The sequence below is a fragment of the Tachypleus tridentatus genome, chromosome 6 (genome assembly GCF_004210375.1).
Source record: "Tachypleus tridentatus isolate NWPU-2018 chromosome 6, ASM421037v1, whole genome shotgun sequence".
Lineage (NCBI taxonomy): Eukaryota > Metazoa > Arthropoda > Merostomata > Xiphosura > Limulidae > Tachypleus > Tachypleus tridentatus.
The window spans coordinates 136,576,579-136,648,667 of record NC_134830.1 but is presented as its reverse complement, the minus strand read 5'-3'; the positions used below and the strand labels follow the sequence as shown (position 1 = coordinate 136,648,667).

The 72,089-nt window shown below is 33.4% G+C and overlaps 1 protein-coding gene across 2 annotated transcripts; it reads left to right on the top strand.

Annotated features, from left to right (window-relative positions):
- The first annotated feature begins 22,072 nt into the window (after nt 1-22,072).
- Nucleotides 22,073-71,076, top strand: LOC143253772 (serine/threonine-protein kinase Chk2-like). Of its 2 annotated transcripts, none has more exons than XM_076508122.1 (16): nt 22,073-22,338; nt 23,084-23,211; nt 27,647-27,725; nt 34,954-35,019; nt 38,944-39,004; nt 39,204-39,315; nt 41,331-41,384; nt 42,362-42,426; nt 44,702-44,801; nt 47,020-47,058; nt 49,416-49,463; nt 51,193-51,356; nt 63,375-63,490; nt 64,671-64,756; nt 65,366-65,440; nt 68,829-71,076. In XM_076508122.1, the coding sequence occupies exons 1-16, from the start codon at nt 22,224-22,226 to the stop codon at nt 68,937-68,939; spliced, it is 1,419 nt and encodes a 472-aa protein (XP_076364237.1). In that variant the 5' UTR covers nt 22,073-22,223; the 3' UTR covers nt 68,940-71,076. The 2 variants fall into 2 exon arrangements, with proteins under 2 accessions (XP_076364237.1, XP_076364236.1); XM_076508121.1 differs by having other exon boundaries at nt 38,920-39,004.
- The last annotated feature ends 1,013 nt before the right edge of the window (nt 71,077-72,089 follow it).

Sequence of the window (72,089 nt, the reverse complement as noted above, 5' to 3'; positions counted from 1 at the left end):
TTTATACTACCTTGCTTACAACAGCGCTAAAAACGAAAGAAACATTTATCACCTAAACACTTTTATCAAGAGCTACAAACGACCATATCGTTCTTACACCATTCTCTAGGTTACTTTGTTTTGTTTTTTTTAGAAAAATGACGTCGTTGTTGAACGAAAGAATATTTTTTCGCTTACATTTCTCTTTCGATACTTCATCTTTCTTCGTTCTGTCCAAGGATATAAAAGTTTGCAAAAATAAACTCAGTTTTCAAAAGTTAAAGTTCTATGGCTTGTATTCCTAATTTTTTTAACTGATTGCTTTACCTTTAAACAAATAAAACCAATTGTATATAATAATAACAATATACTATTTAAAAAAAAGAGAGATAATTAGTTATGCGACCTCTAGTGCCTCGTAGTGGCTTTATTTTTCATTTTAATCACTTTTACTGTTCCATGTTGTCACGAAAGTTGCGGATTTTTCTGTTTTCAACTTACCCTGTACACTAAGTTTAAAAATTAATGTTTCACGACGCTGAGAAGCGCTGTAATATCTGTAAACTTAAAATTTCGAAACACGGTTTTCAACTATATAATTCAGGTGTAACAGCATATCAGCGTGTAAAGCATTACAAAATGTAGGCCGTTACTCATTGCGAGTCTTACAGAAACAAACGAGTTGTTTAGTATGTCGAAGTTCGTGCGTAGGTAATGAATACGCTAAACATAATCATCTACTGCTCGTGGTGTAAAATAAATATATTGTAAACTTGTTTTAGCGTACATACAATGTCGACGTGTTGTGGTGTATTCATTAATTGATATGTATGAACTTCGCTGGCGTTAGGGTTACAAAAGTTTGGAAAATACCTGCTAAATATGATTTAATATAATAAATTTACGATCTAGTCTTGTGGCTGAGGCTTAGGCCTACTTAGGAAGAATTTTATTTTTGTACGCATATGTATACATATTGTTAATACGCGAGAGTAATTGAAAACTCAGTACCTCAAAGTTATGCAGCCAATCAGTTTCCAATCTTCTCTGTTGAGTGTGTGCCCTAAATATGATTAATTATGAATTCAGTAACAAAATTTAGGATTATACATATTTGTTCATTGTGTACGGTAGATGACGTCAGATCTTAACGATCACGCTAAGCAATAACTCCCTGTCTTTGTGGTATAAAGTTTACATTACAACAGCAAGTTCAACAAACTTTGGGTAATTTATTTTTATTCATTGCACACTCTGTAAAGCTAATTATCATAGATCACTAGAAAACCGTACAAAAGGACTACCGGAATTTACGGAGGGGAGGACACACCATGGGTCTAATGTCCAGGCCACCTGTCGTACCCCACGGCCACCAGGTAGGAACGATGTTGTTAGTTATGATTGTAATGGTTCGGTAGGAGTTGCCCCTGTCAGATAAAATGTATGCTGATAAATGATTGGCGAGATTAAAAAAAAAGTGTTCCAATCCACAGTTTATTTCTTCTCTTGGCAAGAGACATTGTATTGTGAAGGAAACTATACTATATATATATATATATATGTGTGTGTGTATATATATATATATGTGTGTGTGTGTGTGTGTGTGTGTGTGTCTACATTTATGAATGAAAGTACTAAAATCATTATAATGGAGATAAACATCATGTGTTTTCATGTATAACGATACGTATGAACATGTTTAATATTATACATAACAGGGATTAATTGAATCCTATAATTCAAGATGGTCCAGAGAATGAAACACGATTACGCCGAACAATCGATTTGTTTTGTTTCTGTTTGTTTCGAATTTCACGAAAAGGTACACAATGGCTATCTGCGCTAACCGCTTATAATTTAGTAGTGTAAGACCAGAGACAAGGCAGCTAGTCATCATCATCAACTGCCAACTCTTGGGCTACTCTTTTACCAACAAATAGTGGGATTGATCGTGATATTATAACGTCCCCACGGATGAAAGTGCGAGCGTGTTTGGTGTAACAGGGATTTCAAGAAGAGTACCCTAACCAATTGGCCATGCCAGGCCCCGAAGAATCGAAAGTGTTTCTCTGTTAAAAGTTTAGGCTGAAGGATTAAGACTAAATCTAAATAGTAATAGATGTAGAAAAATCATGCCAGTATTAAAGTTTGTTTGTTTGTTTTTAAATTTTCGCGCAAAGCTACACGAGGGCTATATGCGCTAGCCGTCCCTAACTTATCAGTTTAAGACTACAGGGGAGGCAGCTAGTAATCCCCATCACCGCCAACTCTTGAGCTACTCTTTTATCAACGAATAGTGGGATTGACCGAAAATTATAACACCCCCACGGCTGAAATGGCGAGCGTGCTTGATGTGACACAGATTCGAACCGCAATTCTCGGATTGCGAGTCGAGTGTCTTAACCACCTCGCCACCATTATTAAAGAACTGGATAACTCATACAGAGAAAACAGTAAGACTTTCTACACTCTATTTATAAAATAAATCTATGACTTGAATAATGTATATTAAAACATGACGAAAATATTAATATATTTATTTATGATCTACACTTATGTAAGATAATGGATCTTCGTTTTACATGGGATTGTATACGTAATGCGTTTTATAGTTTTATTCTGAGCTTTTATATTAAGGATTTTGAACTTGTTTTTGAATTAATTAAGTTTAAATTGAACTTAAAAAATAAAACGTTTTATTTAGTTTCACACACATATACAAAAAGGGTTTTAGAAAAGTGCGCCCTGTGAGACCTAAGTCACATGAGGTCTGTGTCGAATATTTATTTGATTAAGATTCATGTACCGTTCCAACCTAAGACTAATCCAGCCCATAATAACTACCAACAGTAAGATGTCTATATCATTTAAAATTTGCCAAAAAATAAATTTTTGACAGATAAATGTATGTGCGAATAAAGGAATATATTTGATACTGAATTAATAGCGAAAAATACCATTACAAACAGGAATGTATCGCATCGCGAGATTGGATTTTAAAGGTTTCTTATGCGGAAACAACACCCTCGAATTTATTTACTCGAATCGTGCACTTTCTAGGCTAAATATCTCGGTTTAAAGCATAGATGTAACAGTCTTTACATGAACAACAAAATTAAAGCGGTACTGTACTCGATTATCGCCACTACAACACTAGCTATTTAACGTTCTAACCCTTTATATACGAAACTTTAGGCCCAGCATGACCAGGTGGTTAAGGCACTCTACTAGTAATCTGAGGGTCACGGGTTTGAATCCCAGTTACACCAAACATATTCGCCCTCTAGTCTTACTCTGCTAGCACAGATAGTCCTGGCGTAGCTTTGTGCGATATTCTAAACAAACGAAACCTTAAGGATAAAAAATTAGGAAACCTGTAATGACCAAACAATTGAATCATGGGAACCAGTTTGCTAGTAACTCCACTTTTGAGGTTTACAAACATATACAAAGCTCAAATAAACAAGTTGACTTCTGGAAAAATAATGTTTTTTTGAATGAAATAAATTCACCCACAAATATTCTAAGTTCATAAAATGTCGTAAAATTCAAATAAATATGTTCGGATTAAAAAATAACCAAACTAATAAATAGCCTGATTTTTGTTACACAATTGTCAGGAAGTTTATATCAGTAGGGAAACATAAGAGCTCCAGGCAAGCGATCTTATTGTAATTATAGTTTACAACAACCAAAACATGAAGCCTCATTTATTGGCTTCCTCATCGACTTTACGCTGCATAGTTATTAACTTCCGAGAAATAGTTGTCAGTGAATGACAGATCAAAGAAATGTATTCAGTGATGTCGAGAAACCCACTTGTTGAGAAATTTATATGCAAAAACGGCTCGTTTGGGTTGTAAAATATTTTCTCAACCCAAACGAGCCGTTTTTGCATATAAAAGAAATGTATTGTAGTTGTATTGTTCACTGTCTGCACTACAACTTCGGAAACTTATAATGGGCTTACGCCATCTGGTGTGCAAATGTTTACTAAATCAAATTTTTTACCTCTAAAAAAGTTTGGTCCACATGTTGTTGTTTTTTTTTTATGAGTGCATCTTACCAAACATTTCTGATGTTACACGTTTCTTCTCTCTTTACTGTCGTAAACTGAAATATGTTTGTCTAATTTCTAGCTGTCAAGAGAAGTGACAACTCTAACGGTGATAAATTAATTCACTGTTGCTTTAGTTTTAAGGAGTTGCGGCTTATACCATTCTTATACCGTTACAATCTTATAATTCTTAAAATCCACAAATTCACAATTTTCGTAGATTATACTCGAAGATACTAGTACAGTGATTCAAAATAGTACAGTGACAAAAATTCGAATAATTTTTCTATAATTGTTATTCTAATATTTTAAACTTTGAACTGCATTGTTTATGTACTTAATAACATACATTAATTAATATATTTACATGGTCTGTATTCTCATTCGGCCTGTATTTTTACATAGTCTGTACCTTCATGTGTTCTGTATTCACATACGGTTTATATTTTTCTGTCATATATTTTCATATCGATAGTTTCGTTCAAATGCAACGTAAAAATTAATGTAAGCTGTTGTTAAATGAGCTTCTTAACCGTTCCTGACATCTGAACGTTTCATAATCAGCTACAACAGTTAAAGCACCTATTACCGTTTCAAGAAATTCCGTGATTCACCAAACCTCAGTAAAGTCGGTCAAAACCTCACCAATGATAACAGGTGAACTGCCTAAAATCTCTGTTGCCTTATGTTGCAATAAAAACTATCGTCATGTGATGTGTAGACAGTAGGGGACGCCACCTAGGGGAAGGAATCAGCCAGTATGTTTTTGACTAATGTAATAACTCTCGAAAAGAAGAACATTTCTCCACGTAATTCCCTGTGACAGCAAGAAATGGCTTTAACGGATTGAAGAAATTTTAATAAGTACTGAAAATCGTTTGCAAATAAACCTGGAAATATTTTACAGAATTTAGTACATTGATTCAGTTTTTTGTTATTTGGCTGCGGGTTTTTTAAATCGCTTGAAATTTAATGATTGGTCGACTTCTAATATTAAATCATTTGAATTAAAAATTGTTGTTATATATTTCATAACTTAACAATTCTTGGTTTAATAAATGTGTACATAATTTATCTTTTACAGTTACTTATTGTTCATAAATGTAATTTTATCAATTAATAAACAAAGTTAGTAATATTTGTATATGAGTGTAAAAATTAGTACATTGTTTCAAATAGTGTAATGTTTATATTCAGACTAAGTGTTACTTGTACATTGTGTGCAGAATTATTTATGTCAGGTAAGAGAAAGTAACAAAGTAATTAATATCGTTTTATTTTTGTATGTTTGGAGGTGGTACATACAAGTTTACTAACAGTCATGTTTTGCACTAAGAGGATGTATATTGTTAGCATTGGTATAAATTAATGTCTACAGTCAATTCGAGATATTGTTTTAACTGCATATGCTAAGTTAGTGTTATTAGAATATGCACATTTCGTGCTATAATCCTTTGTGCAATAACATATATATGAGAAGCTGTACTGTTGGAAGACTGTTGTTAAAACTAATGGCTTTAACTACAGGGTGGCCCGTAAGTCCCTACCCATCCATACGTTATGTTATATTCAATTACGCATGTATAATAAATTTGTTTCTTTTTTTCAGAGAAATATGGCCGATGTAAGCCCATTTACACTTGGAGAACGTATTGTGACAGAATATTATGCAGCGAGAATGAGGGACAGCACACAGATACACTGGATACATAAGATATATGGATGGGTAGGGACTTACGGGCCACTCTGTAGATGTTTTATGCTTTTGTTACGGTTGTTTCACATCATAATATGTTAGGAGAATTCGGCTTTACTTGTAAGCTGTAGATAGTGGGGGTTGTATACATCCTTGAGTGATATGATATTGGAGCTGTACATGCGATCATTTATGTTTAAAAATTAATTAAGAGAAATTTTTAAAGTTCCTTGACATTTGTGTAAGATTCAATGTTAAAAACTCACAATCTTTTAAAAACAACGGTTACTTTATAAACAATTCTAAAAAAATGAGACCGTTTCCAATCTCAAAATTGCAATAAAAATAACTTATTGCACAGAATAAAAATTAGTAAAGAAACCCGATGACACTGGAAAACAGACTTTTACTAACTACATTTTTCAACGTATATAACTGCGTCATAAAAAAACCCAAAAAAAACAGAAACTTGGTAGTCCTGGGGATGTCTTACTAATCTTTATCCTGTATAGTATGTTATTTGTATTTTATTGTAATCTTGAGACAGGAAACAGTCTGATTTTTAGAACTCTGTATAAAATAACCATTGTTTAAAAAATAAGTATTAATATATTTAAGAGAAGTTTATCTCTTAAAAAATATGTATAATAAACTGCTTTTATTGAAATCTGAGTTGCGAATAATTTATTCCTGAGAAGAAAAGGTTTATAACTTGTGTTTAGACTGAATATTCCTTCTCGTTATTCCCCCACTCATGTCATTTTTCAAAGCCTCATTTCGTAAGCAAAATTACATCCACAGCAAACTATATTACGATAAATTAAGTCTTCCTAACGAAGATATTCATCAGGTTTAATAAGAGTCAGGTTGTCTTGTGTTTGAGCGGGCTACTGGAAGTTATACCAGTACTCACCACCACTGAAACAAGCAGAAGGAATTCTGTAAACAATAACAACGTCAGCCAGGGAACAAAGTTTACTTGTGTCTTCTCTTCAGTTTGGTTGTCTCTATTAATATGTAAATAAACCAGAGAAGAAAATGGAGAGGTAATCCGTCATGTCACATTCCAGACATTGCTTAGAACGAGCTGCATCGGGAACTTAACCAGCCAAACTCGCTTCGTAAAGGAATTTTGATTAAATTTACTTCCATTGATTCACGAGTTGTGCTTTCATATATAATCACACCTATATTCGCTCATTTTGTCAACAATTGTCTTTCAATTAAACACAGTTAACTTACCAGCCAGTGATATAAATTTTATTTTACATTTTGCCATTATTTATATAGGTACATGTAAAAATAAACTATAAATACAACTTCAGTTAAAGTTTGAACTTCTGTCATTTTTAGGCCAATTTTACACATAACGCGATACTGTTCCAAAACGACTCTCATGAAATGTTGTATCTTTCTTGAAGCTTAAAAGTATACTTGCCAAGCATAATAATAATAATTGTAATTATTAAAGAAATCTTGATTTCATCGGTAATGTGCATAAACTTAGGCTTATTTAAAATATACCTTACCATGAATACTAACACTGAACAAAACGTTTAATCGTGTTAACAGTCTCCCTTGCTGCGTATCCGAAACTAAGTATCGTGCTCTGCTGAATTGTCTGGTTTATGGAATATTATTTCAGTTATCTCTAAACAAAGTGTAAGCAAATATAACAACAAACTCTTCTTGCTAGAGACAAATTTGCTGTTCAAGTGTTAAATGTGATGTTTTCATCGTAAAAAATAAGTGCGGCGAAAAAAAAAAAGGTGGCACCTAAAGATGTGAAATAAAAAGTGGCGGCCAAGCCAGTGTAGTTATTCTGTTGTTGACAAAGAAAATTTAAAAAATAACAAAATCAGGTAAACATTGTGTTACATACCCCTAAGTGAAACGAAATACACACGTGATTGTAAAGATATCATCACACTTTTTTGTAATCAACTAAGCCTAAAAAATACATATACATATGTTACGTAATACGATTTATCTCGTATGAGCCTCCAATTTATTATGTTACGTATCACAATTTGAAATAGCCTGAAATTGAGTTAATTGAAAATTTTAAAGTTAATTAAATACCTATGTGTATCACATTTGTGATATTTGTAAACAAGATTGATACAGATATATTTTAACATACAAACAATAATATAATTTGTAATGACAGGTATTACAAATAATGATTTAGGTAGAAAAATTTTACAAACTTATAAACAATATTGAGACTTCTATCTGGTCCGGAACTTCCTTGATGTCTTATCGAGGGTTCACGACGAGCAAATAAATTTCGAGTTGATATGGGTACAATTCACTTAAAGAGGAGCTAGCTATCTTTGCGTTCTTCTGTATTTTTCGCCAGTCTCACGTCGAGTTTTCCCACTGATGAAATTATTTAATGTTTTCGTAAAAATACTAATGCCCAATGTAAAGCCACTGAAGTTAGGCGGTTTGTAATCCTAAAACTTTATAAACATTCCTGGCCAAATATCTGTAGTTTCCGAATAATATAGCTTCCGAGGTTTATAGTATACCAGCTGTAGTAAGCCAAAAATTATATACTGTCTTTTGGAACTTTTCATTGGTTACCTTCATAGACCCGAGAGGAGTTTCTAGAAATTTCAGTCCACAACAATAATGGCGTTACTGAAACTCCTACAAGTTTAGTGAATAGACAGTAGTTTTGCAATACATGTTTAACAGTATAAGTTACATTCATTTCTAAATGCATATTTAACTGAAACAAACAGCGATATTAAAGTAGATATATAATAATAAATCCGTCACACGTACAAAAGTAAGGCGTAAATGAATAGATTTTTACTCAGTTAGATATACGTCAAGCACCATTAGGCCTACATATTAATTGAATGTCCACCATAAAGAATACTTTCAAAATGGCATAATATAATATTATATTGTTAATTGCATGTTGAATAGACAGTATGATCTAGGCCAGGGGTCACCAAACTACAGCCCGCGGGCCGGATACGGCCCTCGAAGTCATTTTGTCCGGCCCCCCAGCAGCTAGCCGCTTGGAAATAAAAAGTGACATTTCATCAAATGTCCGACTGTCATAACAAAATAAATCACACCGATAGTCGCTTTAAGTTGGCAAACACGAGACGTTATGATAAAAAGAAACAAGGCTGTCACGCGTATTTTTAACCAATAGGAAAATTCTTCTTTCGTCCTTGCTGCCCGTTTATTCATATCGAGGCACGTATCTATGAAAGCATTAGGATTTCGAAAACAAGTACAGACTTAACCCTCGTCCTATCGACTCGTCTTGTCAATTCAGCGGCCTAGGGTTACCGCCTCAGCAAGCTCATTTCTCTTAGTAGTCGGGTTATGCGCTTTTCGTAACTCGTTCTCAGGTAAGTGTCGTGGCAAACGTACGTTTCAATATATTTTGTTTGTGCGTTCTTGGACCAGTACAATTCTTTTCTCACAGGGTTCTGTGTTTTTCATTTTCAGATCCTGTTTTTTTTCACCCATCGTTATGGCTGCTTTTAAAAGAAGAAAAGTGGACTCTGAGTGTCGTGCTTTCAGTGAAGAATGGGGAGAAAAGCACTTCTTTGTGGAAACAAAAAACCAGAAAGCTACTTGTGTGATATGCACCGAATGTGTTGCCGTTTTGAAAGAGTACAATCTTCGGCGTCACTATGAAACAAAACATCTATCAACATATTTGAAATTTTCAGAAAAATTCTGTTCTGAGAAATTTGAATACATGAAACGTGTTTTTGAATCTCAAAAGAATCTCTTCACGAGAAAGTTTGCTGAAAATGAATCTGTCACTCGTACAAGTTACAAAATAGTGCATAGGATGGCAGAGCGAGGAAAACCTTTTACTGACGGCACCTTCATCAAAGAGTGTATGATGGAAGCAGCAAATGAGCTGTGTCCTGAAAAAGCCAATTTCTTTGAAAGTATCAGCCTTTCAGCAACTTCAGTTGTACAGAGACCAGAAGAACTTAGAGAGAACATCGCATTACAGATTCGCCAAAAAGATAGAAACTTACTATGGTATTCTCTGGTACTGGATGAGTCTACTGATCTCTCTAGTACATCACAACTTCTCGTGTTCATTCGTGGAGTTAATTTGGACTTTCAGATCACGGAAGAGTTGGCATCAGTTTGCAGCATGCACGGAAGAACAACTGGAGAAGACATTTTCATGGAAGTGCATAAAACTTTGCAAGACTGTAACCTTTAAAGGAATCAGCTTAGAGGTGTAACAGTTGATGGAGGAAAAAGCATGGCTGGAGTCAAGAAGGGTCTGGTGGGGCTGATCAGGAAACAGTTGGAAGATCTTCAACACTCAAGCGCTCTGTTCATACACTGCATCTTACATCAGCAAGCACTCTATGGAAAAGACTTAGATATTTCTTGCGTACTGAAACCAGTCATTTCTGCAGTGAACTTCATTCGGGGTCATGCACTTAATCATCACCAGTTCAAGGCGTTTCTTGAAGAAATTGATTCGGATTTCTGTGACTTGCCTTATCACACGGCGTTGAGGTGGCTCAGCTGCGGTAAAGTCTTGTCTCGTTTTTATAAGCTGAGAAGAGAAATAGATATATTTCGTATCGGGAAATATAGAGCCGATCCACTTCCGTCGGATCCAACCTGATTGTCAAAGTTCTCATTTTTGGTTGACATCACATCCCACATGAATGAATTGAACTTGAAACTTCAGGGAAAGAATAACCTTTTCTGTGGTCTCTATAGAATCATTAAAGGATTTCGGAGAAAGCTGTCATTGTTTGAAGCACATTTGGAAGGAGGAAACCTCTCTCATTTTTAGTGTTTCAATGAGTTTCATGCTGGAATCACAGAATATATCAACCTGGAGTTTCAGAAAAAGATTATTAGTGATTTAAATAAGCATTTTTAGAGAGATTTTCAGATCTCGAAAGAATCAAAAGTGACATTCTCCTCTTTCAGAATCCTTTTGATTATGTCATTGATAATGTGCCAGTGGAACTTCAGCTGGATGTCATCGATTTCCAAGAAAATGACTTGTTGAAAGCAAAACACAGAGAGGAGCAACTTATTGAATTTTACAGCTGCATACATGAAGATGATTTTCCAAAGCTGAAGCAGTTCGCATCTGGTATGGCATCAGTGTTTGGAACAACTTATATCTGTGAACAAGCATTTTCAAAAATGAAGTATGTGAATTCGGTACATCGTTCAAGGTTGGCTGATGAACATTTGAAAGCAATTCTAATGATTGGATGCAGCAATTCAGAACCAAACATTGAAGATAATTTGAATGCCAAACGCCAATTTCATAAATCTCACTAACTTTTCTGAGGCTTAGTGAAATTCAGATATGTACTCACTATGTGCGATGTGACAATTGTTTTTGCTAATGTCACCTTTTTCGATAACCTTTTGGTAAATAAAAATGTTGGTTGTATTTCTGTTCGTTTTTTTTATTATATGTGTGTATTGCATGCTACTCCCACATGGCTAATGTAGCATCCTCAACTTAGTGTTAAGTTTTTTACAGAGAACTTTCGTTCTAACTTATGAGTATTGAACATAATGATCATGCAGCCTGCGCTTCTCATTCCCCAAGTAATCTGCCCCTGTGAAAAAAGTTTGGTGACCCTTGATCTAAGCTGTAGAACAATATGTATACATCCTTTACTGTTGTATGCCTAGACACCTTAGCCAATTGTGATCCGATAAAAACCGGATAACAGCTAATTTTTAAGTTGAGATCAGGATAATTTTTGTAACTAATTTCAAAATGATTTCATCTACTACTTGTTCTGCCGGTCTGAACAAACATTAGACTTCAAACATTGTTGCAGTTCTTTTCTACTGTAACATCTAAACGTCGTGTTTGGTTTGTATGAAATTTTGTACAAAAGTAGAGTAAATAATACAGGGTGTTCAGAAAGTCACTGTGCACTTATATATTTATTAACAGACATGTTTCAATATAGAATACAGGAGGTAAATATGAATGACAATTATAAACAATGTTGAAAGTGACCCCTGTTGGCATCAATACAGGCCTGGATCCTTCTTATTTTGTTTCTGAACACCGCTATCAGTTGCTGGCTTGAAATAGACTGAATGAATGCTGATTACAAAACTGCACAGTGACTTTCCGAACACCCTGTACTTTCAATGTGTACCAACTTCCATAAAAATGGATTTTTATAAATATGTTTTTAAGTTAAAAAATCTGTTCAAGTATGTTTTTTTTATAGCAAAGCCACATTGAAATATTTGTTGTGTCTACTGAGGGTATCGAACTCCTGAATATAACGTCTAAATTCCAACACTTGCCGCTGTCCTAGCGGGATTTAATTCTGTACCTCTTTTTAGTGCGTAAAAAAATGCGACGATGAAAATTAGACTAATTTTGGTATCGTAATCTCAGTCTTCTCTCTACGGAAATTCTTCAAATTTGCGATGTGAGGCAAGCAAACACGATGGCAATATGTGAACATTTTTCGAGGTAAGTACTAAGTTACAGATAGCTGAAAATCGTAATTCATTGGTTTTTGTAAATAGCACACTGAAATGTTTTTTTGGCCCTGCGACACAATGTTGTGTGTCTTGATAATCACGTATCATCCTAGTTTATTATTTATCTAACCTTAATGAAACACAACAACAACAGGGAAATGACTCAGGACGGGAAACGGAAATCAATTTTCATACATTTTTTATAATTGTAAAAAGAAGCTAAATGACCAAATATTGGAAGGTGTAAACCATTGTTTGTTTAAACATTTTTATAATAAAGAAACAAAACTGAAATGACTCAAGATGGAAAAGTGAGAACCATAATTTTAGGTAATTTTTCTTCTATAATGAAACAAAAACTTAACAAACACAGATGAAGTGAGTGAAGATGATGAAATGTGACCCATACACAGATGAAGTGAGTGAAGATGATGAAATGTGACCCATACACAGATGAAGTGAGTGAAGATGATGAAATGTGGCCTATTATTTTCAAAGCAATTGGTTTTTTTTAACGAACTTAAACAAAAAAATATTCAGTTATTCACATCCTACGTGAAATAGGTAACGAACCGTTCATCCAATGATTGATTGATTGATTTTCGTCCTAGGGAAATTCAAGTTCAACATTTGGTAATGCTTACTTTTTGTCACATCTGTATCTTAGAAGATTCGCCGGGTAACAAAATTTTGTTAAATTTTTAGAAGGTCATTTTTCTTATTGAAATTTCATGGTCAATAAAAATTGTTTAATTTATTTAAAAATATTTTTGGAGTTATTAATTAATAACATCTGTTTGCATGGCTTGTGTGTGTGTTTCCTTCCGCATGGCCTCGCATTGTCTGATGGTTAGGGCAAACAACTCACAATCTACTACTCGTAGGTTCGAATCCTTTCACCGAACATGTTCTCAGTTTCAGTCTCAGGGAAGTTATATTATGCCGGTAAATCTCACTATGTTTTGGTAAAAATTTATAAAGAGTTGGTGGTGGATGGTGTTAACTAGCTGCCTTCTCTCATCTAGTCTATCGCATTAAAATTACGGACGGCGAGCGAAGACAACCCTCAGGTAGCTTTGAGCGAAATCCAATGAATGAGCAGATAATCACCCCTGATTTTCATGAACTGTTAGTACCTCACTTTCTGTAAATACACATTGGAAGTTTTATAATATTTATACACTAATTATCGGTATGGATATTATGAAAGCCAGAAGCAACTTTAGAATAAAAAGTAATTACCTATTGGACAGTAAAAAGTTATTTGAGATGAAGCTAAGAAAGTCTTGTCTGATGCAGAAGATTCAATTTGTAAAAACTAATTTTACATTTGACTACAGTTTATCGAGTTCATTTCATACACACATGTCAGAACTGATAATTCTGACAATAACGAATGATAGAATCAGCAAAACTGTTAAACTTCAGAAAAACAACATTATGATAAAGATGTGTTTGCCACTCTTCTCGTAATTCCAGGGTCGCGGGTTCGAATCCATGTCGCACCAAACATGCTAGCCCTTTCAGCTGTGGGGGCGTTATAATGTGACGGTCAATCCCACTATTTGTTGGTAAAAGAGAAGCCCAAGAGTTGGCAGTAGGTTGTGATGACTAGCTGCCTTCTCTCTAGCCTTACACTGCTAAATTAGGGACGGCTAACGCAGATAGCCCTCGTGTAGCTTTACGCAAAATTGAAAAGAAAAAAGAAGCTTTTCCTTTTACAACAGTAATAATTGTTGTGCAATTCTCTATGCGATCCAAGCAGTTATTCCAGGAATTTTGTTATTTACATACAATTAAGTTGCAAACAGTTTAGAGAAGGGTTATTAATCAACTTTATTGTTACAAAGTGACTTTCTAATGGGTTTACCATTCACGTCAGTAAAGAGAGCATTCGTCTGCCGTGTGATAAGTTTCAGCTTCAAAATCGAGACGAGGATATAAATATAAAATTAGACATAACTGTTATTACATTTCATCTAAACACGTAGGGATGACTTATTTAGAAAATAGTAGTCTATTTTAAAGAATTTCTGTTATCCTAGTGGCGTAATTACAAAAGATGGACCTTCCCCCCATCATAAAAGGCCAGGCATGGTCAGGTGGCTAAGGCACTCGACTCGTAATCTGAGGGTCGTAGTTTCGAATCCCCGTCGCACCAAACATGCTCCCCCTTTCAACCGTGGGGGCGTCATAATGTTACGGTCAATTCCACTGTTGTTGGTTAAAAGAGTAGCCCAAGAGTTGGCGGTGGGTGGTGATGAGCAGCTGCCTTCCCTCTAGTGTTACACTACTAAATTAGAACGGTTAGTGCAGATAGCTCTTGCGCAACTTTGCGCGAACTTCAAAACTAGCCAACCCCCACATAAAAAGTAATTGGACCAGGGACATTTATTTCCCTATAATTGTACTTACGATTGTGGTTAATTCAGAATCCCTTTTGGCTCGGACTTTTCCATAATTACAGAGACTGGGGTGGGGGTGTGACATATTTATGCCACTGTATTTCCCTTTAGCTGAAAAAAACATATTTAGATGTTTTTAGAATATAAATTGTGACAGATTTACCTTTATACGTTTATTTTAATTAATATATCAACATGTGTTTCATTTTGATGAAAGTGACGTATATTGTTGGATGTGTATTGCACAAGTACCGTCTGTTCTCTAAATTTGTATAAGATTCTTGAAAGTAAGAATTAACAATATTTGTTTTACGAAAACGCTATCGTGTTGGAACATTGTTGAACGCTCTAGAGTCTCGTGTGATTCGTATAAAACCAGCTAGTCGAGATATAGTAATAGAGTACTATTAGTCAGCAACAGTTAGAGCTGGATTATTTATTATTCACAATAAGCACAGTGCCTAGGGCCTATGAAAACTATGGATCCATAAAAAGTTACCTTAAAAATTAATCTTAAAAAATAATGAGCATGAAAACATGAAATCCACATTTTACTGTGAAAAGTTTATTATATCTTTAAGTTTTACGGTATATTTTTGTATATACGCACTACTTTGTGTACTCACATTCACATAAATATACAGCTGATATTTAACTACAGTGTATCAACATACATAAACAACAAGTATACATTATATGTATATAAATACTTAAATATCAAACCAAAATTTATAATTTATACATCTATGATTTATCTAACTTTTGTTTTAACTATGAATAGTAGGTGCCTAGGCCATACGATCGTTTTGATCCGGGACTGGCAATAGTTGGTGTGCTATAAGCCTTGTTGTTGTTTTTAATTTCGCGCAAAGCTACACGAGGGCTATATGTGGAAGCCGTCCCTAACTTTGCAGTGCAAGACTAGAGGGAAGGCAGCTAGTCATCACCACCAACTCTTGGGCTACTCTTTTACCAACGAATAGTGGAATTCACCGTCACATTATAACGCCCCCACGGCTGAAAAGGCGAGCATGTTTGGTGCGACGGTGATGCAAACCTGCGACCCTCAGACTACGAGTCGTATGCCTTAACCCACCTGACCATGCCGGACCTATCAGCTTTGAAAGCTATAATTGTGATTAACGCCTATTAATCGTAAAACTACAAAATTTGACAGGAACATTTATAAACTTTGAACATTACAAACCGTTCAACTTCAGTGAATCAACATTGGACGTTAGTGTTTCTACAAGGACATTAAATATATTCATCGGTAAAAAGTCAGCGGTGCGAGGCCAACCAAACTAGCTAGCTTAAGCGAGGTGTGACATTATCAACTCAGGTTTAGGTTAACTGATTTGGCTAGCTAGGTTATTTTATTTGTTTTTAAGGGTTAGTTTATTTGATTTGGTTTTTAAGGATTATATTATTTGATTTGGTTTTTAAGGATTATATTATTTGATTTGGTTTTTAAGGATTATATTATTTGATTTAGTTTTTAAGTTTTTACTCTGCTGGATTGTATTCTAATTAATGTATTTTGTTATCTGTTATAATACGTTCTAACCATTGTAGCTTATAATCTGCTAGACTGTATTCTAATCAATGTAGTTTGTAATCTGCTAGATTACATTCTAATCAATGTAGTTTATAATTTGCTATATTATGTTTAATGTACATGTACTATAGTGGAAATCTTCCTATGTTTATTTTCCAGTAATCCCGCGAGTATCGAATATAAGTGTCAGGCTTTCTTAAGCGTTTATATAATTTCGGTGTTCTGGGTCAAATTTCTCTGAGTCCGTACCTTACACAAATGTATAATAATTTATAAATGATAGATAATGGACAAAGATTATCAAACTTATATAATATGTTGAGTTTATTTTAAGTTTTTCCAGTAAACCAAGGAAATAAATATGGTGGGGTGTTAAAGATAGCATATCGCCAACAGAAGAAATAATTCTAAAACAAAAATTGTAAGTTTGAATTAAACCTTTATTGTGATTAACTAGTAAATTATCCAGATTAATATGTTGATGTAATCATGTGTTGTATTTTACGGTTGTTTATTTTCAAGACAATAATTACAATTACATGTGAGACTAGTGAATTAGAGGTTATGACTGATAGATGGTGTATCCCCACCGCAATGTGGGTTCTATTTCTTGAGTCACCTCCAAAACCTGGGATACATTTTATAATCCCACGTTGTAGTTTACCTTTTAGGATCTTTTTAGAAATATGGAGCGCATTTTGTTTAATTTTAATGTGTTTTATTTACGGCTTACAAATTATGGTTATAATATATATATATACATGCATATATGTTTGTACTACAAACAATAAAACCAGAGTTCTATGGCATATAAATTTGGCGTTTGTATGGGTACAACAGAAGTTCTAATTGCAAATTTCACTTATTGTAATATAACAAAACCGAACATATATATTTGCTGTTACGCAATCTATTTTTATTGAAATTTATACTCATAATAACATAAGTATACATCATGATATAAATCAGACGCCAAATGATCCATAAAAACAATATTATAAACATCACATCAGATGAATGTCGTCGGCTCATTTTCACCATCCTGGACTATTCAAACCAGGACTATTCAAAACACGTGTCTTCACAAAATAACAATACATTTATATCAGCATAATTTTGAAATGAAAACAAATCGTATTTCATTTGTCTTATTTGTATATTTTTTATATCACTATAATAATCTATTGTGTTGTAGTTCCTATTAGTCTGTGCTTGAGAAGTACAGTTGACTTCGTTATGAAATAACACAATGTTCGTGTCAATTTACTACGCAGCTTTTATGTACACACACATATGTACATATAATTAACACTGATTATTCGGCGCTACATTAAAGCATCTTATATAATATTATAACACCTCTCTTTACTCCCCTAATCTGGTTTCATTCAATTTGGACATACGTATATTATTGCAATTACGACCTCTATCGTTAAAAAGCAAAACAATAACCTCTGACAACACTAATGCAGATTTATATACAGAATGTCCAAAAGACATATGGTACCGATGGTACCGTCTGGAACCATAGGTGATTTGTTGGTTTAATTAATTTTAGATCCACGACTGATTATAGCGCTGTCAGCGGACGAGAAAGTTAAGTTAATCTCTCTGTGTGGTTGGTCCCAGCCGAAGGATCCTTCCGAATTTAATACATGTCATCCAGAGAAAAAAAACCAAAAAAACATCACTTGCAGTGACAATGACACGAATACACTTCGCAGTTTTTAAAGACATAGGAAATACCAGTCTATACTCTTGTTTTGAATTATAAGGCTAGCATGTGAAACGTATTCTGTAAAATTCGTTAAGTGACTAAGACTTGTTTGTTTGGAATTAAGTACAAAGCTACACAATGGGCTTTCTGTGCTCTGCTCACCGCGGGTATCGAAAACCGGTTTCTAGCGAAGTGAGTCCGTAGACATTCCGCTGTGCCACTGGTGGGCAAGTACCTATGGAACATTTTAAAATAAAATATTGTGGTTTGCTTGTGACACGGTTTGTTTCTTATGATCTCATACATCTAACTGGCACCGTGTGAAAAGTAACAGTAAGTTTTAGACTGACATATATTTTCTGTCTGATATAAGTAACCTTTAATTAATATCCAAAGTTTTATCACCAATATAGGAAATGTAGTTTATTAAATTATTACTACCATTTATCACTACGTCACAGTTAGGTTCAGTAAGTAGACTAAGCCCGGCATGGCCAGAAGGTGAGGGCACTCAATTCGTAATCTGAGGGTCCCGGGCTAGAATCCCCGTCACACCAAACATGTTTGCCGTTTCAGCCGGGGGGACGTTATAATGTGACGATTGGTCCTACTATTCGTTGGTAAAAGAGTAGCCCAAGAGTTGGCAGTGGGTAGTGATGACTAGCTGCCTTCCAACCTGGTCTTACAACGCTAAATTAGGGACGGCTAGCGCAGATAGCTCTCGTGTAGCTTTGCGCGAGATTAAAAACCAAAACAAACAAAAAATCAGAAGTTTTAGGATCGTACAGCAGATTTTAAAACCAAGATAAGAAAAGTAGGCATAATCTTCACTTTCGTTTATTTATCGAAATAAAATTATTATAAGACCAAATGTTGAAAACCATTTCATTTTGTCAGAAGTGAATTTATGCGTTGATCTTGCGAGTAAATATTTGTTCTCTAAGTTGAAGTAAGTCTTCAAAATTATACTATTTAGTTTCCAATCCCATATCCTAGGGCTATTTTTTCTTTGCTGAGTGTGTTTCGATTGAGCATACGATACTATTTCGTTTTGAATGGAACAAAATCCAATTACCTTATCAGTGTTAGTTCTTGAGCATCTGGTGTTCTTGTGTCTGTTTCAAGTTTCCGTCTAAACAGTATAAATCACCTTACGCTGTATCCAAAACTAATCAACTTTTATTGATTTGTGTGACACATGACTCACAACTTAACAAGTTCTAATGACGTAATATTATCAAGTCGCGTGTGGCACTCTATTAAGGCACAGTTAAAGTTCTTTGAGCCATTGTCCCATCCAGTGCATACAATACAGCCACCGAACGGTATCCCTTGGGATTACGAGGAAAGCATGAATCGTGAATAGGCTTACAGGTCTTGCAGTAGTGTTGAGTTAAATATTACGTAAGGGGGGGAGGCTAAGAACAGAGCGAAACCAGAAGAATAAGGCTGAGAAACACACACTAACGTCATTATGCGTGTTTTGGAAATACCGTTATTCGAAGTTAAAGAAATCAAATTATAGACGCATCTCCTAATAAGTGGGCTCAGGTATTTCAGAAACACTGTGGATAAAGAACTAGCAACTTGTACGATCACCAGGTCTAAAGTCTGATTTATTAATTAGTAATATGATAACCGTTGATATCCGATCGCTAGAACTGTAAGTAGTTTCTATTAAGATTTCCAAGTTAAAAAGCTAGCGTACTGATTTAAGGGTGTTTTAATTTAATTTCGCGCAAAGCTACACGATGGTTATCTGTGACAGCCGTCCCTAATTTAGCAGTGCAAGACTAGAGAGAAGGCAGCTAGTCACCACCACCCACCACCAACTTTTGGGCTTCTCTTTTACCAACGAATAGTGGGATTCACCGTCACATTACAACGCCCCCAGAGCTGAAAGGGCAAGCATGTTTAGTGCTACGGGGATTCGAACGCGTGACCCTCAGATTAAGAGTCGAACGTCTTAACTCACCTGGCCATGCCGGGCCTATTGGTGTAAGTATCAGTTTCTTTTTATTCTCCATTGAAGCTGAAATAAAAACAACAACTTTATAATCACTAAATAAGAATGGAAAAACAGTCTACAAAAGTTTGTTTGTTTGTTTTTGAATTTCGCACAAAGCTACTCGAGGGCTATCTGTGCTAGCCGTCCCTAATTTAGCAGTGTAAGACTAGAGGGAAGGCAGTTAGTCATCACCACCCACTGCCAACTCTTGGGCTACTCTTTTACCAACGAATAGTGGGATTGACCGTCACATTATAACGCCCCCACGGCTGAAAGGGCGAGCATGTTTGGCGCGATGGGGATGCGAACCCGCGACCCTCGGATTACGAGTCGCACGCCTTAACACGCTTGGCCATGCCGTGCCTGTCTACAAAAGTGACAACATTTCAAACCGTGAATTTTACAATAAGAGTGAATGACGAAAAAAAAAAAGACTGGGTAAAATTTACAGTTCATTAAATGTAACTAATAAATAACTCTGCATTTCATCAATAACGAGCGTTTTTTTTTCACTTGTTTAGGTAATTCGCTAAAGTGACACAATAATTTTTTCTGGTAACTGTCTCTAATTTTGAACTGACGGACTAAAAGAAAGGCATCTAGTCAATACCACCCACCGCCATCTCTTGAACTACTCTAATCGAAACAATTGGATTTGAACGTCTTTCTTGTAATGTTACTTTAATATAATATTGTTTTTCTTCAGAAAAATACATGGAAATGCTACAAGGAAAGACCAAAATTATCAAAGTTCACTGTAGTTATTGCCATCTGTTGATGAATTATCAAAACAAAACCTAAATAAGGACACATGCACATGTGATGGAAAAAAAAGATTCATCTAATGTGAAATTATTGTTTAAGTTGGGGCTAGAAGTATAAAGTTGAAATATTTAATTGCACTACTTTTTTAACCATACTACAAAAATACAATAAAACTTAATCAATGGAATAAAACTCTAAATATTTATATTTATAACTTGTTGCTACATCAGTTAGAATGAAAAATCATGAAATTAGATTTCTTCAGTTTTTAGTTTTATTGCAGAACTATTTCAGTCGTCTGCTGTAAAAGTATTACAACGTGTTTCATTTCTTAAGTAGTAAGTTTAAAGATACCACATTTGTAGGTAAATTGCAAGTAACAAAAGAGTTAAAAACGGTAAATTTCATTGCCGTAACTTTAAAATGCAACTTCAAATTACCAAATTATTTCATAAATATTAAAATATATAATAACCATTTATGAAATATTTATTCTTCTATTAACTTCATAAAAAGCTCTAAGTTAGCTTTTATGATAAATGTCGCGCCTAACGAAGTATCCAATTATCGAAATATAATCAATAGTAATTAAGAATTTTAAGTTTCTGTTTATTACGGTAGCGGCTATAGGTCTAAATAACGGCTTAAGGCCCATTAGAGAGCCTACGGAGACCTGTTTTTGTTCGCGATATTCATGAACTATTAATGCTTTTATGCCGCGTGCTGTGAGCATTATCAATGTACTGGAATTAGGTGTTGTCCTTCCAGTATATACAATAATTCTTAATTTCTATCATGTACGTATTTAAAATGGGAGAAAAGTTATTGTACCATATTAAAATACTCAAAAAGCAAATACTAATTGGGCATTGTAAAGTATTGCTTCCTCATGTGGAATTTTTAAGTACAGCTTAAAATATCGTAGATATTGTCACTTCTCTACTGTCAAAAACATTGTAACAAACGTATACTTACTTCTATAACGTAAGACTTAAAATAGAATTTAGTAATTTAGTTTTGATTCTAAATAATAGATTATATATTATTCGAGTCACTACTATGATTTTAGTTCACAGACTGTTTTCCATGAAGGTGGCATATCCATCAACCCTTTAAAGCACACTACAAAATATTTAACTGTTGTGTCTAAAGTTATTAAATCTAAAAAACATAATTTTATTTAGAAATTTAAATATTTTAAGTTTTTAAATATTTCAATGAATCGATTAAATTAGAACAGAATGTTTTTGCTGATAACATTTTAACTATTTCCAAAATTTTAAATTAAATCTCAATATTTAATAAAAATGTTATTAACTGTTCAATTATTACAACTGCTTACCAATACCGTTAGGCGGCATTTAAAAAAAAAGAAAAGAAAGTACAAACTTACTAGTGGTTGGACTAGTTCGGTAAAGCTGTAACTAGGCCTGTGGAAATGTGTATGTGTTCACGTATAAACATACAAACATCATTAACAAAAGGGTAACGTAATCACGAAGTATTTTGCAGTCAAGTGTTGAAAATATAGCATTTGGATCGAATGGCTACTCAAGAAGTAACAGAATTTCAGTTTTCAGATGACGAAGAAAGCCTCATAAATAAGGACACATCTTGGGGTCAACTTTTACCTCTTGGGATGCATTTTTGTGCCATTGGTTAGTATTTAGAAATAAATGTAAATTGGGAAAAAAATCGCATGAGCTGTATCAACAACTTCTGCAGGTAATATATTGCTACTAAATTTGGTATATTGCCAGTCATGGCACTGTGGCAGTAGTACTAAAACATTGTATTAATTATTACATACATCACTGTATGTTAAAGAGTGAGGTAACTTGCGTAGGAACAACAAGAGTCAATTAAAAAATTAAACTTGTCTCTAAGGTACCCAAAATGTAAAAAAAACAAAACAAATGTGGTTAATGTTACTTAAGGAAAAATGAATTTAGTTAATATTTTGGCAGTTTGTCCTAAATGTTAATTTTGTTGTTTTTTTTTTCAACTGTGATGTTAATCATTGTGTATTTCAAAATTTTGTATGTACTGGGTATGGGCAATCTATTTATTGCAAATATGATTAGACTGATTTGAAGAGTACACAACTGTAGAGTTATTGGTAGTGTTAACATATTTTAATATGAAAAATTAGTTTTTAAAATTGTTTTAAGAGACATACACTGATGGTAGATTTTGTTACCAGTTTTAGTTTCTGTAGATCTCTGGAACTTCTGCTGAGAGTTGGTAACATTGTACGTTGACAGTGTGATTATCTCTGTTATGATTTTACAAAATTTAAACAAATAATTTTTATGTTCCAGGAATTATTATGAACATTTTTTTTGTGGGGTTAAATTTAATTCTGATGCTTTACAGAGATTTTTATATTTATTTTTATTTCAGACTTAGTGAAAGAAAAATATGTTTTTGGCAGAGGAGATAACTGTGATTACTGTTTTGGGAACTTTGGCCAGCTGAAAAACCATCCAAGTTTCTTGTCCTACAGTAATAATCATTTTATTTTGACTCGGGTAAGACGTCTATAACACCTTTTTTTTGTTTTTTTTTACGTGTAGTGCAGACTTTGTATATTGCTTTTAAAAAGTTCAGTTTTGTAAAATTAGGTATCTGTTGTTTTCACTATAAATGCATTATTCTTTTCCCTTCTACTACATCACATATTAATTAATTCTTTCACCTTACTGTATTACAAAGTGTTTCTATATTCCCTCTACTGCATTACAAATTGATTCCTTCCAGTGTTTTTCTTTTTGTATTGTAAATTCATTTTATCTATCCATTTCCCTTAATGTATAACAGGTTAATTTTTCCATACAATGCAACATGTTGCAAATGGCTCAATTCTAGCTGATGTGAGTGACAACACACACATCAGACAGATAAACAAGTAATTAAGAAACTGTCATTATTAAGAAGAGAACAAAAACAGAGATACCTGATTGACTATAATCTCTAAGAATTTTTTTAACTGAGAAGAAATGGGACAAAATAAATGTCTTCTGAGTGATGCATGTTAGAAAAATATACATTTGGTGGTGATGTATGTTAGAAATACTTGAATGTGTAAAATATACAGTAGTGATCCACATTGAAAATATAAATGTAAGTAAGATATGGTAATATATGTAGGAAATACATATAAGATGTACCATATACATAGAAACAATGAGCAGTAAACTTTTGTAGTTGCTCTTTGAAAACTACACCTTTGTTTTTATCTACTATTACTTGTATTTTTTATGTTGCAAAGTTAGATTGAACACTAAAAATATATAGTAAATATATATGTATATTAAGTTAAATGTAAGAAAAGTATATTTGTCATGTTTCACTTCATTCAGAAACCTCCTCTTTACAATACTAAACTTGTTAGTATTTATAACTTGTAAGCCATGACCAGGTGAAAATTATACATGAATAGGCATTGCTGAAATCATAAGGTTCTTCCAGTAGAGACTTCCCAAGTATTGTAAATAGTATGTGGGTATCCATTGCCCATTGTTAGTACTACTTCCAGTAGAGACTTCCCAAGTGTTGTAAATAGTATGTGGGTATCTATTGCCCATTGTTAGTACTACTTCCAGTAGAGACTTCCCAAGTGTTGTAAATAGTATGTGGGTATCTATTGCCCATTGTTAGTACTACTCCAGTAGAGACTCCCAAGTGTTGTAAATAGTATGTGGGTATCCATTGCCCATTGTTAGTATCTACTGCCCATTGTTAGTAGACTCCCAAGTGTTGTAAATAATATGTGGGTATCTATTGCCCATTGTTAGTACTACTTCCAGTAGAGACTTCCCAAGTGTTGTAAATAGTATGTGGATATCCATTGCCCATTGTTAGTACTACTTCCAGTAGAGACTTCCCAAGTGTTGTAAATAGTATGTGGGTATCTATTGCCCATTGTTAGTACTACTTCCAGTAGAGACTTCCCAAGTGTTGTAAATAGTATGTGGGTATCTATTGCCCATTGTTAGTACTTCTTCCAGTAGAGACTTCCCAAGTGTTGTAAATAGTATGTGGGTATCCGTTGCCCATTGTTAGTACTACTTCCAGTAGAGACTTCCCAAGTGTTGTAAATAGTATGTGGGTATCTATTGCTCATTGTTAATAGCACATGGTGACAATGGAACAAGTTTAACATATACGAGTAGGAAAATCACATTCTATGTTTTCTAGAGGTTTTAAAACTATTTTTAGAGTCCAAACAACATAATTCTTTAGGGTGTTAGAGTGTAAGTTCTTCTTAAGGCTATCTATTGTAGAAAATATACCTCCAACTTATGGCCAGTATTTGTTATTTTTGTTGATTTTATGATTTTAACTACCATGTTTTCATTCTAACTTGTTTAAAAATCTTTTTCTTCATGATCTAAATTGCTCTAATTGATACACACAGAAAAAGCATAAAAAAGCCCATATTGTGTTTACTTTTGTAGCAAGAGTCAAACATTCAAAGTGAGAATGTAGCTATATTTTGAGAAGGACTATATCTGTGTTTTATTAATGGTTTCTGTTGTTGGCCAGGTTCTTTTGGATTATTTTGTGAAAAGAAACAAACTAAAATCCATCTCACTTGATAATAAAAACAAGTTTGTGTATTGTAATTCAAGTTTCACGTGTAGTGTAACCAGTTTCTCTGATAGGCCTAAACATAAACTTCACTTGCTAATTTTATATTTGTATTTATTTTTTGAAATACTAAATTAATGGACCAATTAGCTGGCAGCACCAGAAAAACTGGTTAAAGTATCCATTAGTTATTCATTAATGGAGTAAAAACGTAATGGAACTTAATCAAGCTTGCCTTTTATTTATGACTTAAATATATAAAAAAATCAATATCTGGCTACAACAAATACATTATTTCTTAATTGATTTGTGTTATTATTTTAAGTTAGCAGAATGTGGCATGACAGAATTCTTTGTTACCTTTTTTTTTTTCTGTCTGTGCTCTAATAGATACATTTCATTTTAACCCTTTTGGTTACATTAATCCATTAATGTATAACAAATGTCACAACCCATATGCACTCCTTTAGTACTGATTAATTTTGATCCTGTTGAACCAGGGGTAACCACACTGTAGCAACACACAGTTTCATTACAACTCTGTACGTATTTGTTAAAGCATGATTATTATGCTGCTTAAAGTTCAGGTAACATTATTTTTAAGATAATGATAGTGAAACATAATTAAATATATGTACTGAAAATAACAGTGCTTAAGGCTTTTGAGAATGTTTCAAGTCAATTCCAAACCACTCAAACCTCATTTTATGTGTACCTCCAAAGAAAACAAATGTACACAGTAATCCTTGGTACAGTCTAGGAAACATGGCTACTTGTTAAATTTAACACTTAAAAAATGCTTATTTATTAACACATTCAGAGTTGACACAGTTGTAACACGTGCATCTATGACTCTAACTGCTGATTCCAGTCATCAGTCACTTTTTAATGTAGGCATTCACCAAACCCATAGGAAGGAAAAAGGAAACTCAACATTCAAAGTTATGATATCATTTAGGGTAACATGCGTACTTGTTATGTTTTTTGTTTGTCAACAGACATGTACTGACAAAATTTCAAAATTTTTTTTTCTTTACGTATTTTAATAAACATTTTAACACTTCTATGTATTGTCATTTGTTTGTCAACAGTTGTGTATTGACAGTTTCAATACATTTGTTGTTTGATGTTTTTTTAATAAAAATGTTAACAGTTGTTATTTAGGTGTGTCTTTATAATTAGCATTTTTATAAAACAGTTGTAATCTTTCATTTTTTTAATAGAACTTTTGGGCCATCAAAATGATATAATGTGTGTTAAGTGGTCTTATCACACTTTTAAACTTTTCGTGATTAACTGTTTGTGTTCTGTAGCAGAATTTAAATCAGTTTCAGTTTACTATAAAATAGCCACAATAAAGAAATAAAATATGTCAATTGAAAATATCTTTATAGCAGAGTTAAATATTCCAAAAATATTCTAGATTATTCGTCTATAATCAACCAAGGATCATAAAAGTCTTCTTGTATTTCACTATGTCTGACATGTTTATAAAAATACCATACCAGCATGGTTTCAGGAACAAAACTCAATATTTGATATACAGTGTCTTTGCTATATTTTTTCTTCTTTTTGAAGATCCAGAATATTTCCCAAAATTTCAATGATTCCTATATCTTTTATTATACAGAAGAAAATTTACTTTTCAGGCAACATAGACATTTTTAGTTATTTAATCTTTCATTGCTACATTTGTAGATAACTGTCCTTGTAGGTGTAGTAGATACTTTAACTTGTTTACATTAAAAGGGTATTAAAGGCTATCTGGTGGGGGTCACATTTTATCACTCACACAACTACACAGCAGTGTGTTTCTGTCGGGCAGTCAGTAGACACGTAAGGGAAGTTTAACATTGCAGTTTGTGCTTTCATGACATCAGTAAAATGTGCATGCCATGAATCTTGAGAAGAATTATGCACTCTGTTTGCTACAACACAGCATAACATATGAACTTCAAAAGCAAGAAATAAAAAATGTTTTTTACTTTTGGTTTTATTTTCTCCTTAAACAGAACACTCTTAGAGAGCCTGCAAAAGTATATATAGTATAATGGCTTTTATGTTGCTCACTATTTGTTGCATCAAAATGAGTTTTTTTAAAGAACTAATTGTTTCAGGTACCTCACAGGTGATTAAGTTCTCTGACTGTTGGAAGTATTAAGTAAAATAAGAGTTCATGCACGTATAATTTATTAATATGAATAATTTATAGTTTAAGTTTTTGTTGTATTTATGACCCCTTTTTATCAGAATATTTACTCCCATCATGTGCTCATGGGAGTGAGTTAAGTAAATGCCCTTACTGTTTTTATTAAACTGTATCATAATTAGGTTTGTTTATATATTTTTTGGCATATAATCTTTGTTACCTAGGAGAAGACTAGCACAGGTACATTTACATTCCTTGAAGATATTAGCAGCAATGGCACCTTTATCAATGGGGTGAAAGTAGGTAAGTAGAAGTTACACAATGTTTCTTTCTTTCTAAGCTTACTTGGCATAGTTTTGAGTTCCATCCAACATCAGTTTCCATTTATTCACCAAAATTCCAGTTTCACAGGATGGTGTTGTACCCATAATGTTTTTGTGATTTAGCCCATAACCTTCTCAGTGTGGGCTTAATCCTGAGGACTGACCACATTTTCATTTTTAATTGTATATAGTTTTAATATAACTTTCAATACAGTATGTGTATATTCACAAGATTTGGGAAACTTTTAGTAAAGATTACACACTGTTTTTACCAAAAAAAACAGTTTCTTGATGATGTATTTTTTACTAATAATTTGTCCATTAATAAATTTAATCTTTTTTTGACTCATCTGAGAGCAAAGTGATTTTTATCTAAAGATATAAAATAGTTTTCTTTACCTCAAAAATTTCAGCTTCATTTTTGTAAATACTAAAACCTCCTACATAAATATAAACTGAATAATTTATCTGTTATTACCTCTACGTTAATTGTACATTTTATTCTTCAGATAGTATCATCAAAGTATAATGAAAAGTTGTAAAATCAGAAATAAAATGAGCAGCTGTGTTTTTTTATTGGTCATGAAATTTCAAAATACTTCTCTTGAGAGTTTTAATTTCTAAGAATTTCTCCTTTTTTGTGTATTGTATCATCTATAACTGAAGGAGAAATCTAGTGGAAATAAAGTACCACGTTATTAGACTGTTTACGTGGCACCACAACATGATACACTCGTAAGCACAAAGCAGTTGTGAAGAGTTAGCTGACTTGACTTCTGCTTCAAAAACAGAATGTCTAAGGTATTGGATTATATAGATTATAGTGTTTACTAGGAAGATTCACCAGGGTGATTACACTACACTAGAAACAGTGAAAAATGCTGATAGAAGGATGTGTAATTCATCAGTTTATGTGTGTTTTCTATGAAGTTAACAGCAAGAATTCTACAGAGTAATAACACTACACTTTGAATTTGTCCAAACTTTTCTCATGGTTCAGTGCCAGTACAACAAACATCACAGTTCTTTGGATATTGGTAATCTTGATGGGATGTTAGGAACTTAACAATATACTTTATAAGTGAAACTTTATTTGTACATATGGTTATCAAATCCTGTTTCTCTTTCAACAAACCTGGTCATCAACCAATAAACATTCTGGTTTCCATTTCAGTTAGGGACATATTCATTGCCACTGACTTTATTTAAAAGTAAGTAATTATTATTTATAATGCATGTAGAATCTTCTGTTCAATAGTTTTAGTACATAGTTTTAACAAAAATTCAGCAAAACTGTTTTTGTATTTCAATATAATGTGTACACCTTCTGAAATCTATGATACACATCACATAGTATATGAAATAATGTTACACAGCAAGGACACGTATGTAATTACACCTAACACAGTATGTATGTAATATACAATTAATGTTTTTTCCTTCTAGAACTGGAAACTAAAAGATAACTCAAAGCAAAATGCAAGGAATTGGGGAAGTAAAATGTTCTCAACAAGGCTGAGATGCAGTTTATACTGAATGTATCTTACCTCTAGTGGAATCAGTGTATAAAACAAGATGGCTTCAAGTAGAACCAGCTCTTCTTGATACTGTCATATGGACAGAGCAAGAAGTAGCTGTTATATGTAACATTAGATAATGTACCAGAACTGCTACATCACAGAGTAGGGGACTAACTAGGTGGAGCTGTCCTTCTCCAGTGACACTTGTACCTGGGTGAAGATCACTGTAGGAGCTACACAAAATATCTCCATTTGACTGATGTGATAAATGTAATTGTAAGTGAAACAAGTCAGTATGCAAATGAAAGACAAAGTTATCAACAAAAAGTATAATGGACTGACATTACACTTGATGAAATTTTAGCATATGTAGGTTTAACTCTAGCCTTATTCTCTTCCTGACTGTTGGTCAACCTAGCTTCCTTTTCATAACTCTTGGTTTACTAACATCTTCTATAGAGACAAGTTGTTTAGCTATACACACCTGTTTACATTTCAAAAAGTGTACTAATGCTTTTTCTAGATTGACTCTTAGTATGATAATTTTTTTAAGGTTAGACCATCTACTAAACTCCTATTTCCCAATACTCACTCTCCTAACATAGAACTAAGTTTAAGTGAACAGATACTGGACAAGAACTGTAGTATTGATTTCCTTCAATATCTACCAAAGAAACCTGTCAAGTGAAGTATCAAACAGAAACTGTTAGTGGATACTGTCTGAATTTTAAAATCTAAACAGGCAAAAAGGGACAATAGCCAACTAGAGGTTTAGCAGACAGTGTTGTGATGAAACTGTTGGATGACTATGAAAGATTCAGACACTGGATTTTCATGGACAAATTTTACACTTTCTCTTGTTCACTTGACAAACAACTGACAATGGAAGGTTATGTTTGTGGGACATGCAGGAAAGGCATTGTATTTCCCACAGCAACTGATTTTTAGAAACCCACAAAGAAGGGAAGTACAATAGTTTAAGTGTGGAACTCTGACAGCTGTGAAATGGACTGAGAATCAAGATGTTTACATACTCTAGTAGTGTGACAATAAGAAGAGGAAGGGATGTTAAGGTAACAAAACCTCCATTAATTGTGGACTGCAACAAGTTTATGAGAGGGTAGACCTGAATGACCAACACTTGAGTTAATATTCTACTGACAGAAGGACAATAAAATGGTATAAAAACTTATTTTTCCTTTATATTTGGACTTGACAGTTGTAAATGGTTACACTCTTTACAAATAACAGATCAATCAACTAGCATTATCCCAGAAGGCCTTCCGAATGGACCTGGTTACAACTCTAGTCGAGTGTCTACTTCAAAACATATAAAGTCCTTCTGGTCTAGCACTCTCAAAAACTGTGCAGGACTCATTACTTCTGAGACTAACTCTTAGCAGGCATTTCCCAACAACTGTTAATAGAAGTCATATATAATGATGCAGATGATGGCATGAAGTAAATAAAGTAATAACAAAATGTACGATGAATTTATTTGTATCAAACATTTTGAAGAGAATCACACTAGTGTCACTCTTCAAAGAAGTAAACTTTTTACGTAAATGCATTATTCATTTTAGAGCTGTATGTCATTTTTGCGTAACTTTATTCTGTAGACATTTGTAAAGTATTGTATCTTTCTCAAATGTAACAAATAAACTTTCATTTTTGTAAGTTGTTCAGCTTTTGTGATTGCATAATTTGCTTTTATTTTACCTCAGTTTAAACAGAAGAAGAATACAAAGTCAGTAGGTATAACTAATATATATATATAGACTTACAAAGTACAAATCTCTAACTATAATACCAGGTATTTTGTGAAATATAGTGAAATCTAAGCTACCATACATTACACATTACTTTCATTTATTTAGAAACGTTTAATTTTGGGTTTCTAAACCTCGAATAATGCAGAAAAGATGCTTCAAAAAACAGATTTTGGGTACTTACTGTAGATAGGAGACTTTGTGCTCAAGCACTGCACATGTTAAGTCTCATGCTAAGCCTTGTTTATTCTTCTGAGTGGAGGTTTTAGAGCTATTAATTTTTTTATTCAAATATACATATTAGGAAATAAACAAAATATCAACTACTGTACTAGTACACACAAAATACCTGTAATTTATTTGGGTTTCTAAACAAGTTTTATATGAGATTTTAAAAAACAAAATCCCTTTTTCTATTAAGAGCAACAACTTAGTCAGAACACTTCAGTGTTTCAGCAAAATTATTTTTCTTCTTCAAGCTATTTATAAACAGCTACAAGATTTACATACACTAGAAACTACTCTTTTTATTGGTTATAACTTCTTAGTGGAAAACAAAAGTAGGTAGGACTAGACAAGAGGTTTCACAAGAATGGAGTAGTGGGAGAAGCTGGACCACTAGATTGGCTAAATATATTGATGTCTTAGTAGGTCAAATAAGTAGGAGGTCCCTATTTTCCATATATCTTGTCAGTATCTCCAGCTTGAGGTTCCCTAACTTGTTAACTATCATTTAAGTATGATAGGCTTAGTAAAATGTAAATTGTTTGATAAGACAACAGGAAGTGTCACATGACAAAAATTTATATTTAGTATTTTTCTTTTTATATTTCCATTTAAATTAAGAAATTAAAACGTATTAAAATTTGAATTATCTACATTTTGATGACATTTCCTTGGACATAAGTGTTAGTAATGTTATTTAACATAATTTTTAAAATACTTTTCTAAAATGTCATGCACTCCTTGACCTGCCTTCAATGAAAGGATTAAATTAAAACATTGTGTAAACAGTTGTATCCTCTGGTTGCTCAGCTAAACGTTTAAGGACTTACAATATTAAAATCCATAATTTGATACTTTGAGGTGGACAAAATGCAGGTAACCTAATGTGTGGCCTTGTACCAAAACAAACAAACAAAGCAAGCAGTTTCTATATTCCAGTGAATGGATACTATACCGTTGGTAATTGTTTACAAAAGAATAAAAAAAAATAGTACAATGAAATACAGCTTTATTCAGGAGTTTTATTAATAGAAACTAATGGTCAGTCTGTAAACTAGGATTGTTTGCTTCTGAACAATTAATAAGGATTCTGAAAAAGTTTAACCTCACCAGAAATTGGTGATTTTAAGGATTGACAAAGAGGTGGCCACTTCACAAGTCCAGTTTCTGTAAGATTTAATAGGTTTAGCAGGTTATGAAGAAAAATTTATCACACAATGTTATAGAAAACTTTTAAAGCTAAGGCCCTGGCATGGCCACGTGGTTAAGGCACTCGACTCGTAATCAGAGGGTCGCAGGTTCAAATCCCCATCACACCAAACATGCTCCTCCTTTCAGCTGTGGGGGTGTTATAATGTGATGGTCAATCCCACTATTCATTGGTAAAAGAGGAGCCCAAGAGTTGGAGGTGAGTTGTGATGACTAGCTGCCTTCCCTCTAAATTATGGAGGGCTAGCATAGATAGCCCTCGAGTAGCTTTGTGTGAAATTCGGAACAAACCAAACTCTTAAAACTAAACTCATACATAAATAATTTTTGTCATTTAACAATTTGCATCTCGGACTGCCTGTTTTTCATGTCTTGTTACTTTTTACAGTTTATTATTCAAATTTTTATGTCATATAAGTTTTCACTTGTGGTCCTCAAAAAGAAATTTTAACAAATTCTCAATAGTTATTTGTCTATGTCATAGACCATAAAGAAAAACATTTTCAGTTTTTACTGAAGTGAATGCAAGTTTGATTGTTTAGTAAGTACAACAAATCCTTGTTTATGTATTTTGTTCAACAAAGTGAATAAATTATAAAAGCTAGAAACCTCTCAGGTGAGCCTAACAACACTTCAGGAGAAAAAACTTAAAAACTTTTATAAGCTCCAGCATATCTATACATGATTATGTGGGTTGCACTACTTCTATGGGAAAAAGCCTATGAACTCCTTCTATAATTTATTGCTTTTGACAGAGGAGGTTGGTGCTCCTCTGGTACAAAGAAACTAATAAAACCTTAAATAAAAAGAAACAGATGTTGAAAGGTTAATAGTTGAAGTTATTAGATAAGTATTTTAAAACTTTTGATGACTTCTGCTGTTATTGCAGAGAAAAAATTGTTTTGATAATTTTATTTTGTGCTTTTTGGCTTTTTATTTCACTGTAAATTTTGATGAAGTTGCTCCAGTAAGTGTTGTCCCAGCATGGCCAGGTGGTTAAGGCACTCGACTCATAATTCAAGGGTCGCGGTTTCGAATCCTCATCACACCAAACAAGTTCCCCCTTTCAGCTTTGGGGGTGTTATAATGTGATGGTCAATCCCACTATTCATTGGTAAAAGAGGAGCCCAAGAGTTGGAGGTGAGCTGTGATGACTAGCTGCCTTTCTTCTAGTCTAACACTTCAAAATTAGAGACAGCTAGTGCAGATAGCCCTTGTATAGCTTTGCACGAAATTAAAAAAAACAAAACAAACAAATAGTAAGTGTTATGATAGAGAAAATAAAAGTTAAGGTATATATACTTGCCAAAATGAGACTTTGGAATCATTTAGGAGCTTCTAGATGTTATGCAAATGAAATATGAAAACTGTAAGATAAAAATATATATATTTTTTATTCTTAGCAAGGAAACCACTTCTTACTCATACTGATTCAGTATAGGTTTCATTATTTCACAGATACATTTTTGGTAAGAATGCTTTATTACAATATCTGGTTTACTGTGTACAATAGAGTTACAGTATATATTAAAAGCCTGGCAAATTTCATGAAGTACACCAAGTAAATTAAGAATTATTAAATGTCGTTATATAAAACCACAGATACATGGTCAACCAGTGTTTTTTCTGAGACTGTGGGTTAAATAGCTCTATGATTTAAGTTGTCATATTGCAATATATTTATCCATTTACTAATTGGCAGTTATGAATCCACACAAACACTGAATATACAAAGTTTTCTAATAATGTGATGTGTCAGATGATCAATTGAGACCTGTAAAGTTGTGTTGACAAGTAGTTATCCTCTGAGTTGTATTGACAAGTAGTCATCCTCTGAGTTGTGTTGACAAATAGTTATCCTCTGAGTTGTATTGACAAGTAGTCATTCTCTGACTTGTATTGGCAAGTAGTCATCCTCTGAGTTGTGTTGACAAGTAGTCATTCTCCGAGTTGTATTGGCAAGTAGTCATTCTCTGAGTTGTGTTGACAAGTAGTTATCCTCTGAGTTGTATTGGCAAGTAGTTATCCTCTGAGTTGTATTGGCAAGTAGTTATCCTCTGAGTTGGCAAGTAGTCATCCTCTGAGTTGTGTTGAGAAGTAGTCATTCTCTGAGTTGTATTGGCAAGTAGTCATTCTCTGAGTTGTATTGGCAAGTAGTCATCCTCTGAGTTGTGTTGACAAGTAGTCATTCTCTGAGTTGTGTTGACAAGTAGTCATTCTCTGAGTTGTGTTGACAAGTAGTCATTCTCTGAGTTGTATTGGCAAGTAGTCATCCTCTGAGTTGTGTCGACAAGTAGTTGTCTGCAAGATGTGAATAAAAGTAAGAATCTCTTACATCAAACTTAATTAGAAACACTACTTTTATTTTACAAAAAGCAGCCAACATGTTAACCAATGCCAGGTAATTCTGAGATTGGGTGTACTTCATCTTTCTTTGTGCGAAGACTAAACTTTTGTTACTAACATTGTCTTTTGTTTTTTTCAGGAAAATTCAAAAAGCAGGTGCTTAATAACAATGATGAAATTTCCTTTCTACACAAGAAAAATAAAGGTAAATCCTACACATCTGAAACTGCTTTATCATACGAATATAAATATGTATATATAGATAGATGTAGTCACAGAACCAGTATTATAATAAACAGTCTTGTGTGGTTTTAAAATACTTTGAGTAATGATTGGTCTTGAAATATTTTATGACTGTTGTTTATTATTTTTAGGTCACAAAGAAAGATAAACAATTCTTTAAGTTTCATTTCCTGCATGGTCTGAGGAGTTTATCCTGTAAACAATTCTTTCAGCATCATATAATTCCTTGTATATAAATCCTGTGCTGCCCTGTATAGGAAGTTTTGTTTCTTGCCTCTAGACATTACCTTTTTTTTTTTTTTAATAATTTGCCCACCCTCCCAAATTATAGATTTATATTTTCTGTGGAGTTATCATCCCTTGAAAATAATGATTCGTGTCTTGTTTTCAGGTGTTATTTTGTTATGTCAGTGTAGAGTAAATGAAGTGGTTTGGGCAGTATTTTGTGTTTTCTTTATATATATTAGCCACCAACAGCTTTACTAGGGTTGATTAAAATAATCGATTTAACACTAAGGTTGAGTCGAGCATCAGGTAACAGTTCCAATTCCTAGGGTTGCATCAACATGTGCTGACACCTCATTCAGATATTAGGTGCCTTGCAAGAGATAGAAGTTTCTTTAGTAATGTTAATAGTGACCTACTGGCTGTACACTGTGCTGTTGATTCCCCATTTTTTGTGTTTCCTAGCTACATCTTTTGGTACCTTTGTTTCAAACAGTTTCATTCCCTCTGACTGTTGTTTAGTCTTACTAATATACAGAAGAGGTGAATATGCTGCCTGTAGTGTTGTGCTGGATTTGATAAAGGGGCTTCTTGTGCTTGGAAGTTTTCTGATTTAGCTTTATCCCTGTGTGACCAGATAAATATGTACAGATAGCAGTCTTACTAATCCATTGTTTTGCTTCTGGTCATCCATCCAGATACAAATCACACTGAATTTCACACAGTACTGCCAACAAGTTAGTTACAGATAATATGTTGGTTGCACTGTATATATGTCAGCAAGTTAGTTGCAGATATTATGTTGGTTGCACAATCTATATGTATTATTAGCTTCAGCAATCTAGAGAACATCTTGATTTATGGCTTTTGGCTCCATACTTTTGCTGCATGTGGGAAGCTTGAATGTGAGTTTTATGACAAGCGTGCCCTGTTGGCTGTGGCTTTTAAAGTAGATGTTGACATGCTTGTTCTGCTTTTTAATCTTTCCAGTTTTTTACATTTTCTATCTTGGCTGATTTCCACATGTGGGGTGGAGAAGAGTATTTGAGATCTGTTAGTGACCAGTTATTTCATTGGTGGCTGTATAGTACCTGCCCTTCCCCAACAGTGCATTAAGGAACCTTACAGAAAACCCACTGCTTAAGTGGTACATCTGGGGTTGTGGTGGAGTTGGAACATCTCGATTGAAATGAGCTGTGTTTTGGTGTTGTGATGCATGGTCTTTACACTGGAACACAAGAAGAAATCTGTTTGTAAACTCTCTTGGTGGTCTGCAGTGAGGCTCAAAAGGTGTAATAGGGCCTTGAAAGACTTTTTCAAAGTACAACCTCTGACCAGCCTTAAACTTTTGTATCTTGCAACTTTATCTAGTTAAGTAGCACTCACAATGACCATTGGTAGTACATAATCCAGGATAGAGCAGATAAGACTTTTATAAAACATAAGCAGATGATGTTCTTAATTTATTTTTTTGTGCAGCTACTTTTATGCACTGATGTCTTTGGTGGTTGTAGTCATGGTGTTGATGTTGCTGATGAAATTCAGTTGTCTGTTGGAGGTAACTTCCAGGCACTTCGATGTTTCTTCCAGATGAATTGCAGTGCCTGTAAAGGATGGTGGTGGTTTGTCATCATCAGCATATCTGTAGTTAAGTAAGCATACCTTTGATAGGATTGATTATTATTCTTCTGTCACTGCACCATGTGCTCATTCTGCTATGAGATGTTTGTAGTTTGCTTTTGGTTTTTCTATAGCTTCAGTTTTACTCTAGAATGTCATCAGTGATGGTTAGAACATGAATTGCCAGGGTGGGCTAGATCCATGGTTTAGTTGTTTAAGAAGATTGTTAAGTGCATGCTAAATCTGATTTTGAATCACATTTTGATCAAAGCAAATGTTCTATTAATTAAACTAATACAGTGTAAAACCTGCAGGACAGAATATTGTCAGTTTTTTTAGAAAACAGTTTGTCTGTTAAAGAAGACAGCAATTTAAAAAATCACTCTGAAATATTGAGATGAGACAGAGAAGCCTATACATTCAAAATTGTAGTAAAAAAGTTTACCAGTTTAATGCTGTTACAACAATCCACTTTATTCAGGCTTAACTGAAATTTCAAAACAAACAACATGAGGTGATTGTGTAATTAGATATTCTGTTTTTGTATAAAAATCTCAGTATTTGATTTATCCTTTGAAACATTAAGGTATTAAAGAGAATACAACTTAGGCTATTTTGTGAAAATAATGGCATGTTTTGTTTTTTTCCCATTGTACTTTGTATTCTGGATAACGTATTTGCATGTGAAGGCTTTGTTGTCTTGCCATTCATTTTATGGAACAGGGTACTATGATCATTGTAAGTTACTGATATTTCCGTGCTTCCAGTTCCTATGTTGGATTAATCTTGTAGAAGCACTGGAATGAATTGCACAGGTTGATCTTGCTCCATAGCTCATTTCATTTATTCAGTTATTGGAGCTGATTGTCTGTCGGGAGCACAAGTTCTGTTCCATGTAATCCTTGCCAAATCCTACCCTTTTGGGCTTTGTCAGTATCACTGCTCAACAAGTATGTTTCTCTGAATAAAGGCCCGCCATGGCCAGGTGGTTAAGGCACTCGACTCGTAACCCAAGGTTGAGGGTTCGAATCCCTGCCACATCAAAAATGTTTGTTCTTTCAGTTGTATTATAATGTGATAATCAATCCCACTGTTCATTAGTAAAAGAGTAGCCCAAGAGTTGATGGTGAGTGGTGATGGCTAGTTGCCTTCCCTCTAGTCTTACACTACTAAATTAGAGATAGCTAGCACAGATAGCCTCTGTTTAACTTTGTGCGAAATTCAAGAGAAACAAACCAAATCTTTGAATAAAAATAGCAGTGACACCTTAAGATTCTCCTTTATCTCTGGCAAATCTTGTAAGTCATTGTGATTATATTCAGCAAAATAATGTACCAAATGAAATATTTCAATGAAGCTCAGATTTACTACCTGTTTAAAATAAAACATTCTGATTAACAAAAAAAGTAAACATTTTAAGAGGGAAGAAAGTGTTTTAATGTTAGTCGAAACAGTCTTGTGACAAAATTTTAGAAATTTGATGACCCTATAAATGAGAGAAATGCCCAATCAAAAATTAAGAATTTTTACAAGCAGGAACTAGATATTGTTTTGCAAGTTTCTGTTCTAGAAAGGGTTAAGTCAATAAACTAATTACTTATAGTTGTCCTAACATCAAACTAAACTCGGGTGATGTTTTTGACAGATTCATTATGCATCTGCAGAGAAACAGTTAATATAATCATGAAGATATTTTGATAACTTACTTTAATTTTTCCGGTGCCCTATATGTACGGAATGTTACTGAAATTGTGTAAGATACATATGTTTATAACACTTTGCAAATAAGCCAGTAATAAAAACTTTATTGTATATCACTTTTAATATTCTATTCCCATCTTTTTCCTATGCTGTTCTAACCATCCTTGTAATATGTCTTCGAATGTTGGCAGGATATATTTCGCTAATTTTCCTTAGTGTATTGCTTTTTTATATATCATGAGTAATTGATTTTATCATTCAGTAATTAATGTACTTGTTAGCATGTCTGGTTAGATACACAGATGTTTTTTTATAGCTTTTTTATACACGGACCATACAGATGGGGACCAATTTCCAACTGAGCTTACAGAAAATTACACGATTTCAAAGATGATTGGAAGGTAAGGTTTGAAACAGGATGCTTAATATTTCTAGTTAGTTTGCTGTTTTCACTTTTTATTTACATTGTAAACCTACATACACATTTAAGTAATAAGACAAAGAGAACTCTAGCTATTTTTTCTTGCATGTGAAAAAAATAAAGATAAAAAATATTTTTTATCAAAGTATAAAACAATAATAGAATCATATTTTTTCCAGGGGGGCCTGTGGAGAGGTACGGCTTGCCTTTACAAAAGGGACGTGTAGAGCTGTTGCTGTTAAAATAGTCTCTAAGAAGAAGTTTTCTGTTAAAAATGGAAGAAAACAAAATGTGAGTATGTTATTCGATTTATTAAGAACTTAATTTTTAGGATTTTTTTTTCCCTCATAGAGGTTTATTTTTGTATCCCTGATGTACAAAAGAAACTATAAGTAAAATTTTTCTAACCTTTCAACTGAGATATTTACACTTCTTTAATAGACGAAGGTGATGGTTTTGAAATAATTAAAATTAGTGAACTTTGACAGTTTATTCAGCATCATGGTTTGTTGAAATCCTTGAAGATCCCAATTTTATGAAAAACAAAATACTTGAAAATCCTAAAATCAGTGAGTGACTAAAACAGCACATGCTCTTCAAAGAGGAGTTCAGTATAAAAAAAATTAACTACACATCTAATTAATGTGATGTACAAATGTCCCTGGTTTATTACTCAAATCTTTATCTTGGCATCATGTTTCAAAAGAAAAAAGTTTTTTTGTCATAGATATACATAGTTATGGATGTCCTGTTATTGGGCAAATGTTGAAAACTTGAGCCCTGAAAATTTGCAAAGTAAGTTTATGAAAGGTCTTGAATTTTGGATCTGTTGTAACTTGTTTGGTATGTTGTCTGCACAGCAAATGATAAAATCTTCCTGGATTCTAGTTATATATATTATCAGTGAACAAATAAATGTACATAACTCTCTATAGTCAAAACTCTTCACAAATACTGGACGCAGAAGTCTGGGTCATGTTATTCAAGAAGTAGTTCTAAAGTTTTATAGAATTATCTGTATCTCATGACAAGATCAACATGGTGGTTGTTGTATGTGTATCTTGTGATAGGATCAACTTGGTGGTCATTGTATGTGTATTTCATGACAGGATCAACATTGTGGTTGTATGTGTATCTCATGACAGGATCAACATGGTGGCTATTGTATGTGTATCTCATGACAGGATCAATATGGTGGCCATTGTATGTGTATTTCACAATGGGATCAACATGATGGTTGTTGTATGTGTATCTCATAACAGAATCAAATATAATTTTGTATTTTTGCTGAGAGATTTCTCACAATATAAAAGTTGACTTAACATGTTCGTTAAACTTTCTAAAAACTATTTCACAGATTAGTGGTAAGAAATACATAATGCAAAAAAATACAGTAATTTAACGAGGTTTGTATCAACCTTATACAGAGTGCATGATGAAAATGTATGCTGTAGATTGTTACTGCCTCTCTTCAAAGTAAAAATATTTGTATATATTAATATATGTGTGTGTGTGTGTGCATGTTTATAGTTTGTATTCTTATAAACTATAATATAAAAGAATAAAGTTCCAGATAATAATCACTGTACTGCTCAAAAACCCTTTCTGATTCATATTTCATTTAGTGGAGTTTGGTCAGTTTAGTTGAGGTGTTTTAATTTTGTAAAGCTAACTACAGAGCAATACCTTCCAAGATTGTTATGACACTATACGTGCAGGATAGCTGCTTTACCATCAAAATCATAAAACCCGATTCTCACACAATTATGATAAAGATATTAAAGATATAATGTATAGTTTCCTTTTTTGACACATGATGACTTAAAAAATGGTTCTCAGACAAAAGGAAATCATACAGTCACCACCAGGCATTATTTTGTAATTAAGGGTAACAGGTGATAATGTCCAATTAAGGAAGGTAGGTTTATGGCTTGTGGCTTAACTTTTACTGCAACAGAATAAGGAAGAAAAAAATAATTTTTAATAAGGCCTTAGGAAAATCACCTTCAAATTGTAGTATGTTTTTGTAGTAAAGAGATTAAATGTGATAATTACGGTTATCCTTGAGGCTGTTTTGATCAGTTGTTAAGCCTAAAACATGATGATACAGTTACATTAGTTTTATAAAACAAAAGTATACTGAAATGAATTACCAAATACAGAAATTTTTGTTCAAAATTAAATTATGAAAACATTAATTTTTTTTTAAATCTTAGAAATTTAGTGCATCTAGTAACAGTTATCAAATAGTTTTTAACAGATGAAAATGAAAAACACTGTGGCATGCAAGATTGTTTATTTTTCAGCAAATTCCAAATAATGTGATGAATGAAGTTCAAGTAATGAAAGATCTCAAACATGTAAGTAAATATTTGACAAATTTTAGATCTTTTTTAAGATAATTTTTCCTATCATTTAGCTTACATTGTAAGAATAAAATTCTGCTGTTACATACGGATACTCTGTAGAGAAATTAATGCTGGCACCCATCACTAGAACTTATTTGATCTACTTTTCATCCAGTGTTTGTGCCTTCCATTTTACTTTCATAGAGTAGACATTTGATGTCTTATAAAAGTTTGTTTCTTTAAACTTGTTGAAATGATATTTTGTATCAATGTCCTTTTTTTTTTTAAGTAAACTGTATTACAAGTTACCCATACGAGTGCTTACTGACACATTTTGTCTTCAGAATTTCACCTCTACAATAATGATATCCTGTTTCATAATTTGCAGTACAAGACAGAATTAAGTAAATAAAATAGTGAAGGAAACCAGTACAGAATGGACCAGTACAGAAACTTGAAGTATATTCACTGTACTGATAACAGTCACATTCTTTATGATTTTGAGTTCTGGAACAACACAAATTAGTGACTTATTAGTATGTATAAATACCAATGTGTAATCACTTTAATTTTACTAAATCTTTAATGCAAGTTCAATGCATTATTAAAACAGTTCTATAAATTCTGTTTTAAAATTAAGTAAGTGGTTGATGTATATCACTTTTGTATTAAATATGTTTAGAGTATGTATCACTGAAATAGTTGTGTAAATGGTGGGTAAAAAGTTGGTGTATTGTGTTGGAATTTGCTGTCAGGTTGTCTTTGTAATTTGGTTTATATTTACCTAAGTTTTAATTGTATAGTAATTTGAATTCCACTATTGGAAAAATATTAAGAGTGGTAGATGTTACAAATTTATTATTGTGGTTAAAACTTATTTCATTTATGATCATGGTTAAAAGAACTTGCATAATGTAACTAATATTTTTGTCCTCTTTCCATGTCTTAATACACGAGTAGTTAATTATTTTAAATTTTATTTATTGCAGCCATGCATTATTAAAGTAGAAGAGGTGATTGATACACCAGACACACTTTACATTGTATTGGAATAGTAAGTGAGTTCTTTTGCTTTGTAGTACAGTTAATAATTTGAACTGAAATTTTCAGTTATTGATGTATATTATACTCTTCAACAGTGCTAAGTAGTGTTCTGAAATTAAACTGACATATGTTAAATTATTTTATTACTTAGTACTGGGATACCATTCAGTTATTTTAGCTGTTATTTCTTCAGAAATAATTTCAAATTTTGTTTTAAGATTTTTTTCACAAAAATTTAAATTTGTAATAAAGAAGGGAAACATCTGACTATTATTAACTTTTTGTGCTTGAGTTTGAGTCAAAATGCAAGTTATAACCTTTTATGGAGCTACATTTAAAATTTAATTAAACAATTTTATTATCAGTTTATGTTAATAAATCAGAGAATAGTTACTAAATTAGGTTTAGTATTGTATAAGTTTCAATTTCGTAATTTAAAAAGGAAATAATTAAGTTATCAGTTGGCCCGGCATGGCCAGGTGGTGAAGGCACTTAACTTGTAATCCAAGGGTCGGGGTTTGAATCCCCGTCGCACCAAACATGCTCGTCCTTTCAGCCATGGGGGCATTTTAATGTTATGGTCAGTCCCACTGTTCATTGGTAAAAGAATAGCCAAAGAGTTGGCAGTGGGTGGTGATGACTAGCTGCCTTCCCTCCAGTTTTACACTGCTAAATTAGGGACAGCTAGCACAGTTAGTCCTTGTGTAGCTTTATATAAAATTCAAAAACAAACAAACAAACAGTGAAAGTTTTAATTGAAAAAGTATATTTATTTTTAACATCAAAATCACCTTGCACTCAGACTAAGCCTAAGTAAATTAAATTCAAAGACAAATCTTTTGTAGAAATACTTAAAATTCCAAACTTTTTGTGTACAACATATTTGTTATGATTATTGAATGTTTACCAAATTTCAAGATGACACATTAAATACATTTGGAACTGTAATACTTATAGTAACCATCAATTGTCCAATATGAACTCTGACCCTTTGGAAGTTGGGCTAAAGTATAGTGCATGACCTTCTTTATTGGTTAGTGTGCCAGACTATGAATTTGATAGTTCATGTTCCCTCACCACAAACCTGTCTTCCCCATTTTGGAGTAAAGTGTAAGCATGACAGTTAATTCATATTGTTTGATTAGGGTTGCCCAAGAATTGCAAAAGTGTTAGAACGAGAGAATTTTCTTGTCATTTTTTTCCATTTTATGGGGCTAATTCTTCCATGCCATTACAAAATGTAAATTTCAACACTTTGGTAATGCTTCATTGATCCCTGTTGACACTTGAATGAGCTAGGTTGAGAATACTTATCATTCTTTAGAATTCTTGTACCATGTACTTGTACCATGGGTATGTCATAAGGGTTCTGCTTGAATGAACACACTGATCAAATATAGGATCTGAAATAACTCTGATACCCAACGTCTCATCTGTATAGAAGAAAGCAAACAATGACCCAGCATGTGGTACTGGTATATGCTAGAAGAAATCAATTTAATAGAACTCCACAAATAAACCTTAATAAAAACAGCATTTAGCACTATATATCTAGTTTTGTTGTTATGCCATGGCATTCAAAATGTAGAGAATTGTCAATAAAGCAGAGGGTTTTGAGAAGAGACTGAAATCTGATAAGAAGTACAAAAACTGGACTGTTGGTGATCAGAAAAGGGTGTAAGTTTGAAATATCTGGTTCAAAGGGTAGACTTTACATCTAGCAGAAGAATGGTGAAAGATACTTATTTTATTGCATAACAACTACCATGAAGCATGAGGGAGACAGTGTGATAGTTTGGTTGTGTTTTACTGTTAAGGTGACACGAGATATTTGCAAAATAGATGGAATAATGGGCCAGTGCATGTACCATCAGATACTGAATCATCATGGTATGTCTAGTGGTTGACATATTATTGGTAAATAATCTTTACAATCTTTCAGTTTGTGCTTAACTCAAACAAATTATATTAAACCCTCTTTTCTATCAATTGAAAATAAGATATGACTAATGGGAGCAGCTTTAGTGTAGCTTTGCAAAAATATCTGAAACTATCAAGAGAAGAATTATAGGATTTTTAAAATAAAATAGAAGAAGTTTATCACTGGAAAGTGACTTTAGTGTTATCCATGTACCTTATAAGCTTCAGCAACTCAAGTCTAACTGCTTTAATACCACTCACTGCTTGAGTCACATATGGCATGGTTATATTTTACAGCTTATAGTAAGAAAGAAGTATGTTCTGCAAGAGCTGCAACTTTGTGATATCTACAATTTTGTTTTTAGCATGAAAGGTGGGGAACTGTTTGACAGGGTTGTAACTGAAGGAAAGCTGGAGGAAGCTTCAGCTAAAGTTTTGTTTTACCAGATGGTAGTTGCTGTGAAGGTAAGTTTGTTTCTGTTTATTTGTTAAACCTCAAAAGGTTTATAATCACTAACTTGAATCATTATGAAAAATTTAAAGTTTCATCATAGTTATAGTTTTTCCCTAAGGATACATTTTTATTCTCATCCTTGTAGTAAAATCACTGAGGATTTAGTTGTTGTTTTTTTGTAGACTTTCATCATAATCCTATAATATTTTTCTAATATTGTCGTATTAAAACATTTGTTTATAGATATATATCTAAGTTTTAATTAGCACAAATTATATTAAATGTATTTTCACATATTGAAAGATGTATCTGATGTGGTGGGAAGATACTAAGTGTCTAACAATATGTAAAAATACAGTTCAGAAGGTTTTTTTATTTTCTTCCTCATAATGAGATAACATATTTTATTGGAATGGACAACAGTTTCATACTTTCATTATTTCCACTGATCAATGCATATTTCATGTGTTTGTATAAATAGATAATGATACTCAGAGAATGTTATCGTTTATTTTATGTTTATATAAATGTTTGTCCTTTACTGTGCTTTGGGTTAATGTGTTAATTTTTTATAAATTATAATTATGAACATTATGTAATGAACAAGAGTGAATGTTGGCTGTAATTAACTTTGGGTTAATGTGTTAATTTTTATAAATTATAATCTATAAATTTATGTAATGAACAAGAATTAATGTTGGCTGTAATTTCTCCATTGAATTTATAATATAGTGATGGGATGAGAAAAAAAATTGCCACTCATTCAATCTGATACTGAATGATTGTTAAAGTTGAGTTAAGGCCTTATTTGAGCACTTGATTTACATTTTCAAGTATTTAACTGCTTGTATAACATGAATATTCTTCTTTTACTTTACCACATGTATTTTTGTGGAGAAATAATAAAGAAACATACTACTTAACAGTGAGTTCAGTTTATAAGTGTATATTATTTCCATGTCTCATTTTTGGTCACCAGATGGCAGCACAAATTGTTCTTATATAATGATAGTTTGTGACTTTTCATTGCATAAACATAATATGTGCCAAAACAATTTTAGTAAAATTAAACCAAGAAAAAAAAAAGAATGATTTTAGCTAATATTCAAGATATCAAGGAGATCAAATACTTAGATAAATGAGAAATCTCTTTACATGTTATTAATGTCCAAGTTTAAGAACACTAATTCCTTAATTATCACAACAATACTGTCAGGTCCTGTATTGGTCTGGGATTCTTTATAGAAGATTTCTATGGCTTGCTGGTGATAAATTTCAATAATAAATGGATAGCACACAATCATGTATAGAAACACTAGTTTCTTAATTATCAACAAAATATATTGTGTGGAGGTCAATTATATTTCAGGTTTTCAGTGGACCTGAGCTTGTGTGTGTGAGATAGTATATTTCATGGCCTAGTATCTCTAGTAATTGACATAACTTTAACATGTGATGGAGTCAATTGTATGCACATGTAGTGAGTTTGGGTGAAAAGTTGATAGGTGTGGATTCTATAAATATACCCTCTTAATGTTGGGCCAATACTCTGAGGTACTTGTACCATTGTGAAGGAACCATTCTAGCTTCACTGGTTCCAAGTGTAATTCAGAATTAAAGAAACTGACGAAAGTTTATTAACAATATATATTACCATTGAATTACAAAAATAAAACAGGTGTTCACTTATTAAACTAGTTTAATTGTTAAAAAACAAACAGGGAAAAGAAGTAATAAAAAATTTGCAAAAATTAATTATGATGTAGGGATAGCAATGCCAAAAAATATAGAAACAAGGTATGGATGAATACAACAAGGTATGAATGAATACACAGAACTATATAAAAGTCTCTGCTAATTAAATACTGAGTCAATCTTACAAGCTTATGGTTATTAGCTAATTTAAGACTATAACAATATTCAGTTTAAATGCTTTTATTCCAACTGAATTCATTAAACTGACTGGAATTCAACATCTAGTTCCAGATGAAGTTATTGTTTTTGTATAGTTAATTTTGTAAGGTCTTGTATATTCATCTCTACCTTGTTCCTATATGTTTTGGCATAACCATCCTTACATCATGCTTAATGTTTACAAATTTGTTTTCTGTTACTTGTTATTAGCTGCAGTGGCCAGCAGCCATATTTTATTTGTGTTATTGTTCCAAGATGAATAACAGTTACTCTTTTAACATTTTTAGAAATAGTTATTTACTGTTTTTTTTTCAGTACCTTCATGAACAAGGTATTACTCACAGAGACCTAAAGGTAAGAATTGAAAATATGAGTACTAATCTATTATTGATGGCTTAAATCATGGTGTAATTCTTAGCTGTTATCATTTATCATAGTAAACTACACAGTGTGTTGCTGATGGTGTCTTTTATTACATTTATTTACAACAGGAGGGAGAAGTCAAAAGATAACTGTTATGTAAGAACAGTTTACTCTGTCTAACAACATTTTTGGTTGTAATATTTTGTGTTTAGATGCACAAAGTTTATAAAACCTAAAGGAAGTGATGTGTATTTGATATTTTTGTTACAGCCATCTTTTTCTGAGCATGTCACAAAGTTTAGTGAGTTACGTTCATTATTTAATTAAAGTACTTTGTTATCATGGTATATGAATAACTTTGGTATCAAAACATAGTTAATAATCCAAATTTTAATGTTATATAAGTTTTATGTTCTTAATTTTATATAGCAATATAAAATTCTCAATTTTCCCCAGTGTTAGAATTGTGACACTTACTTTTTTAGATATCCTCTCTTCTGTAATTTATTTACCATTCTTCTGAGAAGTACAAAAATTAATGTAAATGTCTCATTACAGTTCCAAAACATACTTACCTCTCCTCACACTACAACTAACACACTTTCCTTTCCTCACACTACAACTAACATAATTACCTCCTCACACTACAACTATTACTTATTTCTCCTCACACTACAACTATTACTTACCTCTCCTCACACTACAGTTATTACTTACCTCTCCTCACACTACAACTATTACTTACCTCTCCTTACACTACAATTATTACTTACCTCTCCTCACACTACAACTATTACTTACTTCTCCTCACACTACAGTTATTACTTACCTCTCCTCACACTACAACTATTACTTACCTCTCCTCACACTACAACTATTACTTACCTCTCCTCACACTACAACTATTACTTATTTCTCCTCACACTACAACTATTACTTATTTCTCCTCACACTACAACTATTACTTACCTCTCCTCACACTGCAACTAACATACTTATCTCTCCTCGCACTACAGTTATTACCTTTCCTCACACTACAGTTATTACTTACCTCTACTCACACTACAAATATTACCTGTCCTCACACTGCAACTATTACTCAACTGCTAGTGTTTCTTTTCCTTTGCATTGGTTTGACTTTTTTCTCACTTATTCCAGTCTTTTATTCACCTCTTAATTTCTCTCAGCAGTATCTGTCTCATGGCACTTTCCACCTTTGTCAATGCTCCCTCTGTCCTGGTGCCAAATATAAGTACCTCCTTCAGATAATATTGACACTTTTTCTCAACAAAGTGTTCACTCACAGGTTTTTCTGTAATATGACTTTTGGAGATACTTTGACCCCTTGCTGTTGTGATTACAAGCTTAGTGGATTCCACTCAACCCATAATGAACATACACCCTTACACGTTACTCTTAATCATAAAGATGAAATATAGAAATAAAATTTGCATTCACTTCATTTGCAAACATGTGCATATTGTCTTAAATAGTCTGTAGAATAACAAATTATTTACATAGAAATTTAAACTAAAGAATAGGTAATCACTGACAATCATGATATAGCATTGGTGTTGTCTACAAGAAATTCATAATGTATAAAGATATTTAGAATATAAGTTAGCTACTGTTTAATCTGCTTCACAACCCAGTGCTGTAATGTAACTTATTTCATTATCATCATAAAGTGCTCTTTTGGCAGAAACAACTGTTTTATTCTAAAACAAAACACGCACATTCCACACTCCTATATAAAAGCCACTCTAATACGTCCAGTACTACAATAATCAGCCAAGCATGGTCAGGCGGTTAAGGCACTTGACTCGTAATCCGAGGGTCGTAGGTTCAAATCTCGATTTCACTAAACATGCTCACTCTTTCTGCCATGAGGTGTTATAATAGGCAGTCAATCCCACTTCATTGATAAAAGAGTAGCAGTGGGTGGTGATGATTTGCTGCCTTCCCTCTAGTCTTACACTGCTGAATTAGGGATGGCTAGTGCAGATAGCCCTCATGTAGCTTTACATGAAATTCAAAAACAAACAAAACTACTATAATCAAGTGGACAAAAAGAACCTCAATATGTGTAATATGGAAAAATATCTGTGACTGTGCAATGATTTGAAATCATATTTATATCACGTATATAATCTGCAAAACAAACAAGAACAGTAGAAGTAGTAAATGTTTATATAAAACAGTATTAAAATTATAATTGACAAGAAAATTGAATAAAAGGGAATAGTAAAAGTTAAGAAACAGCCATGCATATTTGTATTTTGCAGTTCATAGATTAAAGGGACAGTGAGTGGTTCTAATATATATACTTGTATGGATATTTCTTGCAGCCAGAAAATGTATTACTGTCATCTGAAGAACGTGAAACTGTTGTTAAAGTAAGTTAAATAAACATTTTTCATATCTGAAAATGAGTTAAAAGTGACCAGATAAGAACTACCAGGCCTGTGAAACACTTCCACTATTACTTCTTTAATCCAGTGCTAGAGCCCTTGCAGCCAATTGAGTTAATAGTCTTAGATGTTATCATACAAGTTGTTTATTATTTATGACATCAAAACTGTTATATTTTTCTGCAGAATATTTTGTTTTTAAGGTTGATTTAAGTAACATATTTAGTATCTTGAAATGTATTTCATGCATTATGAAAACAAATTGTAAGTGTAACTAGAGATGAGAGCAACTTGCTGATCAGCTGGTTCATGTTTCTGTTAGAAAAAGTACTAGTGGTTAGTCATGAGTTTGATGCAGTTCTGATTAGAAAAAATCATATTGAAGGCTGAAAAGAAAATTAGGTTACATATTCCTGAAATAGACACTGGATTCTGGAAATCTTCTTTGACTCAAAGCTAACAGTTTTCTAACTCAGGTCCATCTCAGCTCAAAATATCACCATCATACTAGGACTAACATGTGATTTTGTCATATTGGTTTTGAGATTTAAATACTGGTGATAACCAGTAATTAAAGTGTATACACAAGTAATGTGGGATTATTAAAAGTTTATTTTAAATGAATAGCCCTTATCTGGAAAAATATCAGACTGATAGAATATCATCCATTGAAAGAATTAAATGTCCCTTTGTGAAAAGTTAGTTTTTTTAATATTACTATAAGAGTTGCATGACAGTAGTGTTGATATCAATTCTGCACAAATAACTAGATATTAAGTTGAACTACACTGTCAACCTTCCCACTAGAATATAGCTCCATTCTTTAACATAGTTGTTTCTTACTGTTAACATCCATGATTCTTCAGCTTGGCCTGTTCTTGTCCTTGATACATTGACTTTAACTGATAGGAAAAATCAGCTCAGTATATTTGAAATTTGGAAGCAAATGACTTTTTGTAAAAGTACCCTATAAAAGTGTGAGTAGGCTTCGTTCTTCATGACATATCTGCCACTAGCTTCAATGATAAAGTAACTGATTTTAACAGTATATACACATTTTGAGTGAATGTTTGAAAAACTCGTAAGATAGTCAAACAATCAGTTTAACTTAACCTTTGAAATTGAAGAAGTTTGACTTTTCATGATGATGAGAAATCCACTTGGAGTAACCTACTTTTTAACTTGAATATGGCATAAAAAGGTCAAAACATTATTCTGTACTTTATTTTAATTAAAGCTTTAATATCCATACCAGTTGTATTAAGTTTGACTTTGTGATTGCCTTGTAAATGTAGCACCTCATGTTTATTTTTTCTTACTGTTGTTAAGAACAAACTCTTCACAGTTATAGCAGTATAGGTATTAATTTGATGTATCTAGGTTTACAAAGGAATTGGAACTTACTTGACAAATTTTTTCTACATGTAGCTTAGGGTAAAATTTTCATTTTTTTGATCACAGTTAGTTTTCTGTGTGTTTAGTAATGTAGATCATCCATATTTAGTGTTGACATAATTTCAGTTTGTATAGGTTTCAATTCCAGAAGTAAATGATGAATTAATTGTATTGATTCCGAAATTTGTCCACCCCTTGAGTTATATTATGAAGCTAGTTTGCCAAGTCTTACAGATACAATTCCAACACTTTGTAGCACATTTCTGTCTTAAAGACCCATAGTCTTATTGGTAATATTACATTACACTTGTCTACTTAGGTAACAGACTTTGGTTTATCAAAGTTTGTTGATGCTAATACTATGTTGAAGACGTTCTGTGGAACTCCAACGTACCTTGCTCCAGAAATTCTTCTAACAGTTGGAAGTGGAAAGTACACTAAAGCTATTGACTGTTGGAGTTTAGGTGTTATCCTGTTTATTTGGTAAGTTATGATTTAAAACATTTGTTGCCAATTGGTAATTTGTTAAACTTGGGTAATTAATATGTACAAAGGTTTTTGGTTTTAAAATGTTTAAATAATATCTTCAAGATCCAAGCTTGCTTGTCTTATGTTTGAAGTTCAATTTGACCTTAAATCTTAAAAGTTGGAGGAATACGTTGATTTAATTTTGGATCAGAGTGAAAAATAGATGTGGCCATGTTTAATTAATGTTACCTTTATTCGCTATGTCTTGAGCCAAGTGTGGATCTATGGGACCATCTTCTTGTCCTTTTACTGAAAACAAGCAAAACAATTATGCCTTGTGACTTTGAATATGTTAGAAATGTGATGGTAAGATTCTGCTGTTTACTCAGAGAAGAGTAGTCCATGAGTTTGCAGTAGGCTCTGCAGACTGTTTCCCTTCTACTGGTCTGTCAGCTCAAAATTAAGGATAGCTAGTGCAAATAACTTTGTGACTTTGGATGTGTTAGGAACGTGATGATAAGATTCTGCATTTGGTAAAACAAGAGTGGCCTGTGAGTTGGCATTAGGCTCTGCTGACTGTTTCCTTTCTACTGGTCTGTCAGCTCAAAATTAAGGACAGCTAATGCAAATTACACTTGAATATCTTTACGAGAATATCCAAAAACAAACAAAAACTCAGCCATATTTCAAATTTCTCGTAACTAGAAAATACTTTTCTGGTAATTTCAAAGTAAGATTACTGATAATGTTTACATATAATTTTATGAAAGAAAACTGAGGTGTTGGTACCTGCTGATAATGTTTACATATAATTTTATGAAAGAAAACTGTGGTGTTGGTACCTGCTGATAATGTTTACATATAATTTTATGAAAGAAAACTGAGGTGTTGGTACCTGCTGATAATGTTTACATATAAGTACAGAGAAGAAGACTGAGATGTTGGTACCTGCTGATAATGTTTACATATAAGTATAGAGAAGAAGACTGAGGTGTTGGTACCTGCTGATAATGTTTACACATAAGTATAGAGAAGAAGACTGAGGTGTTGGTACCTGCTGATAATGTTTACATATAAGTATAGAGAAGAAGACTGAGGTGTTGGTACCTGCTGATAATGTTTACATATAAGTATAGAGAAGAAGACTGAGGTGTTGGTACCTGCTGATAATGTTTACATATAAGTATAGAGAAGAAGACTGAGGTGTTGGTACCTGCTGATAATGTTTACATATAAGTATAGAGAAGAAGACTGAGGTGTTGGTACCTGCTGATAATGTTTACATATAAGTATAGAGAAGAAGACTGAGGTGTTGGTACCTGCTGATAATGTTTACATATAAGTACAGAGAAGAAGACTGAGGTGTTGGTACCTGCTGATAATGTTTACATATAAGTATAGAGAAGAAGACTGAGGTGTTGGTACCTGCTGATAATGTTTACATATAAGTATAGAGAAGAAGACTAAGGTGTTGGTACTTGGTGATGATGGTTTCCTGCTTTACACAACCGTACTTTACAGACTAAAAGCTGTTTGTGTAATAACTTTGTTATTATTTGTAGGACTAAATGCAGTTTATATATTTATTACATTGGTGTCATGGCACAAATTTAGCATCTTTATGTTAGATCCAATGCTATTCCTGGTGATTTGACAGTACAATGTTGTGAATGGTAGATTACTGACTGGAGGTGTGTGTAATAGCCATTTCTTAGGAGTTATTTTCATAAAACAAGATAATAAATTGATACAAAGCTAAAGTACACAATATTTCGAAGAAGGGAGTTAGTACAATGTGTTTGAATAAAAAGTTCTTGCACAATGGACAGTTTAAACTCCAGAAACACATCCTAAGCAAATCAATAACAGTGGCTGTCAGAAGTGAACACAGACCTAAAAAGTTATTGCAGTGAAACTGGGCAGCATGTCTCCTGTTGACCTTAACAAGCAAAATGAAAAACCAGTTTAAAAAGTTGAAAGCTCATAAACCGAATGTTGATAAACTTCTAACCATGTCTAGAAATCAGTAGCTGCTTTTTTGACAAGATAGCTGAAAAAATTTGAAGTCACAGATTCCTGTACTCTGATAGTTCCATTTAGCTTTTCTACCTTTACTTTGCTTGAATATAGCCTTAGAATCTAACGTTCTTGCACATCGTGTATACAGACAACAAGTAAACACACGCCAACACAAATAAAAAATTTTCAAATATATTCTCATGTTGAATTCCAAATATTAAACAAATCCACCCTATAACAACAACAATAAATCAAATAAGTAGCTGCTCTGAAACAATGAATATGCAAAGCAATCACGGATACCATTAATACAGCTATGGACAAAATCATATGCCTTAAAATGATTAATGTAGACCTAAATACATGGCATCTAACTCCTGAGATAAACCACCTAATCAAGAAAAGATGATACCTAAGCTGCTTTTTCATTAATACTTGTAATCCTGAAACTAAAACTCTAATAAACAACTAAATAAAAAAAACTCGTAAGAATTCAACAGCGAAATAAATGGAATGGCCTTTGTTAGTTGATGATGCGCGCTCTAACCCAGCCCTTTTCTTGAAAAAAATTCTACAGTATTACTAACACCAAAGAATCTAACAAAAGCCTTATACAATACAATAATACCACAGCAACTAGTGTAATGAAAAAACAATCTATTTGCTGATATTTATGAAAGCACATTCACCATGCCCAACTCTCCATGCTTCAGTAACCAACAACTAGTAATAGTAAATAACTATATCTCCAATCACAATGAAAATCTAAACCCAGTATTCCCAAATAACAAGCAAATACATGACATTCTGTCAGATCATCCCTTAAGTAATGTCCTATTTTAAGTTCAGAAAAAGGATTTCAAACGCTTTTAATGTTATTTAATTAATAATGTATGTTCCATTATTATTAATTACTTCCTGCCAATGTTTCACAAGCTTCTGAATGCCACTTCTATAAAATTCTTGGTGTTTGAAGAAAAAGAATGTAGAGAGGGTGGTTTTGACACCTTCATGTGTTCCAAGCTATTTTTCATCAAGATAGTTCTGCAGACTTCAGAATAGATGATAATCAGATAGGGCAAGGTCTGGAGAATAAGGAGGATGTGGAAATTTTTCTCAGTCTAGCTCTTCAATCTTTGCAGATGTGATCATTGCTGTATGGGGCTATGCCCTATCCTGGTGTAACACAACACCTTTATGATTGATCAAAGCAGGCCTCTTTTTCAGTGCAACATTCAAGTGCTCTAACTATTGACAGTAGAAGTCTCATGTAATCGTTACATTGAGTGGCAGCAATTCAAAGTGGATCACACCAACAATATCCCATCAAAAGCTTAACAAGACTTTCTAGGGTGGAAATCCATTTTGGGCTGTGCTTTACCCAGTTTACATTGTATGCGACGCTTAACATCCATTTTTCATCTCCAATCACTAACCTGTCCAAAAAAAGGTGATTTACATTCACAAGAGTGCAGAGAAGTGAAAATGTCCACCCTTGCTCTAAGATTGGTTTCTGTCAAATCATGGGGGACCCATTTTCCAAGTTTTGACACCTTTCCAAGCTGTTGCAGATGATGGTGAGCTGCTGAGTGAGTTGAATTAAGCTTCTGTACTAGTTCTTCAACTGTTACTATACAATTTTCATTAAGTGCAGCCAGCAGCAAGTCATCATTAAACTCAACAGAACAACCTGAATGTGGTGCACAGCTTAAGCTGTAGTCACCTGATCTGATTTTCTGAAACCACCTTCTATATTTTCTTTCATTGAGAGATTTCACACCATAAACACCTTGAATGTTTCATGTAGTTTCTGCTGCACTGTTCCATTTTTTAAATTCATAAAGCATTATATGCCAAATGTATTCCTCAGACACATCCATCTTCATAAGGGTTTATTGGATTAATGATCTGAAAAAGTAGGGTTTGGTTAGTTTTTTTTATTTGTCTGAACATTTTTATACACGTCTTGCTACATATTTTAGTCATTAAAACCTTCTACAAAGACAAATGATGATGCACTCTCTGTATTACATTTTCGGACATTACTTATGGGATGACCTGATATATACTAACATACCCACCAAATTTCTTTAACAGAACCAAATATTTCCACTAAACATTTAAATGTACAGTCCCAGGCTAAGATTATGTTAAAAATAGAATCACAAAAAAACAAACTCCAATCCAATCCTACAACACTTCATCAACCTTTCTTTCACCACAGTTACCACCCATTCACCTTGAAATCTGCCATTATTAAAGTAATATGTAAAACAGTTTGATATTCGGTTACCTCACAGTTACAGACGCCTCCCACTGGTTCAGTGGTAAGTCTTTGGACTTACAACGCTAGAGTCATGATTTTGATTCCCCTCGGTGGACTCAGCAGATAGCCCAATGTGGTTTTGCTATAAGAAAACACACGCACACAATTACAGATCCATTAGTCTTAACGATACCTTAGGTAAATTGATGGAAAAAATCATATCTAATAGACTTCTACACCTCCTTCAGTCCAGTAACCGACTAAACTATACAGAATGCTAGTCAAAAATAGATAATCCACAAACCATTTAGTTCACCATGTTGAACCTTTCTATCAAGGCTTCAATAAAAAAACTTACAACTATAGCCACGTTCCTCAACGTTAAACAAGCTTTTGATATTGTCCAATATAAATTATGTAGGGACAATATTCTGTCCCTATCAGCACGTGGATATCCAGTTTTCTTTCTGATAGAATTGCATCAATTAAAATCAATAACTCAATCTCCTGCTCTTTCTCACTGAAAACAGGTATACCCCAAGGCTCAATCCTCAGCTCTCTCTTATACGTAATGTTTGCTAACAGTTTCCCATTCCCTGACCTTCCATATACACTCACATTGCAATTTGCAGGTGATATTACAGTATGGATCACCTCCTGTGACACATGACGAGTTGCATCAAAGATACAAAACACACTCAATAAAATCAATGGAATAGTGTAATCAGTGGTGAGTAATCCTAAGTCCCACTATACCAGAAGCCATCACACTCTATAGGAAATAGAAAAACACTTAAGAAAATTACACCAAATAAAACTCTACCTCCATAACACTCTGAACTCTTTCTCCATGTCCACTAAGTTTCTAGGCATAGTACTTGATAAGAGACTTCAATAGATTCATTTCGGCAATACATTAAAACTAGCAAGGAAAAGAATATTCCTACACCACATTGGTAGCTCAGACAAAGGATGCAACAGCCACTTTGTCAAAATCATTTACAAAACATACATTCGAACGCTATATGAATATGCATGTGTAGCTATGTGCAAAATAACAGACCAGATACTTTATGAACTACAAACCTAACGAAATATGTTATCAAAATCCCCTCGGTGTAAATTCCTGTACGTGGTAAGGGAATATCCCAGGGAAGGTTCTGTTCTTTTAAATTATCTCCTCTGAGATCTAAACATCCACCCACGTGTTTGCTGTGCATGGCAACCCATGAAGGGGAGGAAAGGATCCTGGTGGTTGAGGGGTCCAACCCTAACACACCACTTTTGTCTTGAATTCCTGTAGACGGGTGGCCTTGGGTTAGTCAGCTGGTCTACTTGGGCTAGGGTCAACCAAGTACCAGTGTTGGATGTTCTCAACAGGTGTTGTGGACATTGTATCTGATGCTGGTGTTTGGGAATAGTGCTCATGAAACCCTGCAGTGTCCTTGCTTGACATTGAAGTGCATCCCCTTGTAGGGCTCCATGGTGGGTGGGGTCAGTGGGCACCAAAATTTCCTTTTTTTATTATAAATCCTTCAAATAAAAACTTAAATAAAATAGTTAAAAAACATTCCATAGGTAAACGTTCATGTCTAGAAGATCTGTAACACTTGTTGTACCTCATTTTCTTATCCTACATTTTCTTTCGGATAAATCTTTAGGGCATATGTCTTCCTTTTTCATTCAGAAGGGACTAGAGGGACTTGCTGACTCTCCAAAGTCAGTAAAGAAGCTTCGATTTGGTGATATATTGGTGGAAACATCCGCATCTCAACACAGTGAACTCTTCTTACATTCAAAGGCAATTGGAGATATACCTATTGAGGTTACACCTCATGCTACTTTGAATTCATCACAACGAGTTATTGTTGAGAGTTATTTGAAGAACATTCCCAAGTCAGAGATTCTCACTGGTTTCTTCATTCAATGAGTTTCTGCAGTGAGGCATATCTCCACTCACAAAGATGTCATTCTGACATTTACATCACCATGTCCACCTGCCACCATCAAGGCAGGTTATCTTAATTGCAGTGTACTGCCATAATATTCCAAACCCTCTCCAATGTTTCCAGTGTCAGTGGTTCGGTTACTCGAAGACATCATGTCGTGGTTCCTTGACGTGTGCTTGTTGCAGTGGCAAGGACTATGATGCCTAAGAGTGTAAAATGGACTCTTATTGCATCAGTTGCAATGGCTTTCACCCATCTTACTTTCGTTCTTGCCCTAAATAGTTGAAAGAAAAAGAGGTACAACGTTTAAAAACAATTCATAACATTACTTATCCTGAGGCTTGAAAGTTGCTGCCCACCACTTCATCTCGGATGTATGCTGCTGCACTTTGTTCCACTACTACGCTTGGAGTGCAGACATAAAAAATATGTGCCTCCAAAAGAATAGTTCTCAAAACAAATGAAAAGTCTTTTGACCTCCATGGTTAAAAAAAATTGATGAATCAACTTCAACACCCATCTCTGTCCCTTGCATATGTTCCAACAAATCCCAAGATCTACTTCCTTTGATTCTGGGTACAGGCATTCCCTCAGATACCTCTTCTTCACCCACCACAAGATGCAAAACAATCATTCATTCACGTCTTGATTCACTGGAATCCTCTTCCAACAGCAAAGACCTGCTTAATTGACCCAGGGCAGGATCTATGGAGGTCAATAGACCTCCCTCGAATAAAGACAGTAAAGGAAAAAGATGTAGTTGTAAACAGAAGGGTTCTCCACCAAATTCGCCTACACATAAATAAAAATGGCCACCTTGTTACAATGGAACTGTCGAGGTTTACGTTCTAATCTGGATGACATCAAAACACTGATTGCTTCCTACCATCCTGTATGTCTTTCCTTTCAGGAAATATTTCTGAAACCTGCTGATATAGTCACCTTTCGAAGACAGAAGGTTGAAAACAGAAAGGGCTCCTTGCCCCATTCTCCTCCAAATAAATAAAAATGGCTACTTTAATACAGTGGTACTGTCAGGGTTTTTGTTCGAATATAGACGACATAAGGATTTGATTAATTCGTATCATCCTGTATGTTTCTCCTTACAGGAAACGTTTCTGAAACATGCCGATGCAGTCATATTTCAGCAGTTTTCTTTGTACAGAAATGACAGGTTGTGTGATGGACTAGTGCATGGTGGGGTGGCGCCGTTGGTTGATCAGCATGTGCTAACCCTGTCTTTGCCACTTGACATACCCTTGAAGGCCGTAGCCATCCGTGTTTCCTTGGGTTGTACCATCACTGTTTGTTCTCTCTATCTGTTGCCTGGAGAGACATATGATCAATCAGATCTTGATGTTCTCATTGAACAGTTGCCATCTCCCTTTTTAATCCTGGGGACTTTCATGGACATCATCCCCTCTGGGGAAATGCAGATATTAATAGGAGGGGTTGCTCTACAGAGTGACCCTCTCTAATCACAACCTTTTTCTTTTCAGTACAGGTTCTTCTACTTATTTTCATGCACCTAGTCGGTCCTTTACTGCTGTTGATCTCTCAATTTGCTCCCCTTCACTATTCTCCCATTTTTCATGGAGGATTGACAATAATCCATGAGGCAGTGATCATTTTCCTATAATTTTGAGAGAGACTGGCTGTGGTCGATGCCCAGGTGTAAGCTGGATCAGGCAAACTGGCCCTCTTTCACTGCTCTCGCAGAACATGATCCTGCCATCATCTGTAAGCCATCAATAGACGACCATATGGCAGAAGTAGCTGACTGTATTACACAAGCAGCTGCTCAATGTATTCCTAAAACCTTGACACGTTTCCCACGATATCCTCTTCCATGGTAGAATCCTGCCTGTCACATGGCACAGAAGGCTCAAAAACAGATCTGGGATACTTTTCGTAGGCATCTCACACTCTTGAACCACATCGCTTTCCAGCAGTCCTGTGCACGTGCTCGGTGGGTAAAACGTTAAAGCCAGAAGGAATCTTGGATTAAGTTCACAACCAGCATCTCTCCACCACCAGTTCCAGAGTCATATGGGACAAGGATTGGAAGGTCAATGGGCAATATAATTCTGTCCTCCTCTTGATCTTGCTCTCTGATGTACACTATGAAATGCTACGTCATCTATCTCCTGCATCTCTTGTTATTCTTCTGATTGTTTTTAACCAGATCTAGCAGGAGAATGTTTTTCCTGATGCCTGGCACCAGGCTATTGTCCTACCTTTCTCTAAGCCTGGGAAGGATCCCAAGATATCTTCAAACTACTGTCAAATTGTTTTGACGAGCTGTCTCTGTAAGACCTTAGAGAGGATGGTTTATGCTCATTTTGTTTGGTTCCTTGAATCAAACAACCTCCTCTCAACCATCCAGTGTGGGTTCTGATGACAGAGCTCCACCATAGATCACCTAATTTGACTTGAAATATCAATCAGATTAACCTTTCTCAAATGTCAATATCTTGTATCAATATTCTTTGACATTGAGAAGGCTTATGATACAACATGGAAGAAGGCTTATGATACAACATGGAGGTATGGCATTTTGCGTGGCCTCCATATATATGGGTTACATGGCCATTTGCCATGGACAAAAGATTCCAAGTTCATATGGGAACACTTTCCCATTCTTTTCTACAGGAACTTGGAGTCCCTCAGGGATGTGTTTTGAGTGTCACACTTTTCAGTATAAAGATTAATGCCATCACTGAACAACTCCCTCTTACTGTTGCAAACGGACTATATGTGAACGACTTTCACATCTCATATCAGTCATTGAACATGAGGTATATTGAGTGACAGCTACAGACTGCCCTCAATTGTTTACTGAAGTGGACCACAGCAAAGAGCTTTAACTTTTCTCTCCCTAAAACAGTTTGCATGCACTTTTGCTGCCAACGGGGTATTCATCCTGAATTCTGTATCAGTGAAGTTGTGCTGCCTGTGGTCCTTGAGATAAAGTTCTTGGAGCTTATCTTTGACCTTAAGCTGACCTTTATACCACATATCAAGCAGCTACGGGTCAAATATACAAGAGCACTGAACATCCTCCGTTTCATCTTTTCCACTACTTGGGGAGTGGATCGATGTTCTATGCTAAAGATATGTTGTGCTCTTATTCAATCGAACCTCTACTATGGATCACTGGTCTATGGCTCTGCCTTTCCATACTTCCCCAGTTCAGAGCTTATACATGGAGTGAGCAATGTGAAAACAAGCTTTTTCAAATAATACCCTATATTGGACTTTGACCGTCTTGGTTCCATAAGGATCAGAAAGAGATGTTGTTCTAACTAGACTACGCATTGGTCACAGTTTTTTAACTCATTGTTTTCTTTTATCTGGAAATGATGCACTAGTGTGTAGTTTGTGTAACACTCAGATCACAATAAGCCACAGAATTATGACTCTCAGTGACAGCACCATTTTAAACATGTCCTGTCCCAAGGTTTGTCCATAACATTAGTGTTATTGGTGATGGTGACACTGTCCACCTTGGGAATGTTTTTAGTTTTTTATTGATCATTATTCTTTTTAATGCCATTTATGTTTTTTTCATTTATACATTAGTCCTTTTTTTTAATGTGATTCCCTTTTAAGAATCACAGTCCATCTAGTTCAATTTGAAATTGGAAAATGGCCGTAATATAAAATAACTCAAAACCAGGACTGGAAAGGCCAACTTCAGGTGACCTATTCTGCTGTTTGAACTGACCCTCAGTCATCCTAGCAAGTTATTATTAAAATTTTGTTACAAGTCTTTTAAAACTTTTATTACTCTTCTTTTTTAAAATGGCCATAACATCAAATAACTCAAAACCAGGACTGGAAAGACCAACATCAAGTGACTGTCGTGTTGAAATGGATTTTGTACTAACCTATTAGTCTTCCTGGCAAGTTATGATTATTACAGTTATGCTACAGTAAGTCCTTTACACCTTGTATTACTTTAGTTTTTGTTTTAACGTTGTAGACTGGATATAAACATTGGTTTTATGCTATTTATGCATTTTTACTAAATTTACTTTAATTTTAACTTTTTACCGGATGTTTGGTGCAGATAGCCTAGCTGCTTTGTGCCATAAAACACCAAACCAACAACCAAAATTGCATATCATCGAAATAATTATACCCTGAGAAAATACCTCAATAAAATAAGTGACATTCCCCCATCAAAGGATGTTATTTGCCTCAAAATAATATAAACTGTGACTCAAAATACAAGAAACTTTCAACAACTATCATTAACTCCTAGAACATGGCAGACCAACGTATCACCCAGAAACCTCATTCTGAAAGAAAAGAAAAATATATCTTAGATGAATACTCATAAATCTCAAGAATACATGCATTCTATCAATCTTTCATATTCATTTCAGCTATGTAGGATGACCACTGGTCAAGTGGACTCTTTGGTGCATGATTATGAAAGTTAGTCTTCTTCAAGTACTCTGATTTACCTCCACTTCAAATTTTTTTCAGACATAAGATGTTTTATCCTAGTCCCCTTGAAAAGGGCCATACAACCCAACTAGCTTTATTTCTAAAAATATATATAAAGATATTTAATTATCAGGGAACTATTTCCCTCACTTTATAAGTAAACTGAAATTTCTTTACTTCAAGTGACCACTCCTGAAGATTAACAACCAGTTTTTCAGGCTGCCAACTAGCATGAAGTATGCTTCCTTAGTCATAATCTTGGTTCCTCTTGCCACCAAATGATTATTGCGTGTTGCCACCTATGAGATTCTCCATTCTCTCCTTCCACCTTTGTCCCGTCTACAACTTGTTTTGCAACTTTTCCAACCGCCCTGAAAAGGCTTAACCAATCATGTTCAACTCTTCCAGCCAAGAGTATTAACCCACTAACCAACTCCTGCCAACAACTTCCCAGGTAAAACTCATAAACTACTTAATACTTCATCCACTAATTATGATGTACTACAGCATCAACTCCCCATCCATCATCTAATCCAAAACTCAACTATCAAACTTTTATTTGGGTTCAAAGAGAAACTTCTAGTTTCTGAGCACCATTGATTATCTTTCAGGCATCTTCAAGACCTGCAAGATTTTAAATCAAAATAACTGCCAAGTTCTTTCCTTCCTTCCTCTTGCACACTGGAGAGTACATGGTGTGTTTAAAGGTGTGGTCTGTAATTGACTTTATTGTACTTCACAGAAGATCTTTCATTGGAACTTGTATTGTCAGACCATTGGATTGGGCACAGTCTACATTGAAGGAAGTTGTTGCAAGGCCAACACAGCTTTTATAACATTGTTCTTGTAAGGTATACTTAACTCTCTGTACTTCACAGAAATAGTATGTTTGGATTATTAAGTAGCATTTCAATAGAACTTAAGAAATCTTGAGCAAAGGAGAGTAACTGTGAAGTTTCCTTAAATTGATTCTGTGTACATTTCTTCTTGGGTATCTTTTCATTAGGTTGAAATGTAATAGCAGGTATTACTTCCTTACTTCACAATATGCTGTTCTATCTTATCTCAAGATATTGAGTGAAGCAGTAAATATGTACATTACTAAAAAAAGTGGGTTAGCAGATTTTATGTTTTTCTGACATAAACAATTCAGTCTTTGTTGAAAAGTTTGATGTTTTTTGAATTCCTATTTGATTTTCAGTGACATTCCATTGTTATATCAAACATGAAGTTTGTAATTATATATATCTTATGTACCTTTTTATCTTGTTAACCTATTTTGTTGTTGCTACAGGTAGACATGAAGTCTGTAACGGTATATATATCTTCTTTTATAACTTGTAGTTTAGCTGGCTACCCTCCATTTAGTGATGAATATAAAGATATGCCATTACCTCAACAAATTGTGAAAGGCCGATATAGTTTTCCCAGAGAACACTGGAAGGGAGTTTCTGAGACAGGTAGTAACAGCTCAGCTGATTTCTATTTGGGTTTGTTTTCTAACAGTACTTACCAGAAACATTTCTAATATACTGTCAAATAAATGAGAAGTTGATGCATTTGTTTTAACTTGTCTGTTGGAATAAACTTATTGGTTCCAACAGGTCTGTTATAAATTACTAATGTTATTGTTTTCCAACACTGTTTGTTTTTTTTATTAATTAATATAAACTAAAATTTGTACATAAAATATGAGAAAGATATTTTTGTTCACTCGTAATATGTTAATTAATTCAGTATACATGTAACTTGTAGCATGAGTGATGTATAAAAAGCTGGCCTATATTATTAAAGATTATTTTGCAAGACCTTTTAGCATTATAACATTATTATTCTTCCAAAATACATACATATATATATGTGTGTGTGTGTGTGTGTGTGTGTTTCACATTGAAACCTTTTAATCATGTTGTGAACCATTCATGGCTCTAGCTTCTGCCATCTGTTTTACCTATTTTTAACATGTTTGTTTCAGATTGGAATCTTTTAATTATGTAGTGAACCAATCACATCTTTGCTATAAACTGTTTAACTTATTTGCAGCACAGTTTGTTTCAAACTGAGACGTTAATCGTGTTGTGAATCAATAACTAAATTATTACCAAGTTATTTTAGATGTATTAGATGTTATTTCAATTTATTTGTCTATAGTAATTAAATTTTTACAAATCTCAGTTTCCTTGGGTTTTTTTTTATTGGGATTCACTTCTAGTACTGTCTTAAGTACTTGGAACTTATGATAACCAACTAATATAACCTGTTCTGTGAAAAAGTTTAATAAACAAATAGAAATACAATAGAATTCCAAGAAATTACTTGAATCATGATTTGTACAGCAGCTTTTGTTTTTCCAGTTTTTTTCTGATAGTGTTATCTTAATATGTTTTTTGTCTTTATACAATAATTTAGTGGTGAAATAACAGTTTATTGAATCAAGATTTACAGTTACTATGTTTTTTACTTGTCAAACTTAGTATATAATATTTTATAGTTTGGCCTAAATTTGTCGTATATTACTTAGATTTGTGTTTATTTACTGATTACAGCAAAAGTTTTCTTCTTGCTTAGGTTTGCATTTAGTTACTAAATTCAGTGTATTTTATAATTTTCTGAAAAGTAACAACTTTGAAATTCTTACAGCTATTGACTTGATCAAAAAGTTTTTGAAGGTGGATCCAGAGAAAAGAATTACTCTAGAACAAGCACTTAACCACGACTGGTTGAAAGTGAGTAGACGTGTAATTATTAATGGGCTAAGAGTGGCCAAGCTGTGGATCAAAGTTTCTAGGTTTGGAATATTATACCATTGAACCCACTTCTTACTTTCATTTGTGAGTTCTTCATTAAAGTAAACATCAGTTCCATGATTTGGTTCAAAAATACTGGACCAAGTCCTTTTGGTTGAAGCTGTACTACTGGCTGAGTGCCTCTTAACTGTTTTTTCTCACAGGGTTGAAAATTTCATTTTCAGTTAATATTGAGTCAACTTATATTGTGAATTTCTAAGGTATTTGTACCTAATGTTAAACAGTTACTTGAGTTGTCCAAAAATAGAATTCACTTTTATAGTGGTGTATTTATTTTAATATTTAATGGATTTATTTCACATCAGAAATATTAAAACTGTTACAAAACACTTTACTGAACTACTGCTTATAGTTTACTTAATATTCTGTTATTGATTTTAAGTTTTTGTTTTATTTTTTAACAAATTCTTTGATTGTGTACTGAAAGTTAATAGTAAACTGTTCATTCACTATTTAAAAAAATAGTAAAAAACGTTGTTTTATAGCTGTGTATGTATTAACAAAAAGTTAAAACACTTCATGTTACAGGATGAAGACACCATTGCTAAAGCACAAAGGCTAATGTATCCAGTTTCTGTAAATATGCTTCCTCCACATAATCAGGTAAAAGTTTGTCCATAAATGTAAAAACTGTGACATTTTGTCATAAGAGTCGGGTAAGAATTCACACATAAACATAAGACTTGTAAGATTGCATCATAGTCAGGTAAAAGCTCACCCGTAAAGATACCACTTGTGAAATCGTATCATAGTCAGGTAAATGTTAGCCCATGGAGGTAGATATTTTGAGATTGTGTCATAGTTAAATAGAAGCTCACTCACAAGCATAAGTGTTGTGAGATTGTGTTGTAGTCAGGTAAAGGTTCACTCTTAGCCATAGTGATTGTGAGATACTGTGAAAAAATCATCTAAAAAAATACAGGCATGCAGTTTAAAAGTTTTAAGTTTTTTCAATCCTTATTGAATGCTTAGCATGACTGAAAATTGAATATTTATACTTATTCATTTCTGATAATCTGTCTTTTTCAACAGTTTCTGAAGGCTTAACTTTGTATGGAATAGTGTGAATACACATATCATTCTTTTTCTGTTTGAGGTTGAATCTAAGAGAGGATTTGTACACACTGGAATTTCTAGAAAAAGCTAAAAAATTGGATACTGAGGATTACCTTATATCCCCTAGAAAAGTACTGATATATATGTGTGTGTAAGAAAGAATATGTATTTGTTTTTTGCTTTGCACTTATGAAATAAAAATGGTACACTAGTTCCAAATTTGTTCATAATCTTGCCATTAGGCCTACTGCATGCAATTGGGTTTATATACATTCTCCATTCCACTGGTTTTATGTGCCCATTCAAACTTGACTACCAGTGTGCACATGATGTAAATGGTGCTGTGCTCACATTAATTTTTCAGGAACATCTTTGGGCCTTAATCATACATTTGAGTTAACACTTAAAATTATGATGTTATGAGGAAAGTGTGTTTTTGCTGATTTATGGGTTAAACAAGCTAGAACATGCTGATAGGCTGGACCTAAAAGTAAGCATAGTTTTAGGAAGGTTAATTTAATATATGATGTTGGTGACCTATGCAAACAGATCCTAATTAATAAAATTATTGAATAAATAAAAGAAAAAACGACCTTTCAAAGTGTATGTTGCAATGTATTATATGCATATATAACAACAGTGCTCTAAAAAGGTCTCTAACATTTTTTTATTAACAGTTTTAAAATTTCTAAAACATCAGTTTTTTTTGTCTACTCTCCATGTTTGCGACCACATAAGAAAGTCTTCTCCAGCGTACTTAACTCACCTGTGGATATTCGATTTTGTTATTCAGATAAATATATACATATTTTTTTTTATAAATATTAAAACATGTCTTGCACGTACTTAAGTATATTTTAGCTCCAACCCAACAGATGGTGATTCATATCAGTTGATAGACCTGTGACAGTTTCTAAAGTTAAAATATATACTTTATGCAGGTATAAATGAAAAGTACAAAAATAAGAGTTATCCACGGACGGTCCAGCTATAAACTGAAAGTTTCTTGCAGACTTCCAATTAAAGTTGTAGAAAGATCATTACAGAAAATTGATGAACATTGGAAGTTGTGGGTTTTAAAAATAGAATATCTGCTTCAGTAGAATGTATCACACACCCTCAACATCCTTTACTGGTTATTTAAAGATACACCAGCTAGAAGATAATATTACACCAAATTGACAGGCATTGACATAATTTCTATGACGTTTTGTCGGCACAGATGGCTAGAAAAGCTGGTGGTGGCAGAATTGTATGTACAAACAGTTGACCATAAGAAATTGACAGACACATGCTTTATTGTGGTTAAGAAATCCATTGATTACTGTAAAGCTAGTCTTCTGCAAAAAGGTTGCAAAGATAATAAATCTATTCTTCACAAAGTATTAGACAGATAGTTCCCTACCACCTTCTTTAGCCAAGGACATGGTAGAAATGGTAACTGGACTAATGGCAGTATTCATCAGATGTGAAGAAGCTGAGAAACATGTAAGTATGAAGGAAACTCATTACCTTTAATGGTGAGAAAAAATAACTTTAAGTGGCCCACAATAAAACAGATGTAGGTATTGAAGCAAAACAGATTCTGAAAATTATTAAAGTATTATATTTGGAAGCAGTGGGATTTAGGATGGCATGCAAAGAATTTGTGCAAGTAATAGTACAGAAACTAGAGCTGAAGGCACCAATCAGTTATTTGCTGGTGAGGAATCTACAGTGTTTGAATCCAAGTTAAAGGGCAACAGATCCTGATCTGTGTGTGTCTCAAATGAAGCAAGCATTAATGATCTTATGCGATCATATTAAGGTTGTAATAAGTGATGGTGATGCAATGATATCTGCATTTAGGTGTTTTTTTGTTGTTTTTTTCTGATAAGGTTCCTTATGGACTTCGGTCCAAGCTTTGACACTTCTATCATTTGTTTTCTGCATCTGGCAAAATGGAATATGCCAAATTTTGGCATATTTTCAGACTTGGTTTTGTTCTATCCTGTTGTCAGGCTGGCATCAAGAGAGGATTTTCAGTGAACGAAGTGTCGATCCATCACAAGGATCATTTGTGGTTCAAAGAATTATGAAAAATCATAGTCAAACAGCTGGGGATTTGAACATTCCTAGAACCCTGAAGATGATGGTAGCACCTTCATCTGCAAAAGCAAAGACTTAAAAGGCAAAATCTTCTGGATGACATTGATGAGTTGAAGAAAATATGTGCAAGACTACAGACTGATAAAGAATTGTACAAAACAAACAACAACAAGAAGTCAACTCTGATAACACAGTTTCATTGCAAAATTTAAAACTCTGGAATTAGCTGAGCTCAGTAAAGAACAAACTGGAGTTTAAACTGAAAGTGCTAGGAAACAGAAGCTTGTGCACAAAATTATTAGTTATGTATTTACCATTAATATCTGAAAGCTAAAACACATTTATCAGTGCTGTGTCTTTTTGCTTATTGTGTTATAATAAAAGAGAAGATTGTTGTTATTTATACATATTTTCTTAATGGTTTTATATATTATATTATCATCAAAATGTGTTAGATTATAATAACAAAATACAAGGGATATCACCATTCTTGAAATTCCCAAACTAAACAGGTCTTTATGATGTGATTGTATGAGTATTTTACATTGGAAAAGGCTGTTAGATAACCTTCCCAAAAGTGATAAACTTTCCGTGACCTCACACTACCCACAAAATGTCCAAGTGGTGTCAAAATGTAGTTTTGACACTTGTCTTTTTCGCTACAACTTTATATCAGCTGTGGTTGCCACATGACTTACTGATTTTCATATCCAGAATCATATTTAAACATACCCAACCCTGTAGTACAGGCTTTTTAAAAATCTTTTGTACAGTTTCACTTGTTTTTTTATTTATTGTTTATTGTAAATGTCATTGTTTTATTTCATTTCTTTTACATCTTACTTAGAAAAAACGCTCACATCAGTCAAGTTCTGGAGAAAACTCAAATGATGAAACTATTGTGAATGGTGGCGAAAACCCATCATCCAAGAGAAGCAAGTTTCCCTCTATGGCTTGACAGCAAAACCAGGAAAATGGTCTAAATTTCTTTTGAAGGTTGTCTTATGTGGAATTCAAATCTAATTTAAAGAATGGTACATAGTTCAGGTAGCTCGTATCAATTTGCAGAGTTTTTATAACAAAAAAAATACATAGACTAAGGCATCACACCAGGCCTGTATAAGTTCAGATAAATGCATTTGCAACTTTACACCCTAGTTGTCGATAATGTGTTGGTATAGAGACGTTTTCAAAATCAGATAGCTACCATAACACATCAAACTTCTGGGATAATTACTAAACCTCATTTTAAATACATGTTCAACAAATTATAGAGCTGTTATAAGTGATCAGGTGTCCACTCTAACTGTGCTTAAAACAAGAAATGAACTTTGTCTTGCTGTAGAAAAAAATGTTGTAATGTAGTGCATACTGTTAATGTTGGAGAACAAAAAATGTACCTAGAAGAGCATCAGCTAACTTGTTACAGACCATTTTAACAGTGAGTTAGTTGTGGGAATTCAAATTGAACAGAACTGATATTAGAGAACAGTATGTTACTATTGGTTAAAGTAATCAAGATAGTATTGTTATAATGTTCAAGAAACTGATGCTGTTCCGAATATTGTTATCAATATAAAAAGTGTTATAGTTTAATTTGTGCCTTTGTTTTTTTATCAAGTTTATAAAAGATGTAATTTTTGTATCTCTCTAGAGCTTCAATTCTTCAAATTGATGAGTTTACTGTCCACCTAATTCTATTGTACGTTGTATTTTCTACATCTAACTAATGTGATATCAAACAATACCAGTGTCTTTTGACATCTCTAGTCATCTGATGACTAATAAACAACTGAAATTTTATTTGGTTATGGGAGTTTTTAAAATGTTTTACACTTAGTTTCTGTCAATGTACAAATCAACCCTATGAGAAATGATGTTAATCTTTTACTAATAGATTAATTTCTGGAATAGGCTTAAGGATTTCTGTTTAGATATCTTTGTATTATTAATGCATTAGGAAGGATTAAAACTGATTTTGATTTTACCTGTAACAGCATACACTTTGGAAACACAAAAGATATGAAATGATAGATTGGCTTATGTGGGAAATTATTTGGAAAAATGTTAATGTAAGAAATTGATTTTGAATATATAAGAGATTTATTATATAAACAACAAAACTGAGGTATGAAGACTCTTTGTACATTGTAATGTTAGGCCTAACCCTATTGGCCATTAACCCTACTCCATTAACAAAAAAAAACTTATCTTCATTAACATTTATATAAAAAGAAAAGAGATTTTGTACATTTGTAATTACATTATGAGAAAAATACATAAAAAATTCACTAAGGAATGCATACTAGAATCATGTTATTTCATATTTGTTTTGAATTCCTAAATGATGTAAACTTGAATTTGAAGGAAACTCAAAGTGATTCTTTACCACCAGACACATTTTTCATACAGGCAAACTTGGCTTGTTTAAGGTAGAAATTCCTGCCTTCCTTTAATGCATTTCTGTTCTGGATGTAGAAATCTGTTTGAAGAATGTGAAGTTAAATGATATTCTTTTGTTATAAATCAGTTTAAGGTTTACAAAGAAAAAGTAGATAAGAGTCATATCCACAACACATGGTTCCTTGTGATGTGTTTTATAGTCTGATACTTGCGATTTCTTCTTTGTTTAATTATGTTTGAAGATGTTCAGTTTTGTTTTACAGGTTTCATTTATGTTTTTACTTTCCTCATATTTTCATACTATGTAAAAATATAGCTTTAGACATCTGTACTTTCATCCTCTATTTCTTTTAATTTTATTTGTACTTTTCATAAAAATAAATAATGGACCTTTTGTTGTTTTTTTGTAAATGTATTTGATTAGTATGTTTAAGTAACATTAGTAACATCTTTAAAGTTTTAACTAGTAACATGTTTAAACTAATATCATGTTTAAATCAGTATTATGTTTGAACTAGTAACTTGTTTATATTTTTTAGTTTTTGAATTGAATATTGAAGAAGACGTATTTTGAGTTATGGAAATATGTTTTGCCAATTTGGTTTCGACATTCCTCAGTATTGAAATGTGTTGGTGAAAAAATACAAATAATGGATATATGTAAATAAGAAAATAAATCTTTCTACTAACAACTGAAGTTTTGAGATGGAAATATTTAGTGTATACACTTAAAAAAAAAAACAGCTTTAGAATGAACTGTGTAATTTGAGCAGCATAACTCTTAATTTGACACTATGGTCCACTGATAAGTGTGGCTTCCTAAATATGCTGAGCTTACCAAAAGACATCACCTTCCTGGGTAATGTATTACATATTCTATCGTCAGTGGTCTCAATAAAGATGCATGTTCAATCACCGATTCTGATTTTACAAAGATAAGGACGATGTGATTGGACCTCGATACATGTAGTGTCTTTTTTGAGACCATTGACGATCTCAGAATAAAGTTTATAAATGTTGTACGTAAGACACATTAAAGTATAATGTTTTATCATTCCCCCATTACAGGTTTTTCTTGTAATATGTTAACATCCTTTCAGTCTAATACAGTTGATGCAATGTCACCAGAGATCACTACTCAAAAACCATGAATAAAATTTTACTGGAAGGAATCTGTTATTTGTTACCAAATATTATGTTTAGCGTATAATGCCTGTCATTTACTAAGCAGATCTTAGAAGGGTGATGTGTGTGTGTGTCATATATTAAATGGCCTGGTATGGCCAGGTGGTTAAGGCACTCGACTCATCATCCAAGGGTCGTGGGTTCGAATCCTCATCACACCAAACATACTCGTTCTTTTAGCCACATGGCCATTATAATGCTATGGTCAATCCCACTATTCATTGGTAAAAGACTAGTGCAAGAGTTGGTGGTGAGTGGTGAAGACTAGCTGCCTTCCCTCTAGTCTTACTTTGTAAATTTTGAAAGACAACAACAAATTATATCGCATAGGATTGTGTAAAGAATTAAGGATATTATGATATCACATTGGACGGTATAAGGTAAGAACGGTATAAAACGTTGTATTGGTATAAGGTAAGAATGGTATAAAACGTATTGGTATAAGGTAAAAACGGTATAAAACGTTGTATTGGTATAAGGTAAGAACGGTATAAAACGTTGTATTGGTATAAGGTAAGAA

Excerpts from the sequence above, each read along its gene's own strand:
- LOC143253772 (XM_076508121.1), top strand. The coding sequence starts at position 22,224 with ATGGCTACTCAAGAAGTAACAGAATTTCAGTTTTCAGATGACGAAGAA. Across the intron at positions 47,059-49,415 it reads TTACTCACAGAGACCTAAAG|CCAGAAAATGTATTACTGTC; the intron begins GTAAGAATTGAA and ends TATTTCTTGCAG. Across the intron at positions 65,441-68,828 it reads TGCTTCCTCCACATAATCAG|AAAAAACGCTCACATCAGTC; the intron begins GTAAAAGTTTGT and ends CATCTTACTTAG.